This window comes from Nomascus leucogenys, unplaced genomic scaffold (assembly GCF_006542625.1).
Source record: "Nomascus leucogenys isolate Asia unplaced genomic scaffold, Asia_NLE_v1 001099F_54388_qpd_obj, whole genome shotgun sequence".
Taxonomy (NCBI): Eukaryota; Metazoa; Chordata; class Mammalia; order Primates; family Hylobatidae; genus Nomascus; species Nomascus leucogenys.
In genome coordinates, this window is record NW_022097976.1 from 1 (window position 1) to 54,564 (window position 54,564).

Here is a 54,564-nt window from a genome sequence, read left to right on the forward strand (position 1 = left end):
GCCCGGCCGCCCCGTCTGGGAAGAAGTGAGGAGCGCCTCTGCCCGGCCACCCCGTCTGGGAAGTGAGGAGCGCCTCTGCCCGGCCGCCCCGTCTGGGAAGTGAGGAGCGCCTCTGCCCGGCCACCCCGTCTGGGAAGTGAGGAGCGCCTCTGCCCGGCCGCCCCGTCTGGGAAGAAGTGAGGAGCGCCTCTGCCCGGCCGCCCGTCTGGGAAGTGAGGAGCGCCTCTGCCCGGCCGCCCCGTCTGGGAAGTGAGGAGCGCCTCTGCCCGGCCGCCCCATCCGGGAAGAAGTGAGGAGCGCCTCTGCCCGGCCGCCCCGTCTGGGAAGTGAGGAGCGCCTCTGCCCGGCCACCCCGTCTGGGAAGTGAGGAGCGCCTCTGCCCGGCCGCCCCGTCTGGGAAGTGAGGAGCGCCTCTGCCCGGCCCCCCGTCTGGGAAGTGAGGAGCGCCTCTGCCCGGCCCCCGTCTGGGAAGTGAGGAGCGCCTCTGCCCGGCCCCCCGTCTGGGAAGTGAGGAGCGCCTCTGCCCGGCCACCCCGTCTGGGAAGTGAGGAGCGCCTCTGCCCGGCCGCCCGTCTGGGAAGTGAGGAGCGCCTCTGCCCGGCCACCCCGTCTGGGAAGTGAGGAGCGCCTCTGCCCGGCCCCCCGTCTGGGAAGTGAGGAGCGCCTCTGCCCGGCCACCCCCGTCTGGGAAGTGAGGAGCGCCTCTGCCCGGCCACCCCGTCTGGGAAGTGAGGAGCGCCTCTGCCCGGCCACCCCCGTCTGGGAAGTGAGGAGCGCCTCTGCCCGGCCACCCCGTCTGGGAAGTGAGGAGCGCCTCTGCCCGGCCACCCCGTCTGGGAAGTGAGGAGCGCCTCTGCCCGGCCACCCCGTCTGGGAAGTGAGGAGCGCCTCTGCCCGGCCACCCCGTCTGGGAAGTGAGGAGCGCCTCTGCCCGGCCACCCCGTCTGGGAAGTGAGGAGCGCCTCTGCCCGGCCGCCCCGTCTGGGAAGTGAGGAGCGCCTCTGCCCGGCCACCCCGTCTGGGAAGTGAGGAGCGCCTCTGCCCGGCCACCCATCGTCTGGGAAGTGAGGAGCGCCTCTGCCCGGCCGCCCCGTCTGGGAAGAAGTGAGGAGCGCCTCTGCCCGGCGCCCCTCTGGGAAGTGAGGAGCGCCTCTGCCCGGCCCCCCGTCTGGGAAGTGAGGAGCGCCTCTGCCCGGCCGCCCCGTCTGGGAAGTGAGGAGCGCCTCTGCCCGGCCCCCCGTCTGGGAAGTGAGGAGCGCCTCTGCCCGGCCACCCCGTCTGGGAAGTGAGGAGCGCCTCTGCCCGGCCGCCCCATCTGGGAAGTGAGGAGCGCCTCTGCCCGGCCCGTCTGGGAAGTGAGGAGCGCCTCTGCCCGGCCGCCCCGTCTGGGAAGAAGTGAGGAGCGCCTCTGCCCGGCCGCCCCGTCTGGGAAGTGAGGAGCGCCTCTGCCCGGCCGCCCCTCCGGGAAGTGAGGAGCGCCTCTGCCCGGCCGCCCCGTCTGGGAAGTGAGGAGCGCCTCTGCCCGGCCACCCCGTCTGGGAAGTGAGGAGCGCCTCTGCCCGGCCGCCCCGTCTGGGAAGTGAGGAGCGCCTCTGCCCGGCCGCCCCGTCTGGGAAGTGAGGAGCGCCTCTGCCCGGCCCCCCGTCTGGGAAGTGAGGAGCGCCTCTGCCCGGCCGCCCCGTCTGGGAAGTGAGGAGCGCCTCTGCCCGGCCACCCCGTCTGGGAAGTGAGGAGCGCCTCTGCCCGGCCACCCCGTCTGGGAAGTGAGGAGCGCCTCTGCCCGGCCGCCCCGTCTGGGAAGGTGAGGAGCGCCTCTGCCCGGCGCCCCGTCTGGGAAGTGAGGAGCGCCTCTGCCCGGCCACCCCGTCTGGGAAGTGAGGAGCGCCTCTGCCCGGCCGCCCGTCGGGAAGTGAGGAGCGCCTCTGCCCGGCCACCCCGTCTGGGAAGTGAGGAGCGCCTCTGCCCGGCCGCCCATCTGGGAAGTGAGGAGCGCCTCTGCCCGGCCCCCGTCTGGGAAGTGAGGAGCGCCTCTGCCCGGCCGCCCCGTCTGGGAAGAAGTGAGGAGCGCCTCTGCCCGGCCGCCCCGTCTGGGAAGTGAGGAGCGCCTCTGCCCGGCCACCCCGTCTGGGAAGAAGTGAGGAGCGCCTCTGCCCGGCCGCCCCGTCTGGGAAGTGAGGAGCGCCTCTGCCCGGCCACCCCGTCTGGGAAGTGAGGAGCGCCTCTGCCCGGCCACCCCGTCTGGGAAGTGAGGAGCGCCTCTGCCCGGCCACCCGTCTGGGAAGTGAGGAGCGCCTCTGCCCGGCCGCCCCGTCTGGGAAGAAGTGAGGAGCGCCTCTGGCCGCCCCGTCTGGGAAGAGTGAGGAGCGCCTCTGCCCGGCCGCCCCGTCTGGGAAGTGAGGAGCGCCTCTGCCCGGCCGCCCCGTCTGGGAAGTGAGGAGCGCCTCTGCCCGGCCGCCCGTCTGGGAAGTGAGGAGCGCCTCTGCCCGGCCGCCCCGTCTGGGAGCGTGAGGAGCGCCTCTGGGCCCCCGCCCATGGGAAGTGAGGAGCGCCTCTGCCGGCCGCCCCGTGTTGGGAAGAAGTGAGGAGCACCTCTGCCCGACCGCCCCGTCTGGGAGGTCTACCATGGAGGCCAGAAGCAATGTGGGGGCTGGACGTGGTGGGTCACACCTGTGGTCCCGGCACTCTGGGGTGCGAGGCGGGTTGATCACTTCGGGCTAGGAGTTCGAGACCAGTCTGGCCAACTTGGCGAAACATGAAAATACAACAGACAAACCAACCAACCAACTCAGTGACAACAAAACAGGTCTACCCTGGAGTCATACTCTAATTTTTTCTATTTTCCTCCCTTTTTGATCCTTTATCCCACTTTCTTTTTCTTCCTCTTCCTTCTCCCTCTTCTTTGTCAATAGAGGATTGAGTTATTATCACTGATCCACATAAAGTCCGTCTCTACCTTATTTTAACTCCCACCCCCATTTCTATTCCCCGACTTCCCATGTGTAACCTTCCTAATATGTTTGATACGCATCTTTTTGTTTGTATGTATTTTTAGAAAATGTTTATTGTTTTTGTGTGCAAAAAAAAATTTAAAAAAAAAAAAAAAAGCCTGTAGCACTTCCCCCTTCTCTCCCTTCCTCCTGCTCCAGCCATGTAAGATGTGCCTGCTTCCCCTTTGCCTTCTGCCATGACTGAAAGTTTCCTGAGGCCTCCCAGCCATGCCTCCTGCACAGCCTGTGGAACTGTGAGTCAATTAAACCTCTTTTCTTTATAAATTACCCAGTCTCAGGTAGTTCTTTATAGCAATGCAAGAACGGACTGATACAACCTCCATCTCTACAAAAAAAAAAATGTTTTAATTACCTGGGCATGGTGGTGCACACCTGTAGTCCCAGCTACTCTGGAGGCCAAGAGAGGAGGATCACTCCAGCCTGGGCAACAAGAGCAAAACTCCGTCTTGGAAAAAAAAATTAAAAAATTAAAAAAATGTAAAGAAAAAATTATTTGCTAAATCTGGCAATGCCAAAGCGATTAAACTGACATTTACTGGGCGCCTTCTGCACATGTCAGTTCTCCTAGGAACCCAGAGAGGCAAGGGATTGGTAGCAATCTCTAGAGGCAAATATCCTCTAATATCCGTGGTGTTCTTTGTGGAGCAGCTCAATGGATTTACTTAATGGGAACTGAAAGAAGGAAAAATGAAGACTTAGAAGGCTTCGATGATTTCCAATGCATTACTGTATACTTGTCTCTTCTTAGAAGCAATAGAAAAAAAATCAGGAACTAAAGACAATCTATTACTCAAGCAAATGCTAAAGGCCTCCCATGGTCTTCAAACAAGAAGCGATGCTCTGAGATAAATTAATTCATTACGTTGATGCTTCATCATCTGTGGAAGCTGTGACTCAGAGCCCTCCAGCAATAATGAGGCAGCGTGTTCATGTCCCATTAATATCCCCAAACAGTGGGAGATGAACGGAGAACATAGGGCTGTGTTCGATGAAGAAAAGGAGTTTTGTTCGGCGCTCTTTCAGCAGGGAATAAGTACTGATGTGGGAACTGAGCTTCAATTTACAACTAAGGATCACATTAAAAATACATCAACATGACTACAATGAAGCTTATTGCAGCTATTATTATTTCATTTAAATGAATCCCCGTTTAATAAGAACCACCAAGGGGGCTACCATGTCTAAAATGTAACTTCTCTTGCGAATCTTGAAATTTCTACTGACAAACAAAAGACTATAATGCACAATTAATTAATGAATTAATTAATTTGAGACGGAGTCCCACTCTGTCACCCAGGCTGGAGTGCAGTGACATGATCTTAGCTCACTGCAACCTTTGCCTCCTGGGTTCAAACGATTCTCTTGCCTCAGCCTCCTGAGTAGCTGGGATTACAGGCGTGCGCCACCACGCCCGGCTAAATTTTTTTGTATTTTTAGTAGAGATGGGGTTTCGCCGCCATGTTGGCCAGGTTGGTCTAGAACTCCTGACCTCAGGTGATCTGCCTGCCTCAGCTTCTCAAAGTGCTGGGATTCTGTAATCCCAGCGTGAGCCACCATGCCCGGCCAATGCGCAACGTGTTTAAGACCAAAAGGACTGTTTTACAGTGGAGCAGATGAATCAACCAGTAAGGCCAACCCCTCAAAAAATGTAGCACTGAAGTTTCTTCAACATCTGCCTCTGAGACTTGTTCATATGTCCAGACACAGAGCAGGAAACTAAAGCAACTGCCTTCCTCTTTGTCACCTGAAATGAGAATGGAGAGAGGCTTGCAAGGAAATGATACGTAATCTTCCCTCCTTCCTGATTTTCTTTCCTTTCCTTTTATTTTGAGTCAGAGTCTCGCTCTGTGACCCAGGCTGGAGTGCAGTGGCACAATCTCAGCACTTTGGGAGGCTGGCGGGGGTAGATTACTTGAGGCCAGGGTTTGATACCAGCCTGGCCAACATGGTGAAACCCCATCTCTACTAAAAATACAAAAAATTAACCAGGCATGGTGGCATGCACCTGTAATCCCAGCTACTTGGGAGGCTGAGCAGGAGAACTGCTTGAGCCCAGGAGGCAGAGATTGCAGTGAGCTGAGATCGCATCACTGCACTCCAGCCTGGGTGATAGAGTGAGACTACGTCTCAAAAAAAAAGAAAAGAAAAGAAACATTTACAATCTATTCATTCTAAAATTTGCAATCTAATTACTCTGAAGCCTGCTACCTGAATGCTTCATCTGCGAGATAAAGCTTTAGTCTCTGCAAACTCTTACTGTAACCCAGATATTCCTTTCTATTAATAATAACTCTTTCAACCAATTGCCCATCAGAATTTTTTTTTTTTTTTTTTTTGATACAGAGTCTCGCTCTGTCTCCCAGGCTGGAGTGCAGTGGTGCAATCTTGGCTCACTGCAAGCTCCGCCTCCCAGGTTCACGCCATTCTCCTGCTTCAGCCTCCTGAGTAGCTGAGACTACAGGTGCCCGCCACCACGCCCAGCTAATTTTTTTGTGTTTTTAGTAGAGACAGAGTTTCACTGTGTTACCCAGGATGGTCTTGATCTCCTGACCTCGGACCACCCGCCTTGGCATTCCAAAGTGCTGGGATTACAGACGTGAGCCACCGCGCCCAGCCCAGAAAATTTTTAATCTACCTATAACCCAGACTGAACCAATGTAAATCTTTAAATGTATTTGATTGATGTTTCATGCTTCCCTAAAATGTATAAAATCAAGCTGTGCCCAGACCACCTTCGGACGTGTTCTGAGAATCTCCTGAGGGCTGTGTCATAGCCATGGTCACTCTTATTTGGCTCAGAATAAATCTCTTCAAATATTTTACAGACTTTGACTCTTTTCATTGATGATTTTGGCTCAAAATGTGGCTACAGGCTAATAAAAAATAGCTACGCTTTCTGCAAATTTTCCATACAATGTTTCTTTTTTTTTTTTTTTTTTTTTTGAGACAGAGTCTCACTCCATTGCCCAGGCTGGAGTGGGGTGGCACCATCTTGGCTCACTGCAACCTCTGCTTCCCAGGCTCAAGTGATTCTCCCACCTCCGCCTCCAAAATAGCTGGGACTACAGATGAGTGCTACCACGCCCAGCTAATTTTTGTGTTTTTTGTAGACAGGGTTTCACCATGTTGCCCAGACTAAACTCCTGGACTCAAGCAATCCGCCCTCCTCACCTCCCAAAGTGCTGGAATTACAGGCAGGAGCCACTGCACCCAGCTAGAAGAGGGAAAGTTTAATATAGTTGACTCTCATTATTCAAGATAATTATGTTCAAAAAAGTCACCAAGGACACTGAATTGGTGAATATTGAATCATTTGCTCTAAAGGAAATGCAGGATTGGGTTTCTCCAAGCCTCTGGTCACAACATTTTTATAAAGCAATCAATGCATAATCTTCTTTTATGTGTGTGTGTTGAAGGACGCCTTATCTAAGACATATTGTTGATTCATTGACATTGAACTCACGGCCAACAGCACTGTAACTCATGTCTGAACAAAGCTTATCTAACAAATGTACTTTCTCCATTAGGCACTTCACAGCCTTCTTGCACTCAGAGACACTGGATAGCACTTCAGGAGGACACTTAGGGGCCTTTTGTTGTTGTCGTTGTTGAGATGAAGTCTCGCTCTGTTCCCCAGTCGGGAGTGCAGTGGCGTGATCTCAGCTCACAACCTCCACCTCCCAGATTCAATTGATTCTGCTGCCTCAGCCTCTGGAGTAGCTGGGATTACAGGCATGTGCCACCATGCCCAGCTAATTTTTTTTATTTTTAGTAGAGACAGGGTTTCACTATATTGGCCAGGCTGGTTTCTAACTCCTGACCTCAGGCGATCCACCTGCCTTGGCTTCCCAAAGTGCTGGGATTACAGGCAAGAGCCACCGCACCTGGCTAGGGGCCATTTTAAGCAGCAAAGTCACAAAAAGCACGGAACTGTGAAAGATGTGACACTAAATACACTGCAGAAAGCACACTTGTTTGCAGTCTGAAAGCTGAGACAAGAAGGTAGAGTGTGGCCAGGTGTGGTGGCTCATGCTTGTAACCCTAGCATTTTGGGAGACCGAGGCAGGAGGATCACTTGAGGTCAGGAGTTCAAGACCAGCCTGGCCAACATGGTGAAGCCCTGTCTCTAATAAAAATACAGAAATTGGCCGGGTGCGGTGGCTCATGCCTGTAATCCCAGCACTTTGGGAGACCGAGGCGGGTGGATCACGAAGTCAAGAGATCGAGACCATCCTGGCCGACATGGTGAAATCCTGTCTCTACTAAAAATACAAAAAGTAGCCAGGCATGGTGGCGCACGCCTGTAGTCCCAGCTACTCAGCTGGGAATGAGTACATTATGTGACTTAAATATTTTGCTGCTTTCTGCATGTACATGTCTTCAGATAATGGCAAAGGCACCAGAGGTATTGATTTGGGGTCCACATACATTTTAGCAAGGTAGACAGATTTATAAATATGGTAGCCATGAATAATGAGGATGGACTGTATGAAGAATTGTTAATAGGAGACTGGAATCATGAGGGTTTCAGTAGTAGGAAGGGAACTGTGAAGAGTATACAGGCAGGTGCGGGGGCTCACGTCTGTAATCCCAGCACTTTGGGAGGCTGAGGCAGGTGATTAGCCTGAGCTCAGGATTTGGAGACCAGCCTGGGCAATATAGCAAGACTCCTGTTTCTAAAAAAAAAAAAAAAATTTTTTTTTAATTAGCTAGCCATGGGGGCTCATGTCTGTAGTCCCAGCTACCCAGGAGGCTAAGGTGGGAGGATCACTTGAGCCCAGGAGGCAGAGGTTGCAGTCAGCTGAGATTGAACCACTGCACTCCAGTCTGGGCAACAGAGTGAGACCCTGTCTCAAAAAAAAAAAGAAAAGTATACAAGTAGTAGATACAAGGAACAGCCACTACCCCTAGGACTGAGATATGACACTCATGGAAACAGTCACCCCTGGAGGGCTGAGATCCTGACCAGGTAGAGAGGGTACAGCCCTGGATCACTGAATAGCAAAGAAGACAGTTGACGTGATGCCCTGCTGGCTGGTGGAACTTGCTGGAAATCTACCCTCAGGGTAAACTTTTCATGGCAAGGTGTCTCTCACTGAAGGTACTCTGCTGCAAGACCACCAGAGGGGAGTGCCAGGGGAAGCTGCCTGCCAACGGGTGGTACAGGAGCTGGGCACTGGAGAAGCCATCAGCAGGAACCAATAAGCAAAACCCTTTCCTCCTGCAGTGTCTCTCCAGCGCCCTCTATCGACAAAACTTTAAAAACTTAAAATAACTTTGTGCCTCCTGGCAAAGGAAAGCAATTTAAAGGGCCCAGATCCATTTTTACCCAGAAGGCAAAAAGGATGGATTTGGAGCTGGAAGGCAATAGATCAAAAACTGACTGTTTCGATTTTTTTTTTTTTTTAGAGATGGGGTCTTGCTGTGTTGCCCAGGCTGGCCTCAAACTCCTGGGTTCAAGTGATCCTCCCACCTCGATCTCCTGAGTAGCTGGGACCACGGGCTCCTGGCATCGTGCCTGGCTGTTTAGTGATTTTAAAAAATAATTCTACAAGTATGAAAAACAAAAATGTAATTAAGAAAATTGACATCTTGGCTGGGCGCGGTGGCTGACACCTGTAATCTCAGCACTTTGGGAGGCCAAGGTGGATCACCTGAGGCCAGGAGTTCAAGACCAGCCTGGCCAACATGGCACAACCCCATCTCTACTAAAAATACAAAATTAGCCAGGCGTGATGGCGGGCGCCTGTAATCCCAGCTATTTGGGAGGCCGAGGCAGGAGAATCCTTTGCGCCCGGGAGGTGTAGGCTGCAATGAGCTGAGATTGTACCACTGCACTCCAGCCTGGGCAACAGAGCCAGAATCCATCTCCAAAAAACAAACAAAATTAACATCTCTAGTGTTAACCATTCTTTTCATTTTTTATGAATTTTTATAGTCTTTTCCAAGTATGTAGTTTTTCATTAAAAAAATTAAAGTAGGTTCATATTACACATGCTGTGTTCTTACCAGCCCTTTTAGCAATGTCATCTTTCCATGTTAATAACTGTGTACCTGCATCACTTTTTTTTTTTTTTTTTTGAGTAGTCTCACTCTGTCTCCCAGGCTAGAGTGCAGTGGCATGATGTCAGCTCACTGCAACCTCTGCCTCCCAGGTTCAAATGATTCTCCTGCCTCAGCCTCCCAAGTAGCTGGGATTGCAGGTGTCCACCACCATGCCTGGCTAATTTTTTTGTACTTTTGTTAGAGATGGGGTTTCACCATGTCAGCCAGGCTGGTCTCAAACTCCTGACCTTAAGTGATCCTCCCACATCGGCATCCCAAAGTGCTAGGATTACAAGCGAGAGCCACCGCAACTGGTACTTTTTTTTGCAGGTTTTGTCTTAACCAGTTTTATGGAAGTACCACTATTTAGCCAATTCCCTGTTATTTTGTTGTCTATATAGTTTGTTTTCAATTTAGTTTCATTATAAGCAGCGCTACTGTGGACAGTCTTATAGTTAAATCTCTAACATATTTATGTATTTAGTTTACACTTTGGGAGTTGAATTTTAAGTATAAAAGATAGGTATATTTTAAGTGTTTTTGTTACTGAATGCCTAGTTCCATTCAGTTCAACACAGTTGAAATACGTCAAAGGTTTTATAACAATCTGAAATTCTACCAGCAATCCAGGAGAATACTTATTTTCTTCTTTTTTTTTTTGAGACAGAGTTTCACTCTTATTGCCCAGGCTGGAGTGCAATGGCACTATCTCGGCTCACCACAACCTCTGCCTCCTGGGTTCAAGCGATTCTCCTGCCTCAGCCTCCCAAGTAGCTGGGATTACAGGCATGCACCACCACGCCTGGCTAATTTTGTATTTTTAGTAGAGACGGGAGTTTCTCCATGTTGGTCAGGCTGGTCTCAAACTCCCAACCTCAGGTGATCGACCCGCCTGGGCCTCCCAAAGTGCTGGGATTACAGGCATGAGTCACTGTGCCTGGCGGACAATACTTATTTCCTTCTACACTAACATGGGATGTTATTTTATTTTATTTTTTGAGACAAAGTCTCTCTCTGTCGCCCAGGCTGGAGTTCATTGCCACAATCTCCACTCACTGCAACCTCCGCCTCCGGGGTTCAAGCAGTTCTCCTGCCTCAGCCTCCTGAGTAGCTGGGACTACAAGGTATGTGTCACCACGCCCGGCCAATTTTTTATTTTTAGTAGAGATGGGGTTTCACTATGTTGGTCAGGCTGGTCTCGAACTCCTGACCTCAGGTGATCCCCCTGCCTTGGCTTCCGAAAGTGCTGGGATTATAGGTGTGAGCCACCATGCCCAGCCGGATGTTATTATTTTTTTAAAAACTTTCCTAATTGTAGGCAAAAATGCTATTAGATCAATTTCTGCATTTTTCACCAAATTGCAAATCTGCAAAATTTCTAGAACCAGGTCTTATTTTGACCCTTCGTTGCTCCTCTTCCAACCAGCTCGAGGCCTCATCCTTTCCTGGTGGAGATCTAAGTAGGACATAGTGACAGGGAGGGCCCAAGGCCGGCCCTGGGTGCCCTCCTCCCTTGTGAGCTGTAGGAGGTCCAGGAGAGCGCGGGGAGTCACCCCAGGTTGCTCTGGGCTCCCGGCATTGTGTGTGTCTTCCCTGGGGAGGGAGGGAAAAAGCGTGAGGTTTTCCTCTCCATTTCCCCAGCGCTTTCTGACACATAGCTGATCCCTCTCTGGCTCCCTCACCTGCCCCTGTGGGCCTGTGTGCAAGCACATTGGCATTCTGCCTTCCAGCAAGTGCCTTAGGATGAGCCCCATGGAACCTGCAGAGACGTCCTGCTGAGAGCACCTCTCCCCAGAGAAGGCATCAAACCCATAGGCAGGAAGAAAGGAGGACGTTTAGCGCGTACGCGCGTGCGTGCGTGCGTGCGTGCGGGCGTGCGTGCGTATGTGTGTGTGTGTTGAGCTGCGGGAGGTGTATGGGCGGTGTTTCCATTCTCACCCGGACCTTGACGATTTTTTGTTTTTTGAGACAGGGTCTCACCCTGTCACCCAAGCTGGAGGGAAGTGGCTCAATCATAGCTCACTCAGTCTTGAACTGCTGGGCTCAAGTGATCCTCTGATCTCAGCCTCCTGAGTAGCTTGTACTATAGGTGGCTACCACCATGCCCGACTAATTTTTTATTTTATTTTCCCTAGAGATGGGTTCTCACTTTGTTCCCCAGGCTAGTCTCGAAACTCCTGGCCTCCAGCAATCCTCCTGCCTTGGCCTCTGAAAGTGCTCGGAGTACAGGTATGTACCGTTACCTATAGAGAGATTTCTATACAAAGGAAATATTTATAATTGAGAAAGCTTAAGGAATTTTTTTTTTCTTTTTAAGACAGAGTCTCACTCTGTTGCCCAGGCTGGAGGGCAGTGGTGCAATCTCGGCTCACTGCAACCTCTGCCTCCTGGGTTCAAGTGATTCTCCTGCCTCAGCCTCCCAAGTAGCTGAGATTACAGGCGTGTGCCACCACATCCAGCTAATTTTTTTATATTTTTAGTAGAGATGGAGTTTCGCCATGTTGGCCAGGCTGGTCTCAAACTCCAGACCTCAGGTGATCCGTCCACCGTGGCCTCCCAAAGGGCTGGGATTACAGGAGTGAGCCACTGTGCCTGGCCAATTTTTTTCTTAGAATAAGTGATTAATAGACTATGACCTGAGGCTGGCGGCAGTAGCTCATGCCTGTAATCCTACACTTTGGGAGACTGAGGCTGGTGGATCACTTGAGCAGAGGAGACCAGCTTGGCCAACGTGGTGAAACCCCAACGCTACTAAAAATAGAAAAATCATCCAGGCATGGTGGTGCACACCTGTAGCCCCAGTTACTTGGGAGGCTGAGGCACAAGAATCACTTGAACCTGGTTGTAGTGAGCTGAGATCATGCCACTGCACTCAAGCGTGGGTGACAGAGCAAGGCTCTGTCTCTAAATAAATCGATGATAAAACAAAGCAAAATAAAATAATCTATAACTTGGCACATTTCTATAATCACATCCTATAAAGCAATTTAAAGTGATAAAAAAGCCAAAGTGTACCATGCTTAAGAATAGGTTCTACCAGGCCAGGCGTGGTGGCTCATGCCTGTAATCCCAGCACTTTGGGAGGCCAAGGTGGGTGGATCACCTGAGGTCAGGAGTTCGAGAACAGCCTGGCCAACATGGTGAAACCCTATCTCTACTAAAAACACAAAAATTAGCTGGTAGTGGTGGCGGGCACCTATAATCCCAGCTACTCAGGAGGCTGAGGCAGGAGAATCACTTGAATCCAAGAGGTGGAGGTTGCAGTGAGCTGAGATTGCGCCATTGCACTCCAGCTTGGGCAACAAGAGCAAAACTCCATCTCAAAAAATAAGAAAGAAAGAATAGGTGGTGGGACCTTAGGCCGGGTGCGGTGGCTCATGCCTGTAATCCCAGCACTTTGGGAGGCCGAGGCGGGTGGATCACAAGGTCAGGAGATCGAGACCATCCTGGCTAACACGATAAAACCCCGTCTCTACTAAAAATACAAAAAATTAGCTGGGCATGGTGGCAGGGGCCCGTAGTCCCAGCTACTTGGGAGGCTGAGGCAGAAGAATGGTGTGAACCTGGTAGGCAGAGCTTGCAGTGCTAGTCGAGATCGTGCCACTGCACTCCAGCCTGGGCGACAGAGCGAGACTCCGTTTCTAAAAAAAAAAACAAAAAAAAAAAGAGGTGGGACCCTTAAGAGGTGGTTAGGACGTGAGGCCTCTGCCTTCATGAATGGATTAACATTGGTATCTCGAGAGTGGGTTACATTATCCAGGGAGTGGGCTTCTGATAAAAGGATAAGTTCAGTTTCCGTCCACTATGTGTGTCTTGTGCTTGTTTGCCCATCTGCCATGGTATGGCACTGCAAGAAGGCCCTCACAAGTTGTGGCCCCCCACCTTTTTTTTTTTGAGACAGAGTCTCCATCTGTCACCCAGGCTAGAATATAGTGGCGCAATCTCAGCTCACTGCAGCCTCCGCCTCCTGGGTTCAAGCGATTCTCCTGCCTCAGCCTCCTGAGTAGCTGGGACTACAGGCGTATGCCACCATGCCCGGCAAATTTTGTTTTATATTTTTAGTAGAAACGGGGTTTCACCATGTTGGCCAGGATGGTCTCCATATCCTGACCTTGTGATCCGCCTGCCTCAGCCTCCCAAAGTGCTGGGATTACAGGCGTGAGCCACCGTGCCAGGCCGGTCCCTTGATCTTAGGCTTCTCAGCCTCCAGAACCGTGAGCCAATTAAACTTCTATTCTTTATAAATCACCCAGTGTGTGGTATTCTGTTATAGAAGCAGAAAACAAAAAAGAGTTTAGATATTTTAATCTTATTTTAAAAAGACGACTTGAGTCCTATGTATAAGACATTCTTCCTTCTCAGGATCCTGCAACTGCCCTGTAACCAGTAGAAAAGGAGATGCACAAGACGTTGGTTTCCACGTTTATTCAGGCTCCACTGAAGGACCTTCAGAGGTGTTGGGGTCAAATATAAACACTATTTGGTTCCTCCTGTGCTCTGTTGGGCCTAGCAAGTGGGTTAGGAAAGACTGTTCCAAGAGTAGGTATTTCAAGCAACAAAAGTATGTCCTGGCTGGGTGCGGTAGCTCAAGCCTGTAATTCCAGCACTCTGGGAGGCTGAGATGGGTGGATCACCTGACGTCACGAGCTCAAGACCAGCCTGGCTAACATGGTGAAACCCAGTCTTTACTAAAATACAAAAATTAGCTGGGCATGGTAGCATGCACCTGTAATCCCAGTTACTGGGAGGCCGACACAGGAGTATTGCTTGAACCCAGGAAATGGAGGTTGCAGTAAGCTGGGATCATATCACTGTATACCACTCCAGCCTGGGCAACAGAGTGAGACTCCATCTCAAAACAAAAAAGGAGGCCAGGCGCGGTGGCTTGGCCTGGTGTGGTGGCTCGGCCTGGTGTGGTGGCTCACGCCTGTAATCCCAGCACTTTGGGAGGCAGAGGCGGGTAGATTGCTTGAGCTCAGGCATTCGAGACCAGCCTGGGCAACATGGTGAAACCCTGCCTCTGCAAAAAAGACAAAAATTAGCTGGGCTTGGTGGCACGTGACTGTAGTCCCAGCTACTTGGGAAGCTGAGGTGGGAGGATCGCTTGAGCCCCGGAGGCAGAGATTGCAGTGAGCTGACATTGCCCCACGGCACTCCAGTCTAGGTGACAGAGAGCATGTCTCAAAAATAAATAAATAAATAAATAAATAAAAACAGGCCGGGCGCGGTGGCTCACACTTGTAATCCCAGCACTTTGGGAGGCCGAGGCGGGCGGATCACGAAGTCAGGAGATCGAGACCACAGTGAAACCCCGTCTCTACTAAAAATACAAAAAAAATTAGCCGGGAATGGTGGTGGGCGCCTGTAGTCCCAGCTACTCGGAGAGGCTGAGGCGGGAGAATGGCATGAACCGGGGAGGTGGAGCTTGCAGTGAGCCGAGATTGTGCCACTGCACTCCAGCCTGGGCAACAGAGCAAGACTCCGTCTCAAAAAATAATAATAAATAAATAAATAAATAAATAAAAACAGAAGAGAGAGTCCAAAAACAAACCCGAGTATATAAAGGGGAATGTTTTGGGGTGTGGGATATTCTGTATCTTGACTGTTGTGGTAGTGTCACAAATACATACATTTGACAAAACTCATTGTACACTTAAAATAGGTATATACGATTCTATGAAAATTACACCGTAGTAAATTGGTTTTAACTTTTTAAAAAGACTTCTTAAGAAATCAAAATAGTAGTAGGAGCTAATTTACTTTCCTAAACCCATGACATATCACATAGATAAAATTAGGTTCAGAAAGTAAAAATTAGCTGAGCCTGAGAAAGTGAAAAAAATCTGTCCTGCCATTCATCCGGGTGGAGTTTATAAGTCAATGTTATTCATGATACCATTCTGCCATGCAAAACATTGTGAACATTTTGGTGTATTTTATCACACTGCCTTTTTTTTTTTTTTTTGAGACCTAGTCTGGCTCTGTCGCCCAGGCTGGGGTGCAGTGGTTCCATCTCAGCTCACTGCAACCTCTGCCTCCTGGGTTCAAGGGAGTCTCCTGCCTCAGCCTCCCAAGTAGATGAGACTACAGGTACCCACTACTATGCCCAGCTAATTTTTGTACTTTTAGTAGAGACAGGGTTTCACCATGTTGGTCAGGCTGGTCTTGAATTCCTTACCTCAAGCAATCCACCTGCCCGGCCTCCCAAAGTGCTGAGATTACAGACATGAGCCACTGCACCTGGCCCATACTGGTTTTTCAGGGAATAGAGTGTTCTTAAAAAAAAAAAAAAAATCAACTTAGTCATCTTCTTCAGATTTTCTTTATGAAATTACTTGTATAAAGAAAAATACAGGCCAGGCACGGTGGCTCATGCCTATAGTCTTAGTACTTTGGGAGGCCGAGAGGGGTGGATCATTAGAGGTCAGGAGTTTGAGACTAGCGTGGCCAACGTGGTGAAACCCTGTCTCTACTAAAAATACAAAAAAATTAGCCAGGCATGGTGGTGCATGCCTATAATCCAAGCTACTCCAGAGACTGAAGTGGGAGAATCACTTGAACTCGGGAGGCAGAGGTTGCAGTGACCTGAGATTGCGCCAGTGCACACTCCAGCCAGGGTGACATAGTAAGACTCCATCTCAACAAAAAAGAAAAAAGCAGTTAACCTAAAAAAGGATGGATTCATCCTATGTTCTTGTAAGTCTAAAATTAAAAGCTACACGAGAAAGGTTTAAATAGCACTACCATATTTAGCAAATAAAAATATAGTATGCCCACTTAAATTTAAATTTGAGATAAACACTGAATTTTTGAAGTATAAGCATATCTCAGACAGTATTTGGGTTCCAATTATACTAAAAAATTATTCAGTGTTTTATCTGAGTAGTCTGCATTTAACCTGACAGCCCTAGATTTAAAGTACCGCAGTAGCTCAGTGGTTCTCAAACTCTAGCATGTATTAAAATGCTTATTAAAACAGGGCTGGCCGGGTGCAGTGGCTCACACCTGTAATTCCAGCACTTTGGGAGGCCGAGGCAGACGGATTGTTTGAGGTCGGAGTTCAAGACCAGCCTGACCAACATGGTGAAACCTCGTCTCTACTAAAAATACAAAAATTAGCCAGGCGTGGTGGCGGATGCCTGTAATCCCAGCTACCCGGGTGGCTGAGGCAGGATAATTGCTTGAACCTGGGCGACAGAGGTTGCAGTGAGCCGAGATCACACCACTGCACTCCAGCCTGGGTGACAAAGGGAGACTCATCTCAAACAAAACAAAAGCAAACAACAACAACAAAAACCCAAGGCTGACCCCTAATCTTGAGTTTTAGATTCAGGCATTCTGGGTGGGACTTTGTAATTTACATTTCTAACATGTTCCCAGGTGCTGCTGCTGCTGCTGCTGCTTTGGGACTACACTTTGAGATCCAATGCAATAGCTAAGAAATAGCCTTCATTTAGAAGTGGCTCTTGTATCAAACTAGTGTCAGATAAAACCAAATGAGGAGATAATTATAGTTTCTTTTTTTTCTTTTTTTTTTTTTGAGAGGGAGTCTCGCTGTGTCACCCAGGCTGGAGGGCAATGTCACAATCTCCTCTCACTGCAATCTTTGCCTCCTGGGTTCAAGCGATTCTCCTGCCTCAGGCTCTGGAGTAGCTGGGAGTACAGGCTTGCAATGAGGGAAGAGAGAGACCCCCTCATATTGTTTTATACTCAGTACCTGTTTTAAGAAAAAAACAAGAAAGTGAAATCAAAGACGGGCAACCCGGCAGCAGGCCTGAAACCAGGCATGGGCCTGCCCGGCCTAAACCTAGTAGTTAAAAATCAACTCATAACTTAGAAACCGATGTTATTCATAGTTTCGAGACATTGTATAGAAGAACATTGTGAAACTCCCTGCCCTGTTCTGTTTCACTCTGGCTACGAGATGCGTGAAACTCGTGTTACGTATCCCCTAGATTGCTCAATCAATCACGACCCTTTCATGTGAAATCTTTAGTGTTGTGAGCCCTTAAAAGGGACAGAAATTGTGCACTCAAGGAGCTCAGATTGTAAGGCAGTAGCTTGCCGATGCTCCCAGCTGAATAAAGCCCTTCCTTCTACAGCTCGGTGTCTGAGAGGTTTTGTCTGAGGCTCGTCCTACTACAGCACCACCATGCCTGGCTAAATTTTTTTTTTTGTTTTTGAGACAGTCGTGGTCTCCCAAGCTGGAGTGCAATGGCGCAGTCGGCTCACTGCAACTTCCACCGCCTGGGTTGAAGTGATTCTTCCGCCTCAGCCTCCCGAGTAGCTGGGATTATACGCATCTGCCATCATGCAGGCTAGTTTTTGTACTTTTGTAGAGATGGAGTTTTACCATTTTGGCCAGACTGGTCTTGAACTCCTGACCTCAGGTGATCCGCCCGCCTCAGCCTCCCAAAGTGCTGGGATTACAGGCATGAGCCACCACGCCCAGCCATGCCTGGTTAATTTTTTTGTATTTTTAGTAGAGAGAGGGTTTCACCATTTTGGCCAGGCTAGTCTCGAACTCCTGACCTCAAATATCCACCCACCTTGGCCTCCCAAAGTGCTGGTATTACAGGTGTGAGCCACCCCACCAAGCCCAAGGAGATAATTATAGTTTCTGATTGAAAGAGCATGGTAAAAAATACGAGCATTATTTTCTAATTCTTTTATTTTTGTTTATTTTGAGACAGAGTCTCACTCTGTCACCCAGGCTGGAGTGCAGTGTCGTGATGTTGGCTCACTGCAACCTCAGCCTCCCAAGTTCAAGCGATTCTCCTGCTTTGGCCTCCCTAGTAGCTGGGTTTACAGGCGCCTGCCACTACGCCCCCCTAACTTCTATATTTTTAGTAGAGACGGGGTTTCACCATGTTGGCCAGGCGGGTCTTAAATTCCTGCCTAAAAGGATCTGCCCTCCTCCGCTTCCCAAAGTGCTGGGATTACAGGAATGAGCCACCGAGCCTGGCCAATATGAGCTCGTTTTTAAGCTATTTAATTTTCCGGTTCTGGCCAGTTTTCCTATTTTTGACACATTTTTCCTATCTTTCACAGTTGGGAGTAGTAGTGGGAAAAGCAGCCCCACTTCTTAGTGTTAAGCATTAAGGTTCTGGACAAACAGGTCAAAAAAAAAAATGAAACAACAAAAGGGAAGGAACTGAAGACATTCCCCTCTACGTTAGCTATTAACTAGCAGAATTATGTTAATAATCTTCACTAGGGCAAACGGCTGGACTCAAGGTCTGACATCAGACCGGAATTTAGCTATTTCTCCACCGAAACAAAGGAAAACTATCAACTCCTCAGTAAGTGTCTGCACCTGGGGCCAAGCTACACGCCTAGTTATGAGAGGGACGTTACTAGAGAAGGGTCCAGAATCTCGCCCTCGCTGAGGAACGTGGATACTTTTCCAAGAGTCCATCTTCTCCCACCCAGAGCCTGACCGTCCCAGATTGCCCGCAAGGGGGCAGACACTCCACGGACGCACCACAATCATTACTGCACGGGCGCAGAAAGCGGCCGCGCGGGCGACGGGGCACACTGCGCATGCGCGCATGCCGGGAGCGGGAGAGGAAGCCCAATTTTCCCGCCCTGTGGTCCCGCCCCCTGAGGGACGCACCCCGACGGCGTTGCCATGGGTACCCAGAGGCCGCAGCCAGCCTGTAGCGGCGCCGCAGGCCTGGTGGCTCTTTGGACCTTGCGGCGGCGACAGTGAGAGCATCATGGAGCTTTCACTAAGGACGGTCAATACGACCGGGAAGCGGTGGAGCTTAGGCCGCTGCCGGCATTTCTTCTGGCTGGGCGTCGTCTTCGACGTGGTGGGCGTGGCGTTGTTCACCGGCGTCTTCGTGGACCTGGCCTTCTGCGACATGCTGGTCTACCTGGGCTCGGCCATCATCTTCCTCAGCGTCCTCTGGTGGGCCTCCTGGTACACTGGCAACATCGAGCTGCTCCCCGAAGAGACCTTGAAGGTCTCCTGCTTGTCCTCTGCCTCCTTGGTGGAGGCCATGCGCCAGAGCGCCAGCCACTGCCTCTCTATGGGCATCGGGACCGTCCCCGCCAATTGCTGATGCAGCGGCGGCGCCGTCGGAGGACCCTTCAAAGAGAAGCTTTCCTGACCGTGCCTGTCTCGGTCCACGTAGAAGAACAGCTGGGAAGGAAAAGCAAGGACAAAGATGGAGGGGAAGGGGTCAACGAGAGCAACGCCTCTCAAGACTTTGGCAAAGAGGATCTGGGTCCGGAGCCTGAAGGTGACAAAAATTCAGAGACCGTTGGCTCCCTAGGCCCGGATGCCAGCCGCCATCGATCGCTCAACCGCCCCCCACCCATCCGGTGCGGCCTGTGTTGCCTCTGCAGTAGCCTGTGCCTTCCGCACTCCACTCCTCTAAGAGCCTGGTTGTAGCCCCCTCCATCTCTGCTAGACACCCTGTAGCCGTTTTTACTTCTAAGAGCCAGTCTGTAGCTTCTTTGGCTTCTAAGAGCCAGTCTGTAGTTTCTTTGGCTTCTAAGAGCCAACCTGCTATCCCCATGGCCTCTCAGAACCACCTCCAGGTCCCTGCTGTCTCTCTGAGCCAGCCCCTGGTGCCTGTGGCCTCTCAGGGCCAGCCCCAGGATCTTCCTCGGGCCTCTCAAACTCAGTCTCCACCACCTGGTTTGGTTTCTGGAACCCAGTCACTGGCCCCCCAGGTCCATATGGGGCAGCCTGTATCTGCCCAGTCCTTTACTATTGCGGACCCACAGGCCTCTCAGGCTGTCGAGGACTTGCAGGCCCGTGGCTGCAAATAAAAGTCACCCTCTCTAGTAGGGACCAGATCCCAGCCATTGGCATGGCTGCTCAAGCCTCTGCCAAGTAAGTGCCTTTGGAGGAAGAGTTACCTACATTCGTCCTTAATAGTTTCCCTATTTGTGTTCTGGTGGCTTCTTCAACCCTTCTTGTCCAAAAAAATAAAGTTAATGGAAGCAAAATAGGCCTGTCCTTTGGGGATTAGCCGTTTGGACATTGGTAGATTTTTTAGACCTAGTACTCTGGATGAATGCTATTAAGGTTTTGCCTACTCTACCAGATAATGAAATCTGTTCTTTTTTATTTAGGCTTGAGAGAGAGTGAGTGGTGATTATATTCTTTGGGGAGCTATTAATATAAGATCTGGGAGTGGGTGAGGGGTTTGGGGTCTGCAGGGTTTCTGAAACGATGATTTCAGGTGGCACAGGGACCCAGCATTAAATGACGTTGAGTCCTAAGGTGGAAAAGTTATCGGCTTTTCAAGTCTTTTTTTTTTTTAGTGCTTTTTATCTTAGGAAGAATGTCTTGGCTGGGCGCAGTGGCTCATGCCTGTAATCCCAGCATTTTGGGAGGTCGAGGTGGATGGATCACCTGACATCAGGAGTTCAAGACCAGCCTGGCCAAAATGGCGAAACCCTGTCTCTACTAAAAATAACAAAAATTAGCTGAGCATGGTGGCGGGCGACTGTAATCCCAGTGACTCAGGAGGCTGAGCCAGGAGAATTGCTTGAACCCAGGAGGTGGAGGTTGCAGTGAGCCGAGATTGCGCCATTGCACTCCAGCCTGAGCAACAAGAACAAAACTCCATCTCCAAAAAATAAAATAAAATAAGGAATACTCAACCTTTGCAATTTGTTTTTCTAAGTTTCCGACTCCCAAACTGAGATTTTACGTTTTTGGTGCCTGGCATTTGCCAAGCAGTGGAGTTCCCCAGTGTGTTGATGGCCACGTCCTGGGCAGACTGCTGGCCAGAGAAGAGGCAGGCCCTGGGAGTGTTGGAAGGATTGGGGGTGGAAACTCATGCCCCAGCTTAATCTTTGAGGCTCGCATTGGTAGCCCACAGCAGCACAAAAATGCAGGGTGGTGAGGTGCTCCTGGCATCTAGTGGGTAGAGGCTAGAGATACTGCTAAACCTCTTACAATGCACAGGACAGCTCCCCATAGCACAGCATTATCTGGCCTCCCAAATGTCAATAGTATAAAGTTGAGAAACCCTATCTATATGACTCAGAGATATTTCCAAAAGAAAATAGAAAAACCCTGATGTATAATAATTAAAAATTGCTCTGTAGTGAGATACTTTAACAAATCTTATTTTGACCTTCAGGTGACTCATTCCCTGTTAGATAGTAATGATATCTCCACTAGACCACGAGAATCTTACTCATCTTTGCTTTATTCTTCTTTGTATCCCGAGTTTGTATCATCTCTGAGTTAACACACACATATGGGGCATTTATTAATAATAATAGCTAACAATTATTGAATGTTTATAATATGCTACACATGGTACTAACTGATTTTCAGGCATTTGTGCCAGCAATCAAAGTTGGGCACCATTATTATCTCCACTTCAAGGATAGTAGATTTGATACTGAGAGGTAATTTTTCCAATGTTAGACAAATGGAGGAGCTGGAATAGATGTATAGTTGAAGTATAATACGTTATATGGGCTGGACGCGGTGGCTCACGCCTGTAATCCCAGCACTTTGGGAGGCCGAGGCGGGCGGATCATGAGGTCACCAGATTGAGACCAGCCTGACCAACATGGTGAAACCCCGTCTCTACTAAAAATACAAAAATTAGCTGGGCGTCATGGCATGCGCCTGTAATCCCAGCTACTCAGAGGCTGAGGCAGGAGAATTGCTTGAACCCGGGAAGCAGAGGTTGCAGTGAGCCAACATCACACCATTGCACTCCAGCCTGGTGACGGAGCGCAACTCCGTCTCAAAACAAAATATATATATATATATTATAAGGTGTATGTTTTAAGCTTTCCTTCTGAATTAAAGTTATATAGTCTTTTTCTTAAGCCTGTTGATTGTACCTTGAGCTGTAATATGCCAGATCAATCTTTGGGTAACTTCTCTAAAGCCTTACTGGCAGAAAGAGAATGAGAATCAGCAATTCTTCCATTTTCTTGTTTCATTCTAGACTATCATATTTATAAATAACATCTCAGAAATTGCCTTTTTCCTCCCCAGAACTCACCAATATTTGTTTCTACAGATTTAACTGTCAGCTTCATAAAAGCCCAAATCCTTATCTTCATCTTGTTTTGGGATCCTCCATGTGGAGTCCTGACCTCTCTCAGATCAGTGGACTTACTAGACTGCTTCTGCCAAGTGTATCTGTTTCAGTGTTGGGACAGTTTTCCAGTTTCAAATGATAAGTTATTCACTGCCAGAATTTTAAGCTGTAATAAACTGTGCTATTCCAAATGAACCTTGCTTTAAAATAAGTCAGTTTTTAAAATAGAGTTCTTTTGTGAAAGCATTCTAGCATTCCGATGGAAAATAATGTCTCATAGACTCTGGGTGGAATGTACATAAGTAATATTCCCATAAAAATGGACACTGAAAAATGCAGCTCCTTGTAATTAAGGATATTTTCTTTTTTCTTTTCTTTTTTTTTTTTTTTTTGAGATGGAGTCTTGCTCTGTCACCCAGGCTGGAGTGCAGTGGCGCGATCTCGGCTCACTGCAAGCTCCGCCTCCCGGGTTCACGCCATTCTCCTGCCTCAGCCTCTCCGAGTAGCTGGGACTACAGGCGCCCGCCACCGCGCCCGGCTAATTTTTTTTTTTGTATTTTTAGTAGAGACGGGGTTTCACCGTGGTCTCGATCTCCTGACCTCGTGATCCGCCTGCCTTGGCCTCCCAAAGTGCTGGGATTACAAGCGTGAGCCACCGCGCCCGGCCTCTTTTCTTTTTTTTTTTTTTTTTTTTGAGGTGGAGTCTCGCACTGTTGCCCAGGCTGGAGTACGATGACGCGATCTTGGCTCACTGCAACCTCCACCTCCCGGGTTCATGCTATTCTCCTGCCTCAGCCTCCTGAGTAGCTGGGATTACAGGGACACACTACCACACCCAGCTAATTTTTTGTATTTTTAGTAGAGACGGGGTTTCATTACGTTGGCCAGACTGCTCTCGAATTCCTGACCTCGCGATCCGCTCGCCTCGGCCTCCCAAAGTGCTGGGATTATAGGCGTAAGCCACCGTGCCCAGCCTTAAGGATATTTTCTGAACTCATTATGAAATAGCTATGAGACAGTTAACACAATCAATGCATTCTAATATGTTACAGTTTATATGTATATGCTCACAACTTCTGAGTTTTCCATTTCCCCAAAGATTTAAAATCTGATTTGGTTGCATGTTTTCATGATAATCTAATAAACTTCATTTGGGACGGCACTCCACTTATGATCTTTCTTTTTATATGTGGATTGTTTGTGTACGATTGCTCTTAAAAAAGTAGCTGGGAGTGGTGGTGTACACCTGTAGTGCCAGCTACTTGGAAGGCTGAGGTGAGAAGATCACTTGAACCTGGGAGTTCGAAGCTGCAGTGAAGGGTGATTGCACCACTGCACTCTAGCCTGAGGACAGAACGAGACCATGTCTCAAAAATAAATAAATACACAAAAAAAGATTACTCCAAAACAGTTTTAGTTTCCTTTTGAAATGTCCGATTATAGGCAAAAGTGAATTTTTAAATGGTATAATACTTTGAGTGGAAACTTGCAAAATTTTTAGTTTTTTAAATATTTCTTCCCCTTTCTCTGTCCTTTACTTCAGTATTTCTGTATTTATAATTTTAATAACTCACATTGGAAGAATTTATGCCTTGCAGATGCTTGGAATAAATAACTGGAAGGACATTCTAGGAGAAATAAGCCAGTCACAAAAAGACACATGCAGGACGAGTCCACTTGTGTGAGGTACCTAGAATAATCAAATTCAGAGGGAAAAAGTAGGATGGGGGTTGCCAGGGGCTGTGGGGAGGGGGAAATGGGAAATTGTTGTTTAGTGCCTGTATATTTCAGTTTCGCAAGATAAGAAAGTTCCAGAGGTAGATGGTGGTGATGGTGGCACAACAGTGTGAATTTACTTAACACCACTGAACTGTACACTTACAAATGGTTAAGAAGAGGGCCGGGAGTGGTGGCTCACACCTGTAATCACAGCACTTTGGGCGACCGAGGTGGGCAGATCACTTGAGGTCAGGAGTTTAAGACCAGCCTGGCCAACATGGTGAAACCCTGTTTCCACTGAAAATGCAGCCTGGGTGACAGGGCAAGACTCTGTCTCAGAAAAAAAAAAAAAAAACGTTAGGTATATATTATGTTATTTGTATCTTACTACCAAAAAAAATTAAACTGGCAATTTATAAGCCGTGTAACATTTATCAATTTATTTCTGTTTTGTTGTTGTTGTTGTTTTGAGATGGATTCTCACTCTGTCACCCAGGTTGGAGTGCAGTGGCTCGATCTCGGCCCACTGCAGCCTCTGCCTCCCGGGTTCAAGCGATTCTCCTGCTTCAGCCTCCTGAGTAGCTGGGATTACAGGCATGAACCACCAGGCCTGGCTAATTTTTGTATTTTAGTAGAGACAGGGTTTCACCATGTTGGTCAGGTTGGTCTCGATCTCCTGATCTCAAACCATCTGCCCACCTTGGCCTCCCAAAGTACTGGGATTACAGGCATGAGACACCATGCCTAGTCTTGTAAATTTCTTTCTAAGTAATAATTCCATGCAACAGTTGAGTACATTCAAAGTGTACCAGGTGAGCACAGTTGTTTTAATAACTCTAGAACTACAGTTACGAACTTAGAGAAAAATCAACTTTAATGCACAACAGAACAAAGACATTGTAGAGGATAGTGTGTTTGTATTTGCAGACACAGCCTACAGAAAAGCCTTTTCTCATGCAATGACTCATCAATACTAGTATGACTGGATTTTTTTATTATTATTATTTTGAGACAGAGTCTCACTCTGTCGCCAGGCTGGAGTGCAGTGGCACGGTCTCGGCTCACTGCAGCCTCCACCTCCCGGGTTCAAAGGATTCTCCTGCCTCAGCCTGTAGCTGGGACTACAGGCACACGCCACCACACCCAGCTAATTTTTGTATTTTTAGTAGATACAGGGTTTTACCATGTCAGCCAGGTTGGTCTCCATCTCCTGACCTCATGATCTGCCCGCCTTGGCCTATCAAAGTTCCGGGATTACGTGAACCACCATGCTTGGCCACATGACTGGATCTTATCTTGGGTGAATAGAGGTCATTTTTAAGAACTGTGATTAGTGAGTTTCAGGTGCTTCCTATGGTGTGCCTAGGAGCAGAAAATGCTTGCCGTGAGAGAAAAATACAAACTGCTTTAATTTTCTGATTTTTTTTTTTTGTAGATGGGGAGTTTTGCCATGTTGCCCAGGCTGATCTGCAACTACTGGGCTCAAAAGACCCACTCACCTCAGTCTCCTAAAGTGCTGGGATTCCAGGCATGAGCCACCGTGCCCAGCCAGTTTTCTTAATGAATATAATTACTTATATACTTTAAAAACAGTAGGGAGTCTCTCTGAGCCTACTCTGGCTCTGGAGGCTGCCTGATTAAAAAAATTTAAAAAAAAACAAACTAAAATTATCTGGCTTATTCTTTCCATGTTTTAAAATACATGTTTTGTTTTTCGTTTTGTTTTGTTTTATCTTTTTGAGACAAAGTCTCACTCTTGTCGCCAGGCTGGAGTGCAATGGTGCGACCTGGGATCACTGCAACCTCTGCCTCCCTGGTTCAAGCGATTCTCCTACCTCACCCTCCCGAGTAGCTGGGATTACAGGTCCCTGCCACCACACCTGGCTAATTTTTGTATTTTTAGTAGAGATGGGGTTTCCCCATGTTGGTCAGGCTAGTCTCGAACTCCTGACCTCAGGTGATCTGCCCTCCTCGGCCTCCCTAAGTGCTGGGATTACAGGCATGAGCCATCATGCCAGGCTGGCCCTTTTTTTTTTTTTTTTTTAAATCACTTAACATATATCTTGGAGAACTTTCCATTTTGGGAGTTAAGGAGATTTTTTTGTTTGTTTGTTTTGAGACAGGGTCTCCCTCTGTGGCCCAGGCTGGAGCTGGATCTTGGCTCAGTCCAACTTCCACCTCCCGGGCTCAAGCAATCCTCCCACTTCAGCTTTCCAAGTAGCTGGGTCTACAGGCGCATGCCACCACATCCCTCTACTTTTTATAGTTTTTGTAGAGACAGGATTTTACCATGTTGCCCAGGCTGGTCTTGAACTCCTGAGCTCAAGTGATCCACCTGCTTCAGCCTACCAAAGTAGTGGGATTACAGGCATGAGCCATCTTGCCCAGCCTGTTGTTTATTTAATACCTACTAAGTGCCAACTACCATAGAGGACATAAAGATGATTCAGTCTCTGCAGAAGTCATTTTCTTTCTCTCTCTTTCCTGTTGTACAGCACAAAATTAATGGACTAAATAGTCCGTCACTAGATAAACAAGCCCTAAGTAATCAGGCACTTGCTGCAGTTTTTACAAAGTTTAAAAAGCCATATGAAACACAGTGTACTCCAATTAATAAGAGGCAAAATATGCGAAGTGTTACTGCTGGGGAATTTATGGACTATTCTTTTCTACAATATATCTGCTGTGGTCTGAATGTGTTCCCCAAGATTCATATGTTAAAACTTAACCACCAGTCTGGTAGTATTAAGAGGTGGGGCATCATTAAGTCATGAGGGCATGGGATTTGTAACCTCGTGAAAAGGTTGGCAGGAACGAGCTAGGCCCTTTCATTGCCCTTACAGCCCTCTGTCACGTGAAGACACAGCACTGGTCCCCCCGGGAGGACATAGCAGCAAGGTGCCGTATTGGAAACGGCCACCATGCCCTCACCAGATACCAACCTGCTGGTAACTTAATCTTGGACTTCCTAGCCTCCAGAACTGTGAGAAAGAAATTTCTGGGGTTTTTTGTTTGTTTGTTTGTTTGAGACAGTGTCTCTGTCACCTAGGCTGAAGTGCAATGGCATGATCTCGGCTCACTGCAACCTCTGCCTCCTGGGTGCAAGTGATTCTCCCACCTCAGCCTCCCGAGTAGCTAGGATTACACGTATGCACCACCACACCCAGCTTTTTTTTTTTTTTTTTTTTTGTAGCATTGTACAGACAGGGTTTCGCCATGTTGCCCAGGCTGATCTCGAACCCCTAAGGTCACACGATCCACCTGCCCTGGCCTCTCAGCATGCTGGGATTAAGGGTGTGAGCCACTGTGCCTGGCCAAAATTTCCGTTTTTTATAAATAACCCAGTCTCTGGTACTTTCTTATAGCCGCACGAACAGATAAAGACTGTACCTATCTGTTGGCTGGGTGCAGTGGCTCACGCCTGTAATCCCAGCACTTTGGGAGGCCGAGACAGGCGGATCACGAGGTCAGGAGATAGAGACCATCCTGGCTAACATGGTGAAACCCCGTCTCTACTAAAAATACAAAAAATTTAGCTGGGCGCAGTGGCGGGCGCCTGTAGTTCCAGCTACTCAGGAGGCTGAGGCACGAGAATGGCATGAACCTGGGAGGCGGAGCTTGCAGTGAGCCGAGATCGTGCCACTGCAGTCCAGCCTGGGCGAATGAGTGAGACTCCGTCTCAAAAAAAAAAAAAAAAAAAAAAAAAAAAGACCGTGCCTATCTGTCTATCTCCCTCATAGGTCAGTTTCCACCTGACTGTAACCACATCAAGTATCCTAGTATATTTCATATTTACAGAAAAATAAATGGGCAAATACTGTCATTTACAGAGAACCTGCTCTGTCCTGTACACTGTGACATATTTTGTGGTTTGTGATTATGTGCTCTGATCCTTACGATAGCTCTAAAATAGCTCAAAAAGTTATTCCCATTTTGTACGTAAGGAAATTGAAGGTCTGGAAACATAAGGCAATTGCCCAAAGTAATAGAGTAAATGACAAAGCTAGGCTTTCTTTCTTCCATTAATTAATTATTTGAGATAGGGTCCCCGTTGCGGGATGCAGTGGGGAGATCATAGCTCACTACAGTCTCCACCTCCTGGTCTCAATTGATCCCCACGTCTCAGCCTCCCGAGTAGCCGGGACTACAGGTGCACACCAACACTTTGGCTAATTTTTGTATTTTTCTGTAGAGATCTGCCTAGGCTAGGCAGAGATTCTGGCTAGGCTGGTCTCAGACTCCTGGGCTCAAGCAGTTCTCCTGCCTCACCCTCCCATATAGCTGGGACCGCAGGTGTGTGCCACCACTCCCAGCTGACTTGTTTATACCAGTCATTCTTAATTGGAAGAGTTTTGTCCCCCAGGGACATTTGGCAACATCTGGAGATATTTTGAATGTTACTGTGGGAAGGAGGGGAGTGCTACTATCATCTACTGGGTAGAAGCCAGGGACGCTGCTGAACATCCCACAGTGCACAGAACAGCCTCCTCCCCATCCAACACAGAAGTATCTGGTTGGCCCAAAATCTCAATGATGCCAAGTCTAAGAAACTGCTTTGTATTTCTCTGAGATACTGGGATGAGGAAAGCTCTGAATTAGTTGTCTTTGAGGAGAATGTATGTATACATACACATATATGTGTATACATGTATATAACTAAAGATATATAGTTGAGATCTTGCATTTTTGTTAATGAATGTAGTTTTTATAAAGGTAATTGACTCATACAATAATTGTTGACTCTTCGGAAAGGAAAAAGGACAAATGAGATACATGCTATTGGTTTTGTTATTTAGAAATTGTTCGTGTGGATCCTCCCTACCATTCAGCCATTTGCAAACCATTAGTTGAGCATAACTTAATCCCTTCTAGTTCACAGCAAAGATTCATCAAAAGCCATTTGGTATACTGTCACCTCATCTCTCTACCAGTGTTGATTAGATTACAGGAGGGTTACAGGAGGGCACCTTATCCAAATTGGCCAATGATAAATTCTTTTTTGGTACCTTACTATATATTTGTATCCTCAGAACAAATTCTCCTTTTCTGCTTAAGCTGGCTTGACTTTGTTTCTTTCACTAGCAAGCTAAGAGGCTTTGGCCAACAGAACTACTCTAGGGGTAGTTGTAAAATTTATCTCTAAGGAAAAGCTGCTCTTTTGAAAACACAGTTTAATGGGTCTTCTGGGTATATGATGATAGTAAAGCAAAATTTTGTTCTGGAATGAAGAAGCTCATTACATTGTTATATTACAAACAATATATTACTCAGTGAAGTGAAAGGCCACACTGTGGGCAGGGTGGTGACTTTGCAGATAGCATGTTAATCCTCGTGTGCTTTTTGTTGTTTCTCTTTTTGGAGGGGGAGGGTCTTAATTTTCTTTGTCCCTCCCCACCCCCTTTATTTTCTCTGGGGAAGGCAAGACTGGATAAGGAGGCTTTTATCCTGGCAAGATGATTTGGCCCACAGGACAATTTGACTGACTAGAGGCTCCACAAAGAACAGACGTGGCCAAAGAATTACAACAGGAAATTATGCTGTTTAGTTTCAAGGTTTTCTTTTTCTCCTTTTTTTTTTTTTTTTTTTTTTTTTTTTTTGAGACTGAGTCTTGCTCTGTTGCCCAGGCTGGAGTGCAGTGTCACGATCTCAGCTCACTGCAACCTCTGCCTCCTGGGTTCAAGCGATTCTCCAGCCTCAGCCTCCCGAGTAGCTGGGATTACAGGCAACTGCCACCACACCTGGCTAATTCATATTTTTAGTAGAGGTGGGGTTTCACCATGTTGGCCCGGCTGGTCTTGAACTCCTGATCTCAAGTGATCCACCCACCTCAGCCTCCCAAAGTGCAGGGATTACAGGCATGAGCCACCGGGCCCGGCCAGTATTTTTCTTGTATAATGCTCAGAGTTTCCTTTAAATCTTTTTAAAAACTTGGCAGCCTTAGTCTTAGCTGTGCTTTGGGAAAATACGGAGCTGCACTCAAGCTTAAGAAGATATTGCTGGAAGTGTACGTTGGCACAGCCTTTGAAAAGCTTCTTGGTGCCCTCCTGTAACCCAATTGACACTGGCTAGAGAGATGAGGTCATACTGCATCAAATGGCTTCCAGTGACTCTTTGGTGTGGATAAGAAAGTTGCTTTTTTTTTTTTTTTTTTTTGAGAGGGAGTTTTGATGCCTAGGCTGGAGTGCAATGGTGGTGATCTCGGCTCACTGCAACCTCTGCCTCCCAGGTTCAAGTGATTCCCCTGCCTCAGCCTCCTGAGTAGCTGGGATTACAGGCATGCGCCACCATGCCAGGCTAATTTTGTATTTTTAGTAGAGACAGGGTTTATCCATGTTGGTCAGGCTGGTCTCGAACTCCCAACCTCAGGTGATCCACCCACCTTGGCCTCCAAAAGTGCTGTGATTACAGGCATGAGCCACCACGCCCGGCCAAGAAGGTCACTCTTTATGCTCAACAAATGTATTGCAAATGGCTGAAAGGTAGGGAGGATCCAGATGAACAATTTCTAAACAGAAAAACTAATAGTAGCCAGACACGATGGCTCACATCTGTAACCCAGCATTTTAGGAGGTCGAGGCAGGCAGATCACCTGAGGTCAGTCATTTGAGACCAGCCTGGGCAACATGGAGAAACCTCGTCTCTACTAAAAATACAAAAATTAGCCAGGTGTGGTGGCGAGCACGTGTAGTCCCAGCTACTCAGGAGGCTGAGGCAGGAGAATCGCTTGAACCCAGGAGGCAGAGATTGCAGTGACCTGAGCTTGTGCCACTGTACTTCAGCCTGGGCAACAGAGCGAGACTCTGTCTCAAAAAAAAAAAAAATAGTAGATATCCAATTTGTTCCTTTCTCCTTTCCTAAAAGCTTTTTGTGCCCCCTCCAACCCAGCAGTTCCACCCTAGAAAAACACTTGTACACATGCATCAGGACACGATACAAGAATATTCAGGCTGGTCACGGTGGCTTATGCCTATAATCTCGGCATTTTAGGAGGCCGAGGTCGGAGGACAGCGGGAGATCGTGCCACTGCACTCCAGCCTGGGCAACAGAGGGAGACTCCGTCTCAAAAAAAAAAAAAAAAAAAAAGCGTAATGTTGAAAACACACAGCAGTATAATACAGCATGGAGATTACTTTATAAAATGCAAAGACAAATAAAAATAAATATAGTGCATTGTTTAGGAGTATAAATATGGTAATTATACAAAGAAAACTAAAATGACTTTTTTTTTTTTTTTGAGACGGAGTCTTGCCCTGTCACCCAGGCTGGAGTGCAGTGGTGCAATCTCGGCTCACTGCAAGCTCCGCCTCCCGGGTTCACGCCATTCTCCTGCCTCAGCCTCTCCGAGTAGCTGGGACTACAGGCGCCCGCCACCACGCCCGGCTAATTTTTTTGTATTTTTAGTAGAGACGGAGTTTCACTGTGGTCTCGATCTCCTGACCTCGTGATCCGCCCGCCTCGGCCTCCCAAAGTGCTGGGATTACAAGCGTGAGCCACCGAGCCCGGCCTAAAATGACTTTTAAAAAATCATGATGGTGACTACTTTTGGGAGGAAAGCAGGTAGAAGGTGGGATCTGAGAGCAGCACACAGTAAGTGTCAATTGTCCTAGTTAATGTTCGGCTTCTTAAATTGGGTGATATGTTCATAGGTGTTCATTATGTTCTTTTTTTTTTTTTTTTTTTTTTTGAGACGGAGTCTCACTCTGTCGCCCAGGCTGGGGTGCAATGGTGCGATCTCGGCTCACTGCAAGCCCCACCTCTCGGGTTCATGCCATTCTCCTGCTCAGCTTCCCAAGTAGCTGGGACTACAGGTGCCCGCCACCACGCCTGGCTAATTTTTTTTTTTTTTTGTATTTTTAGTAGAGACGGGGTTTCACCATGTTAGCCAGGATGGTCTCGATCTCCTGACCTCGTGATCCGCCCGCCTCGGCCTCCCAAAGTGCTGGGATTACAGGCGTAAGCCGCTGCGCCTGGCCCATTATGTTCTTATAACTTACATTAACATATTATTTTGAACATGTCAAACTTTTTTACCTTTTTTTTTTTTAAGAGATGAGATTTTGCTTTGTCACCCAGGCCGGAGAGTGTCGTGGTGCAGTCATAGCTCACTGCAGCCTCCAACTCCTGGGTTCAAGTGATTCTCTCACCTCTGCCTCCCAAATAATTGGAACTACAGGCGCGTGCCACCATGCCTGGGTAAGTTTTTTAAAACTGTTATTTGTAGAGACGGAGTCTGGCTGTGTTGCCTGGGCTGGTCTCAAACTCCTGGCTTCAAGTTATCCTCCTGCCTCGGCCTCCCAAGCTCTGGCATAACAGGTGTGAGCCGCTGCACCCAGACTCAGACTTTTTTTAAGTGAAAGAATGGGGTATAGGTGGGGAGACACACTTTGGGAGGCCAAGGTGGGAGGATCACTTGGGCCAGGGGTTCGAGACCAGCCTGGGCAACAAAGTGAGACCTCATATTTACCAAAAATACAAAAAATTAGCTGGGCTTGGTGGTGTGGGTTTGGGAGGCTGAGGTGAGAGGATTGCTTAAGCTGTAGGAGCCCGAGGCTGCAGCGAGCTGTGATCACGCCATTGCGCTCTAACTTGGGCTAGACAATGAGATGCTGCCTCAAACCAAACCAAAACAAAACAGATAATTGTCAAATTGCTGTTTTGCTATTGTTGCTTTTTGTTTTTGCTTTGCTTTGCCTTGGAAGTGAAGAACAGATTCTCATTTAAACAGTTACCTTGAAGTATCTTTGGGAGCTAGAGTGCAATTATTTCCTCTGTCCTTGAGACACAGATGATTCCTGTCCAACATTCCCAAGGAACTCAGTAAGGACCAAATAGAGACTCAAGAAAGACAGTTACTGATTTTACACTGTTGCAAAACAGAGCTATGGTTTATATTTAACAAACTGCTGGCGGGGCGTGGTGGCTCATGCCTGTATTCCCAGCACTTTGAGATGCCAAGGCGGGCGGATCACTTGAGGTCAAGAGTTCAAGACCAGCCTGGCCAACATGGTGAAACCCCGTCTCTACTAAAAATACAAAAATTAGCTGGGCATGGTGGCGCATGCCTGTAATCCTAGCTACTGGGGAGGCTGAGGCACAAGAATCGCTTGAACCTGGGAAGCGGAGGTTGCAGTGAGCCGAGATCACGACACTGTACTCCAGCCTGGGTGACAGAGCGAGACTCTGTCTCAAAAAAAACAAACAAAAAAACCAAATTGCTGTATTTTATTTTGTGAAATAGGGTCTAGCTCTGTTGCCCAGGCTGGAGTGCAGGGGTGCAATCACAGCTCACTGCAGCCTTGACGTCCAAGGCTCAAGCGATCCTCCCTCCTCAGTTTTCAAGTAGCTGGGACTACAGGTATGCACCACCATATGTTGCCCTGGCTGGTCTTGAACTCCTGGAAAGAGATACATATAAACACACACACACACACACACCTTTTTTTTTTTTTTTTTTTTTGAGACACAGTTTCGCTCGTCGCCCAGGCTGGAGTGCAATGGCACGATCTTGGCTCACTGCAACCTCTGCCTCGTGGGTTCAAGCGATTCTCCTGCCTCAGCCTCCCAAGTAGCTGGGATTACAGGCACTGCCACCATGCCTGGCTAATTTTGTATTTTTAGTAGAGACAGGGTTTTGTCATGTTGGCCAGGCTGCTCTCAAACTTCTGGCCTCAGGCGATCCACCTGCCTCGGCCTCCCAAAGTGTTGGGATAACAGGCATCAGCCACTGCGCCGGGCCCATACATATGCATTTTTAAAATTTTATTTATTTATTTGGAGACAGGGTCTCACTCTGTTGCCCAAGCAGGAGTGCAGTGGTGCTATCTCCCAGGCTCAAGCAATCCTCAGCTTCCCGCGTAGCTGGGACTACAGGTGTGTGCCACCACACCCAGAGAACTTTTATTATTTTTATCTTTTAAATGTTTTGTAGAGATGGAGTTTCACCGTGTCACCCAGGCTGGATATTTTTGTATTTTTGATAGGCCTGTACAGTTTCCAAAGTTGCAACCTTTTCCCTTCCCTGAGAGTAGGGGCAGCCCCTGCTCTCCCTCTACATTCTCCACAGTCCCAAGGTTTTGGCCTCTGTTTCCTCTGATTCCTATGCTTGGAACACCAGCCGCTCTTTTGTTGGTCTGGCTGACTCCTGTTCCTCTTTTAAAAATTTAAGTTTGGCCGGGTGCGGTGGCTCACGCTTGTAATCCCAGCACTTTGGGAGGCCGAGGCGGGTGGATGACCTGAGGTCATGAGTTCGAGACCAGCCTGGCCAACACAGTGCAACCCTGTCTCCACTAAAAATACAAAAATTAGCCGGGTGTGGTGGCATGCACCTGTAATCCCAGCTACTTGGGAGGCTGAGGCACGAGAATTGCTTGAACCGGGGAGGCGGAGGTTGCAGTGAGCTGAGATCACGCCACTGCACTCCACCTGGGCAACAGGGCAAGACTCGGTCTCAAAAGAAAAAATAAATAAATAAATAAATGTCAAGGGGGTAACACCTCTTGGTAACTCTCCTGTTGTTTCTCATTCCAGCATCATCACAGCCTTGAGGCTCTGGGGTAGGTCACTTCGTCGAACTCGTTTCCGTAAGGATAACGTTATCTTGGGTGTCTGTGAGAATGCTGCATTGAGTATAGAGCTCAGGCTCCTGGGTTAGCCGGGTTCGAATCCCCTTTCCTCCGTGAAGATCTGGGTCAGTCACAAGTGCTTCAGTTTCTTCGATTTGACTGAGGGAGGCTTTGACTCCAAAAAATTAACACTCGAGTGTACCCGGCCACAGCTTAGCACATCCAGGGTGTTTCCACCCTTTCTTTGGGATCCTCAGGGCTGGATGGAGCCGGTCCTTCCCGTCTCTCCTTATACTCGCGCACTCGCGCAGGGTGGAACAAGTCGTGCAAGTAGAATGAGCAGAGGGTTTTGGCGGCGCTCTAGCCCGCCGACAGCATACGCCCTCCCCACGCGGGGCCCCTGATTGGCTGAAGTTTGCGTTGGCACGCGCAACTTCCGGGACAGAGGGCTGTGGCTGGAAGGAGCAGGGCATCCGGCGTGAGGCGCAGCGGTCGCGTTAGTTCGGCCCAATGGCGGCACCGCTGCTTCACACGCGTTTGCCGGGAGATGCGGCCGCTTCGTCTTCCGCAGTCAAGACGCTGGGCGCGTCGAGGACTGGGTAAGATTCAGGCCGCTTCCTTCTGCGCGTCTAGGACCAAAGCTCAGGACCGCGCTTAGAGGAGCAGATTGAAAGGATGTGGGACAAAGCTAATGGCGTGTGGTAGGAGCACGGGGTCGAGGGTCATCTCACGTTCGCAGAAATGAGCTCATTCCTCCTAACTGGGTAATAGACATGGGTGGGGCCTGGAAAAGTGAGTATGTTCTCTGTTCTGGAGGCCCCCTTTCCCGACTGTGTTTCTTCGTGATTTCCCAGGCCTGGGTACTGCCTTCTGCGCCTTGACTCCTCTTCCTTCCCGCTTCTTGGTCCGAATTTGGAAGGGATTTCCCTGGGCTATTTGGTTTATCAGCCGAATGTTGTCACTCATGGCAAATTGCATATTACATCTTTTTTGTTTGAAATTTGTTTCGACGCATGTATTTGTTTAGCAGTCTTTATTTTGCTCCACCTTTAAAATCCCTAACCCCCATAGCACTCTTGGCGTTTAACTTTCAGAGTCATTAGGATGCTATGTTTTTTCATTAATTTACTCTGTGTAAGTGAAGCAAACCTTGTAAAACAATTAGCGTAATATGATTCATAATATTTATCGAGCTCCTGCTTACTGTGTTAAACACTGGGGACAGTGGTTTATCCAAAGACGCTAATGTCCCTGCTTTCTACAGAGCTTACAGTATAGGGGGGAAGGGCAGTACATAGCCCCATAAATAAACGAACACGATGATTTCAGTTATACAACAAGGTAATGGGGGAGGGGGAAGGGAGAGAAGGAGTATTTGAGATTTCTCATGGAGAAGACATCTGACATTTGAGCTTCCACTTGAATAAAGACAAAAATCTAGGCTGGGCGCGGTTGCTCACGCCTGTAATCCCAGCACTTTGGGAGGCCGAGGCGGGCGGATCACCTGAAGTCAGGAGTTCGAGACCAGCCTGGCCAACATGGCGAAACCTCGTCTCTACTGAAAATACAAAAATTAGCCTGGCGTGGTGGCAGGTGCCTGTAATCCCAGCTACTCAGGAGGCTGAAGCAGGAGAATTGCTTGAACCCAGGAGATGGAGGTTGCAGTTAAGCCAAGATCACACCACTGCACTCCAGCCTGGGCAGCAGAGCAAGACTCCGTCTCAAAAAAAATATCCAGCCACGTAGAGATTTGGGAAAAGAGTATTTCCAATAGAGTGAACAGTAAGTGAAATGAGAAATAGCTTGGCATGTTTGAAGAGCAGAAAAGACATTCTGGCTGTGGTGAAACAAGTTGGTGGAGATGAGGTGAGAGAGGTAGGCAGGGGCCAGATTAATGTAGGATCTTAAAGACCACACTGAGAGATTTGGATATTTACTGTAAGTGCAGTGGGAAGACAGTTATTGGTTGCTGAGCAAAGGAGGGATTGTTGGTTAAGAGTGGAAGCAGGGAGACCAGTAAAGAGGCCTTAACAGTAGTCCCACTGAATTATGTTGGTTCAATAAATGTTGGCTATTATAATTTTTATTATTTTCATGAACTTAATAGCTTGTTAATCTTGGTTCCACAGGATTTCAAATATGCGTGCATTAGAGAATGGTTTTTTTCAATTCTCCCCCAAGAAAAACTGTTCGGTTTGGTGGAACTGTGACAGAAGTCTTGCTGAAGTACAAAAAGGTAAGAGGAGATAATGTGTGAGGTTTACTTTTCGTCAGGTCAGAATACAGCTATTGCTATTTATACTAAAGACCAATAGAAATAGCAAGATTAATTAAGATACCAGTTGAAATCAAATATTTACTAATAGCATGATGCCATCAGTGCAAAATTAGAGTAGTAGTGTCCTTTTTTTCCCCCCACCTTGGCCCATTTCTCAGGTAATAATGAGAGAGTAATAATGTCTTTGCTGAGGTTTCACCTCTTCAAATGCTTTATTTACAAAGCATCTTTTAACTTTAGCAAGTGCTGGAATTAAAAACAATTACAGCATTTTATTTATTTAATTAATTAATTTATTTATTTGTGCCGGAGTCTTACTCTGTCACCCAGGCTGGAGTGCAGTGGCGTGATCTTGGCTCACTGCATCCTCCACCTCCCAGGTTCAAGCAATTCTCCTGCCTCAGTCTTCTGAATAGCTGGGGTTACAGGCATGCACCACCACACCTGGCTAATTTTTTAATTTTTTTAGTGGAGAAGGGGTTTCACCATGTTGGCCAGGCTGGTCTCGAACTCCTGACCTTGTGATCCACCCGCCTTGGCCTCCCAAAGTGCTGGGATTACAGACGTGAGCCACCATGTCTGGCCTACAGCATTTTATTTTTTGAAGAACTTACCTAAGCATTACTTTGGGACGGTAAACCAGTTCTCTGAATAGAGATTTTTGTTTTTGTGGTAGTTTAGAAGCATTTCTACTATATCTTAGCAGTAGAGGGAAAATGTTAAGTAACCATATATTTATATGTAATATCCATTTGTATCCATATTTGAGTGAATACTTTTTTAGATCCTCCTGAATTAGATCATTATAGCTGGCTGTTTTTTTCCCTCATGCTTTTTGAGAATTCGCAGGAGTATCAACTATTATGTTCAAATGTCAATACAGAAGTATAGCTAAAGGTAGTTTATCATTTTCCTTTTCCAGGCCCTCTGGCTGCACTAACATGAGTGTTTAAATTTTTGTAGTCATGATTTTGTAATCAATTGACATGTGAAACTTAGTATTCCTTTTATAATTTCATCTGATGTTAAGGTACGGTAAAAGTCTTGCTGTTGGTACTGAACAGGAAACAAAAGCAAAACTTAATTCTTTCCCCTTCTTGTTAAGGGTGAAACAAATGACTTTGAGTTGTTGAAGAACCAGCTATTAGATCCAGACATAAAGGTAATTAATTTTGTGTTTGATCATTAGCAAAATTATTGCCACTTTGTACAGACATAGTTTGCTCTTTGGGTCCCATTCTGTCCTCCAGAACTTGCTGTCTCCATGTTCCTCCCTTACTTTAATCTGGTGGTTCTCAACCAGGGACAGTTTTACCCCCTAGACAACATTTGGTGATGGCTGCAGATATTTTTGTTTGTCACAGTTGGGAGGAAAGGGTGCTACTGGCATCTAGTGGGTGAATGACAGAGATGCTGCTAAACATCTCACAGTGCACAGGGCAGCCTCCCATAACCAACAGTGATCCAGCCCCAAATGACAACAGTGTTGAGCCTGGGAACCCTGCTCTAATGCTTCCTTTTTATTAGATTACTACCTCTTTCCTCCATGCTGCATGCAATTCTCTTGTCTCTTTAAAGCTAAAACAAACCAAAAAAACAACCACTGATTCAGCATTTCCAGGTTCGAGATACACCTATCATGTAGTAAAACCTTAATACATTTTGTTTCACCGTTCTTCTTTACTGCCCAGTTTTGGAGAGAATGGTTTATTACCATGGTAGTGGTAGTTAGATTGCCTGAAATAAAATTCTAATTTTATTATCCAGTGTGTGATCTCGAGCAAATTGTTTTAACCTCTCTGCCTCTATTTTCCACTGTGTAAAACCAAGAAAACAATAGAGATTTAAAAAATATGGAGTGTTTTGTTTTTGAAGAGGTGTGGTCTTGCTGTGTTGCTCTGGCTATTCACAGGTGTGATCATAGTGCACTATAGCCTTGAACTCCTGGCCTCAAATGATCCTTTCTCTTCAGCCTTCTAAAAAGCTGGGACTATAGGTGCATGCCACTGTGCCTGGCTTTAAACATGGAAATATTTAAAAAGGATTCAATGAGCTAATATGCAAGAAGCACTTAGAACAGTCTCTGACTCAAAGTAAGGGCAGTAATTGTAATCTGTTGTTTTTGTTCCAGCTAACTGTGCCGTATCATTTCTCACTCACATTTAAGTCCACCGTTCTTATCACTGTACTAATTACCCTGACAGGTTACCCATGTTTTTTTTTTACATGCTGATTTCAGTGAACTTTTTTTTTGAGACAGAGTCTCCTTGTCACCCAGGCTGGAGTGCAGTGGTGTGATCTGGGCTCACTGCAACCTTTGCCTCCTGGGTTTAAGCAGTTCTCCTGCCTCAGTCTCCCAAATAGCTGAGATTACAGGCACCCGCCACCACGCCTGGTTAATTTTTTTATTTTTAGTAGAGACGGGGTTTCACAATGTTGGCCAGGCTGGTCTCGAACTCCTGACCTCAGGTGACCTGCCTGCCTCGGCCTCCCAAAGTGCTGGGATTACAAGTGTGAGCCACTGAGCCCAGCCTCAGTGGACTTATTTTTTTAAGCCTTGCATTCCTTGTGTCAGCCGACACTGTTGGCCACCCACTTCTTAAAACTTCAGTGTTTCTGATCCTCCTGTCTTCTGATCCTTTAATATCTTTTTTTTTTTTTTTTTTTTGAGACAGAGTCTCGCTTTGTCGCCCAGGCTAGAGTGCAGTGGCGCAATCTCGGCTCACTGCAAGCTCCGCCTCCCGGGTTCACGCCATTCCCCTGCCTCAGCCTCCCAAGTAGCTGGGACTATAGGCGCCCGCCACAACCCCCAGCTAATTTTTTGTATTTTTAGTAGAGATGTGGTTTCACCACGTTAGCCAGGATGGTCTCCATCTTCTGACCTCGTGATCCGCCTGCCTCGGCCTCCCAAAGTGCTGGGATTACAGGCGTGAGCCACCACGTCTGGCCAGTGATCCTTTAATCTCTAGTATCTCTCGATAGGTTCTTGATCTTAAATTGGGTGTTGATTGGGCTTCAAAACTTGACTCCTTTCTCACTCTGTTGATTTTTCTGTGTGATCTCCTCATCTCTCTTCATGGCTTTGAAATCTGCCTGTGTCCTAATATATTTGTATCTGTAGCCAAGATTGCTCTTGTGGGCTCCAGACTTGTTTCATTTTCGTTTTTGGGGACGGGCAGAACAGAGTCTTGCCCTGTCACCTAGGCTGTAGTGTAGTGGAATGATCTTGGCTCACTGCAACCTCTGCCTCCTGGGTTCAAGCCATCCTCCCACCTCAGCCTCCTGAGTAGCTATGCCACCACGCCCAGCAATTTTTTTGTATTTTCAGTAGATTTGGGGTTTCACCATGCTGGCCAGGCTGGTCTCGAACTCCTGACCTCAAGTGATCCACCCACCTCAGCCTCCCAAAGTGCTGGGATTATAGGCGTGAGCCACTGCAGTTAGCCTAGATTTGTCTCTTAACTGTCTGTTAGATGCATTTACCCAGAATCATCATAGGTGCTCCAAACTTAGCATGTCCACTCTTGGCTGGGCTCTACCTTTAATGGAGCTTTCCCTGGTTCTCTCTAAGCACATGATTGTTCCTTCATTGAGTCCATTTCCCACACTTCAAGATCTGTCTAGTTACAGATCTGGTTTACAAGGCCCTCCATGGTCTATTTGGTGCTTCATTGTTCCCCAGATTTATTATCTGTTGGCTTGTTCACTATACATGCCATCCATACTGAACGTCTTTCAGTTTTCTGAAAACATACTTTTCCTTCTGTAAGAAGTAGAACTTCCAGAAAAGATTTAACTCTGTTACTGTTTAAAGACAGCTGAAGCATCACTTTGTCTTTAAAGCTTTTCCTGACCCCTACCTTCTTTCCCAGATACAAAGGGATATCTTCTTTGTGTTCCACTGTATTTTGTATCAGCAGTTCTCATTCTTGGTATTTTGACATACCAAGAATTGCACTAGTTGTGTAGAGTGTTGCAAGTAGAACTTTTTTCGTCTTGAGACAGGGTCTTGCTCTGTCACCCAGGCTGGAGTGTAATGGGCCCGATCATGGCTCACTGCAGCCTCAACCTCCCAGGCTCAAGCAATCTTCCCACCTCAGGCTCCCGAGCACCTGGGACCACAAGCATGTGCTACCATGCCTGGCTAATTTTTCTAGGTACGAGGTCTCCCTATGTTGCCCAGGTTGGTCTCAAATTCCTGGGCTCAAGCAGTCTCCTCCTGCCTTGGCCTCCCAAAAGTGGTGGGATTACAGGCATAAGCCACTGTTCCTGCCTGCTAGTAGAAATAGTAATAGTTCAGTACTAAAGCATCAAAGTCTGCAACTGATTTACTTTTTTTTTTTCTTTTTGAGACAGAGTTTTGCTCTTGTTGCCCAGGCTGGAGTGCAATGGCATGATCTTGGCTCACTGCAACCTCTGCCTCCGAGGTTTAAGCAATTCTCCTGCCTCAGCCTCCTGAGTAGCTGGGATTACGGGCATGCACCACCACGCCTAGCTAATTTTGTATTTTTAGTAGAGACGGGGTTTCTCCATCTTGGTTAGGCTCGTCTCGAACTCCCAACCTCAGGTGATCCACACACCTCGGCCTCCCAAAGTGTTGGGATTACAGGCGTGAGCCACCACGCCCAGCCTGATTTACTTTTAAAAATGGTACAATTTAAATATTATCCTTATAGTTTTGTTGCAGTCTTTTTAGTGGAAAAGAGGATAGATTATTTTATTTGCACACTAACTTAGCTTGTTTTCTACATGCCTTTGGCCTTAGTGAGCTACTGTTAATGTTATCCTTAACAGTTATGGACATATGAAATTACCATAGTACAAATGAGTTGTGGTTTTACTTATTTTACTGCCAGGCTATTGGGATTTCATCAGAAAATGGTTGATCTGTGGGAGTTTGACACATGGATATGGCATAGTAAGCACTCAGTAGCTGAATTAAGGAGGGGAAAAGGGGACAGCTTCCTCTCCGCATATAGGGAGGCGTGTGGGACGGTGGATGGAGGATACCCTTGACCGAGACAGACAGGTTTGGACCTGCTTCTTTACTGGCCTCTTGGTTGGGCGGATTGCTTATTAATTGTTCTTTGCCTCAGCTTCCTGAACTGCAAAATGGGAATAACTAAACATCTTGCAGAGTTTTTAGGATTAGAAGAAGATATATATGTAGAGTGTCAGACGCCATGCCTGGCATATGGTGTATTCTCACTAAATGATAACTCCATATGAATATCCCTGTAGGTATGACCTTGTGTTGCTTTTATTTATATGTCTAAGCCTTCCACAAATTAGGGGCTTTTTCTTAATGGTTTTTTTCCTGTGCAGTATATATGCATGAATATAATTAATATAGTAATATTTTACATAATTGACACTGTATTTTATACATTGCGTTTCAAATTTAGCAGTTCTTCTTATGTCACTAACAATTACTATGAACAGTAATTTGATTGCCTGAAAAATATTTCATGGAGGAATGGGGCTATCATTTATACAGAACAAACACATCATAATATATTTAAACTGAGCCACAGGTTTGGTTTAGAAAAGTTATGTTTATTCATGACCCCAGTTGATCAGCCTAGACTGAGTTTTATCAGCATGCTTCCTGGTCAGCTTGACTATAGAGGAAATAAAGGTAGCTATTGTTGCTTTGTGATCTTCTAATATTTGAATCTGCTAGAATTCTGCAGTTTTTAAAAGTCCCAGGTGTCAACATTTGAGGTGATTTCGCTTTTTCAGGGCAAACAAAAGTGATCAGGCTGAAGTATTGCATTTAAGTCTTTTTCCTGTGTATTAGAGTTACTAGATTACTTTTTTAAAACAGTTAAGTTTATTGTGACATATTTTTCTGTTTTGATACCCAGTTTTGATTTCCTTCCAAGTTTGTGACCTTTTCCCCCCAACCTATTCTTGATAAATGTTTGATATAAGATAGCTGTAAATTTCTGTTATCTTAGAGGATTTGTGATTTTGAAAGTGCTCTTTGTTTAACTTAAGGATGACCAGATCATCAACTGGCTGCTAGAATTCCGCTCTTCTATCATGTACTTGACAAAAGACTTTGAGCAACTTATCAGTATTATATTGGTAAGTTCATCATTTATTTTACTGTCGAGTATGTAATTCAGAACTTTGGTAATAGTATACGTTATATTAATAACATGCTGCTTTTATCTTTCTTCCCCCACTCTAGAGATTGCCCTGGTTGAATAGAAGTCAAACAGTAGTGGAAGAGTATTTGGCTTTTCTTGGTAATCTTGTATCAGCACAGACTGTTTTCCTCAGACCGTGTCTCAGCATGATTGCTTCCCATTTTGTGCCTCGTAAGTCATTACTCTTTGCTTGCTTGGAATTTTCTTTTCTTTTCTTTTTAATACTTCTTTATTAAAATACCACCTTCCCCTTATATGTGAGAGACTGCTACCATGGAAGATTGCAGATGCATATTGGCACCAGTTGTGGTAGACATATATTCCCCGTAATGACCCTTATGGAGGTGTCTAGATTCATTTGTTGCTGTGAGTTTTATGAATTGTAATTTGCTTTTTTGAACTCCTGGTGAAATCTAGGAATTTTTAGCCATTTAAAAACTATAAAGTTGCTTTACTTTTTTTCAGATTGTGCATTTAATTAATCATTGGGCTAACTTTGGATTATGGAAAAATAACTTTTTTGTATAGCTGTTCATTGTCTAGGTCAATAACTTTTTTTGTGTAGCCATTCATTGTCTAGATCAATGACAGAATAACATATTTTCTTTTTCCCTCAAAAGCCCGAGTGATCATTAAGGAAGGCGATGTAGATGTTTCAGATTCTGATGATGAAGATGATAGTAAGTATAAAAAGGTTTAAAGCCTGGGCACAGTACCTTACACCCATAATCCCAGCACTTTGGGAGGCCAAGACGGGAGGATCACTTGAGGCCAAGAGTTTGAGACCAGCCTGGGCAACATAGTGAGACCTTGTCTCTGCAAAAAAAAAAAAAACAAAACTTTTTTTTCAAATATTTTCTTAAAAAAGGCTTGAAGTAGAACTAGGCAGGGTAGTGTGTGTCTTTAGTCACAGCTAACAGGGAGGCTTAAGTGGGTGGATTGCTTGAGCCCAGGAGTTCAAGCCCTGCCTGGACAAGATGGCAAGACACTGTCTTCTTTAAAAAAAAAAAAAGTAAAGCACAGAATACCTGGCACCTGTTCTAATAAGTAGAGCACAAGAAATGACAACTTTTGATATAATCTTTTTGTTATATTTACCATTGATATGCAGTCAGTTGTCCTGAATGCATTATTTATATAATTAGTCCATTTAGTTTTCATTGATGGTTGTGAAGAAAAATCTTGAACTTAATATTTTTCTGATAAATTATTCCGTTTTGGTTAGCATGTGTTTTTAGCTTCAAGTATGTCACTTTTTGTTTGTTTGTTTTTTGAGACAGAGTCTCGCTCTGTCGCCCAGGCTGGAGTACAGTGGTGTGATCTCGGCTCACTGCATCCTTCACCTCCCAGGTTCAAGTGATTCTCCTGCTTCAGCCTCCTGAGTAGATGATACTACAGGCGTGTGCCACCATCCCCGGCTAATTTTTGTATTTTTAGTAGAGATGGGGTTTCACCATATTGGTCAGGCTCGTCTCGAACTCCTGACCTCAAGTGATCTGCCCACCTCAGCCTCCCAAAGTGCTGGGATTACAGGCATGAGTGAGCCACTGTGCCCAGCCAGCGTCTATTTTTAGCTTCAAGCGTGTCGCCCTTCAGTTTTGTTTTGATGCTCATACTCTCAACTTTTCTCCTTTCAGATCTTCCTGCAAATTTTGACACATGTCACAGAGCCTTGCAAATAATAGCAAGATATGTACCATCGTGAGTATACTTTTCCTTATTTTGAATGTTTAATTCTCAAGAAAGTTGTAATCAATTAGTAAAAATTATAAAATGTTCATAGTATTAAAGCTTGAGTCTTACATTGCATGTTTTTTTTGTATCCACTTGAGGAAACATTACATTCTACAAAAAGTGGCATTTCCATTTTCTATTTATTCTCTTTGTTTTCCAAAGTTTGTATGCAGATTCTCCCCCAGTTTTGTATGGTGGTTGGAATTTTGCTTTTATCTTCAACAGATATGCTATCCAAAAATTTTCAGTGAGAAACCCCTGGGTGTGTTTGTGTCATGCCATATGAATAAAAATTGCACTTCTAAGAAAAGCTTTTCAGGTTTGTGGGTTTCTTTTGGAGGGGTGGACTTCTAGTTCCCTCTGTCCGTTGATTATTTGTTAACTTAAAAAAATCCAACTTGATAATTTTTTCTTCTTTTAAAAATAATATACATGTGTAGTGGGAAATGTCAGCAAAAGTGCCGTTACGTTTCTGTGGGAGAGAAGCTTCCTCTTTGATTTGCTGTCGATATCAGAGTTAACAGAAGCTTATTTTCTCTAAGTCATTATAGATTTTCTCAGAAGTAAATACATTGTAAGTTCCAGTTCTGGCCGGGCGCGGTGGCTCACGCCTGTAATCCCAGCACTTTGGGAGGCTGAGGCGGGCGGATCACCTGAGGTCGGGAGTTCAGGACCAGCCTGACCAACATGGAGAAACCCCGTTTCTACTAAAAATACAAAAATTAGCTGGGCATGGTGGTGCATGCCTGTAATCCCAGCTGTTTGGGAGGCTGAGGCAGGAGAATCGCTTGAACCCGGGAGGCGGAGGTTGCAGTGAGCCGAGATTGCACCACTGCACTCCAGCCTGGGCAACAAGAGGGAAACTCTGTCTCAAAAAACAAAAAAAGTTCCAGTTCTTTGAGGTAGGGGTTCCTGTTTGCCTCCTATATCTATCGATATTTGCGTTTAGAATGGTAGTTTTCCTTTTTATTCCTTTTCTAGAAAGTAAAGTTAACATGGATTGATTTAATTTTTTAAAAATAGGACACCGTGGTTTCTTATGCCAATACTGGTGGAAAAATTTCCATTTGTTCGAAAATCAGAGCGAACACTGGTAAGAAATATTTTCATTGAGAACATCATGGAAAAGTTGTATGATTTCATTTTAGATGATATTAGGTCTTTTTCTTTCTTTTTCTGTCTTTATTATTATTATTTTTTTTGAGACCGAGTCTCACTCTGTTGCCCAAGCTGGAGTGCAATGGCATCATCTTGGCTCAATGCAACCTCTGCCTCTTGGGTTCAAGCAGTTCTCCTGCCTCAGCCTCCCCAGTAGCTGGTACTACAGGCGCCTACCACCATGCCCAGCTAATTTTTGTATTTTTAGTAGAGACAAGGTTTCACCATATTGGCCACACTGGTATCAAACGCCTGACCTTGTGATCTGCCCACCTCGGCCTTCCAAAGTGCTGGGATTAGTGAACCACCATGCCCGGCTGATGTTAGGTCTTTTTCTTAAAGGTTACTTTGTCTTCTAGATTTTAAACTGATGTCTAAGAATTTGACTCAGATTCCTTTCTTATCAAGCGGCTATTGGGGATTCCCAGTGCCTTTTTCTGTTATTACTATGTGCAAGTCAAGGTCTGAGTTCATTTCAGGAATATCTGTAGTGGCTTCATGCTCATACGGACAAGAATTACTAGAAGATAATAGTTCATGTATTACTAATTGTAAACATGCCTTATTTTAACCTGAAAACAAAGCCTTCTATAGAAGAATTCTGCTTAAGCTTTTGTACAATGTTCAGATCATCTGTGCAGTTTTTAATAATTAATAGTGGCTGCCTTAGTAGAAAACTGAATCTAGTAGCATACAAAAAGAATTATGTACCATGACCAAGTGCGACTGATGCTAGGAATGCAAGATTGATTTTTTTTTTTCGGGGGAGGGGGGACAGTCTCTGTCTGTCACCCAGGCTGGAGTGCAGTGGCACCATCTCGGCTCGCTGCAGCCTCTGCCTCCAGGGTTCAAATGACTCTCCCACCTCAGCCTCCCGAGTAGGTGGGACTATAGACATGGGGCACCACACCCAGCTAATTTTTGTGTTTTTGGTAGAGATGGGGTTTTGCCACGTTGGCCAGACTGGTCTTGAATTCCTGACCTCAAGTGATCTACCCGTCTCCATCTTGCAAAGTGTTGGGATTAGAGGTGTGAACCACCGTGACCGGCCGAGATTGAGTTAGTACCTGAAAATGAATTAATAAATATTTTGTAGCAATAGAACAAAGGACAAAAACCACATAATCATCTCAGTAGATGCAGAAGTGTGTGACAAACACCAATATCCTTTTATGAGAAAAATAGAAGGAAATTTTCTCAACCTGATAAAGGGCATCTGAAAAACCCACAGCTAACATCATATTCAATGGTGAAAGACCAAAAGTTTTTTCCTAAGACAAAGAACAAAACAAGGATGTCCGCTCTTGCTGCTTGTCTAGCCAAGGCAGTTAGGCAAGAAAAAGAATTAAAAACACCCAGATGGAAAGGAAGGCATAAACTCTCTTTTGCAAGGTGATTTTATATGTCATCCTAAGGAGTTGACACTCACACAAGAAATTTTAGAGATAATAAATGAGTTCAGCATGGTTACGGGACAGAAGACCAACATAGGGTAACCAGTTGTTCAAGAGAATTGAATAGGGGAGAATAGTCATTTCAACAAATGCTGCTGGCAGAAGTGGATATGGACATGCAAAAGAATGAAGCATATGGATATCCATATACAAAAATGAACTCAAAATCAATACAAGCCCTACATGAAGAGTAAAAACTGTAAAACTCTGAGAAGAAAACGAGTACATTTTCATGATGTTGGATTAGGCAGTAATTTCCAGATTTGATGCTTGAGCACAAGCAACCAAAGAAAAAATGCATCAATTGTACTTCAAAATTAAACCTTGTTATGCTTCATAGGACATCTTCAAGAAGATGAAAAGAATCCCCAAATAATGGAAGGAAATATTTCCAAATTTTATGTCTGGTAATGGACTTGTATATGTAAAGAAATCTTCTAATTGAAAAATAAAAGGGCAAATAGCCCAATTGAAATGGGCAAAGGATCTGAATAGGCATTTCTGCCAAAAAAGCACGTGAAAAGAAGCTCAACATCATTAGCCACAGGGAAATGGTTTCACTTCATGCCCACAAGGATGGCTATAATCAGAACGAGAAGACAGTAACAAGTGTTTGCAAGGATATAGAGAAATGGGAACATTGGAACTGTCATATGTTGCTGTGAGAATGTAAAATGATGCAGCCATTTTGGAAAATAGCCTGGCATTTCTTCAAGGTTTAAATGTAGAATAACACGTGACTCAGCAGTTCCATTGCTGGGTTTATAACCAAGAGAAATGAAAATATATGTCCACAGGAAAACCTTGTACATGGATGTTCATAGCAGCCTCATTCATAATAGCCTCAAGTAGAAGCAACTCAAATGTCTGTCAGCTGATGAACAGACGAGAAAACATGGTACAATGGAATATTACTCAGCAATGAAAAGGAATGCTTTATATGTTACAACATGATTGGACCCTAAAAACATGCCAAAAGACTGTGTATTATATGACTCCATTGATATGAAAGGAATGGCTTACATGTTACAACATGATTGAACCCTAAAAACATGCCACAAACTGTGACTTCATTGATATGAGAGGAATGGTTTACACGTTACAACATGATTGAACCCTAAAAACATGTATTATATGACTCCATTTATATGAAATGTCTCGAAGAGGCAGATTCATAGAAAGACTACTGGTTGCCAAGGTCTTCATTTTTTAGGGGTGCACTAATGGATGTAGGATTTCTTTTTAGAGTGATTAAAATGTTACAAAATTGCTGGCTGGGCACAGTGGCTTATGCCTGTAATCACAGCACTTCGGGAGGCTGAAGTGGGAAGATCCAGGAGTTGAAGACCAGCCTGGGCAACATAGTGAGAACATGTCTCTCTAAAAGGAAAAATTAACCGGATGTGGTGGTGTGCACCTGTAGTTCTAGCTACTAGGGAGGCTGAGGAGGAAGGATTGCTTATCCCGGGAATTCAGGGTTGCAGTGAGCTATGATTTCACTACTGCACCCTAGCCTGAGAGAGAGAGCAAGACCCTGTCTCTAAAAGAAAAATAAATGTTCTGAAATTATGTTGATGGTCACATAACTGAATATATTAAAAACTTTAAATTGTATACTTTAAGTTGGTGATTGTATGATATATGAGTTTTATCAATACAGCTACTTAAAAACCTTTAGTTATGCAAATTAAAAATTTCATTTACTGGAGATAATTGAAACGACTATACTGAACATAATACATATGTAGAAACAGTATAGTTTTTGTATTGCTGGATAGTCTGTTTTTTTCTTTTTAAATATTTGAAACTAAAGGTCGTGTAATTGATGTTTTGCTTACATAATTGTGAAACATTTATTCTCTGTTGAAATGTTTTATCTTATGTTTTCTCCTTTAGGAATGCTACGTTCATAACTTACTAAGGATTAGTGTATATTTTCCAACTTGAGGCATGAAATTCTGGAGCTTATTATTGAAAAGCTACTCAAGTTGGATGTAAGTATTGAGTAATCTATTTTTATTTTCATTTACCGACTTGAATTTGTTATAATCACTGTATGTGGAAACAATAGTCAGTGATAGAAAAGAATCCACTTGGCCAGGCGTGGTGGCTCACGCCTGTATTCCCAACACTTTGGGAGGCTGAGGCAGGCAGATCACCTGAGGTCAGGAGTTCGAGACCAGCCTGGCCAACATGGTGAAACCCCATCTCTATAAAAATAAAAAAAGAAATTAGCCAGGCATGATGGTGGGTGCCTGTAATCCCAGCTACTTAGGAGGCTGAGGTGGGAGAACTGCTTGAACCCGGGAGGCGGATCTTGCAGTGAGCCGAGATCGCGCCACTACACTCCAGCCTGGGCGACAGAGCGAGACTCCGTCTGAAAAAAAAAAAGAAAAGAAAAGAAACCACTAGCACCATTCTTTGCTTCCTTTCTTGAATGTGTCTTGAACTCCATCTGTGCATGTGCTGGGAGTTGTAGACAGTTCCTTCTCATGATTGGAGAACAAGGCGTTAAATACATAGTTATCCAAATGTAAAAGTATGGTTGTGGAAAATGCTGTGAATGAAACATACATTATGAGTTAGAGAACCTGATAGAATCACAGTGGGGTCAGGAAGGGATTCCTAAGGAAGTGATTTTTCCTGTTTGGCCTTTCTTAAGGGCAGATTATAATTATAAACAGTTAAAACTTTGTTTAAGGAGGCCCGCACTAAGGTGCAGTGGGAATGAAAGGAAGTGGTAGATTCTAGTGACATTGTGAGGAAAGGTGAACTGGTCCTTGAGACTGGTTTGGAGGAGGAGAGGCAGACAGTAAGGGAAAGGAATCCTTCAAAGGTTGCTCCCTGTGGAATCGAATCTTGGTGTTGCCATTAATGGTAGTTAGAAATATGAAGAGGAGGCCAGGTGCAGTGGCTCACGCATGTAATCCTAGCACTTTGGGAGGCCAAGGTGGGCGGATCACGAGGTCAGGAGATCGAGACCATCCTGGCTAACATGGTGAAACTCTGTCTCACTAAAAATACAAAAAATTAGCCAGGTATGGTGGTGGTGCCTGTAGTCCCAGCTACTCGGAGGCTGAGGCAAGGAGAATGGCGTGAACATGGAAGGCGTGCTTGCAGTGACCGAGATCGCACCACTCCGCTCCAGCCTGGTGACAGAGCAAACTCTATCTCAAAAAAAAAAAAAAGAAATATGAAGAAGGAGGCAGTTGGGAGAGTAGTCTCCATCTTGGCCAGGTTCAGTTGCTGGTGGCAGCCTACCAGAGACATACTCACAGGCAGTCATGGCTGCAGGTGGGGACCTGAGCATAAACCTTTGGAAAGATGCAGTTTAGACCAGGGGAGGAGAAGGGTGATCAGAAGTATGGGGAAAACCAAGAGTCTTGATGCTCAGGAAGGATCCGCCGGAAGGAGGAGTTTGGTCAGCAGCATCAGATACTGCTGTCATTTTTTAGAAGGATGAAAAGAGCAACAGTCCTTGGATTTAGTGGTTTAGAAGGTAATCTTTGTTGCTTTCTGGAGGACCATGTCAGTGAAGAGGCAGAAAACTGCATTTTGGGAGAGGATGTAGATGGTGGGGAAGCAGAATTGGGGCTTTAGGGACCTTGGTGCAGGGTTGTGGTGGAAGGAGGGGATGGAGCACGGCTAAGAGGCGTGGTTTAGGAGTGGGGAGACGTCAGCAGGTTTGTGGACTGAGGGGAGAGGAGCTTTGGTGGAGGAAAACATTGATGCTATAGGAAAGCAGGAAGATGGAACGAGGTCTTAGAAGAGCTGGAGCTGGGCTCACTGGTGCAGTGCTCACTTGGAGTTTGCACCTCTCTGGCCAACTGTATGTGTACTCTTTGTAAGTCTTTCTCTGGTATATACTTAAGGAACATTTTAGAATGTAAGAAGGTCAAGCATAGATAATAAAAAAATGGCATGGTTTGAGTGGTACCGTTAAGATATTTGAATGGTGATATTACAAAATAAATATTGCCATCATTCACATTTGGCTTGCAGTTCATTTTCTTGCTAAGTTGGATTGACGATATGTTTATTACACAATGTGTCTGTGAGTGGTCTTGTGCATAGAGATTGTATAGCTCCGTTTTCACACTGGCTGATAAAGACATAGCTGAGCCTGGGGAAGAAAAAACGAGATGTTTTGTTTGTTTTGTCTGAGATGGCTATTCGCTCTGTTGCCCCAGGCTGGATGCAGTGGCGCGATCTTCGGCCCACTGCAACCTCCACCTCCTGGGGTTCAAGCAGTTCTCTGCCTCAGCCTCCTGATTAGCTTGGGATTATAGGTGCGTGCCACCATGCCCCCAGCTAATTTTTTGTATTTTTAGTAGAGATGGGTTCACCGTGTTAGCCAGGATGGTCCTCAATCTCCTGACCTCATGATCCGTCCACCTCGGCCTCCCAAAGTGCTGGGATTACAGGCGTGAGCCACTGCACCCCAGCCAAAAAAGAGGTTTAATTGGACTTACGGTTCACATGGCTGGGGAGCCCTCAGAATCATGGGGGAGGTGAAAGGCACTTCTTACATGGTGGCAGCAAGAGAAAATGAGGAAGATAGAAAAGTGGAAACCCCTGATAAAACCATCAGATCTCGTGAGACTTATTCACTGTCACCAGAACAGTATGGGGGAAACCGACCCCAGGATTCAAATTATCTCCCATCGGTCCCCCCTACAACATGTGGGACTTACAGGAGTACAATTCAAGATGAGGTTTGGGGCCGGGCACGGTGGCTCACACCTGTAATCCCAGCACTTTGGGAAGCTGAGGTGGGTGGATCACCTGAGGTCAGGAGTTTGAGACCAGCCTGACTAACATGGAGTAACCCTGTCTCTACTAAAAATACAAAATTAGCTGGGCACAGTGGCGCATGCCTGTAATCCCAGCTACTCGGGAGGCTGAGGCAGGAGAATCGCTTGAACTCGGGAGGCGGAGTTTGCAGTGAGCCGAGATCTTGCCATTGTATTCCAGCCTGGGCAACAAGAGCAAAACTCCGCCTCAAAAAAAAAAATAAAATGAGATTTGGGTGGGGACACAGAGCCAGACCATATCAGAGCTAGAATAAATGTTGAATTTGTTCAGGCTACCTGGCGTAGAGCATCATGTGATAGTTGTCGATTTTATATAAGTATGTAGTAAAAGGGGCTTGGTTTATTATATTTAAATTCCTTCATGACCTAGGTCAGTTTACAGGCTTGCACCGTAATTGTGTATTGTGTTGGAGTGCGATATAAGGCACTAATCTGGACACCTTGAAAGTGTGTATATCAGATGAATTTCCATCCCAAAATAACATAGTTGTATTTTTTAAATCCTTTTATTCTTCTTTTTTTCCCTTTGTTATAGGTGAATGCATCCCGGCAGGATATTGAAGATGCTGAAGAAACAGCAACTCAAACTTGTGGTGGGACAGATTCCACAGAAGGATTGTTTAATATGGTTAGCAGTTTATTAATGAAAGTGGACATGAAGTGTATCATAATCAAGGGTGGAAACAGCTAGTGCTGCTCATCTTTGTTAAGGCTTTAGATTGAAAGAATTAAAATAGTTTAGCAAACTTGAAAACGATTCCTTATATGAGTAATTTGCTGCCATGTCATTTAGCACTTAGCATAATTGGTTTATTTCCAAGGCTTTGAATTTGGGTTTGGTGAAGTACGTTTCACTTTTGTTCTGGTAACTTTCAGTGTTTGTTTTTGTAAGCCAGATGCTGTTTGTGAGGGCATGGTTAATAGAAAAGCATACCTGTTTAATTTCTGCATTTTACCACTTGTACACTTTATAGCATTACTTCTTTTGGGTGATATCTGAAGTTGGGTTCAGTGGAAGGAGAGTCTGAGACAGGGATTCAGGTGCCCTTGGAACAAAGGGTGTCAGGGAGCAGAAGAGGGCAGGGGACTAAGCGAGGGCCAGGTCTCATTTGGGAGGTCGCTACAGCCTGATCCCACCACGCATTCTGGGGCATGGATTGGTGTACAGAGTTTGCTCCCAGCTTGAGACCAAGGAGATGTCCTTTTCTGATGCCTTGTCAATCAGTCATTGGTTCTAAGAGGGTGGGGCCGGAAAGAGTGCAAGGGTGGTCCTGGCTCCTTTCTGCTCAGGGCAGCTCTCGAGAAAGTAGGCAGCTGTGAGCTGTTGGTCGCCAGTACTCACAGTAGCAGGGAGGTGGATATCCCGACCTGCAAAAGAGGGCCTGGCACCAAAAGCACCCGCCATGGTGGGCACCAGGAGCAGAGGTAGGGGGCATCTGTGATGTTTGCATGGATAGCTCCCATTGGGTCTTCTCAATGAGAATCAGAAGCTGGTGCTCTGAGTCTTGGCTTTTATTTTAAATTTCGCAGGTGGTTCTGATCCACATCCCTGAAGGAGACCCCTGCCTGGAAAGGTGTCTGCATTTCTTTCTTTCTTTTTTTTTAAATTTGAGACAGGGTCTCACTCTGTTGCCCAGGCTGGAGTGCGGTGGTATGTGATCTTCGCCCACTCCAGCCTCGACCTCCTGGGCCCAAGTGATCTGCCCACCTCAGCCTCCCGAGTAGCTAGGACTACAGTGCCGCTGCACCTGGCTACTTTTTTTCTATTTTTGTAGAGACGGGTCTCACTATGTTGCCCAGGCTGGTCTCAAGCTCCTGAGCTCAAGTGATCCTCCTGCCTTGGCCTCCCAAAGTGTTGGTAATTATAGGCGTGAGCCACTGTGCAGGGTCCATTTCTTTGTTTTACTGTTTTTTGTTTTTTTTTTTGGCGGGGGACAGAGTCTTCCTCTGTTGTCCAGGCTGGAGCACACGAACTCGGCTCACTGTAGCCTCCTCCATCTCCCAGTTCAAGCTGTTTTCCTGCCTCTGCCTCCCGAGTAACTGGAATTACAAGTGTGTGCCATTTTTGTATTTTTAGTAGAGACGGAGTTTTACCATGTTGGCCAGGCTGGTCTCAAACTCCTGACCTCAAGTGATCCCCCCGCCTCTGCCTCCCAAAGTGCTGGGATTATAGATGTGAGCCGCTTTGCCCAGCCTCTTTGTTTTATCTTTTAAGGGAAATAATCACTTATGACGGTTTTCCTACTAAATCACTTTCACATTGAATTTTTTAATGTTAGTATTTACTTTTTATCTTCAAAGGATGAGGATGAAGAAACTGAACATGAAACAAAGGCTGGTCCTGAACGGCTCTACCAGATGGTGCATCCTGTAGCCGAGCGCCTGGACATCCTGATGTCTTTGGTTTTGTCCTACATGAAGGATGTCTGCTATGTAGATGGTAAATCACAGTAGCTACTATTTATTAAACACCTGCAGTGTACCTGGCTTTGTGCTGGGCATTTTCCATCCATTATCTCTAGTACTAATAAAAATCCTGTAAAAATCTCTATTCAGTATGAGTTTAAGATGGTTTAAAGAGGTCAAGTTACTTGCCAGTCACATAG

General features: G+C 46.2%; 1 pseudogene across 1 annotated transcript; it reads left to right on the forward strand.

Annotated features, from left to right (window-relative positions):
• The first annotated feature begins 34,822 nt into the window (after positions 1 to 34,822).
• Positions 34,823 to 52,649, forward strand: LOC115834416 (annotated as a pseudogene). Its single transcript, XR_004029289.1, has 10 exons — positions 34,823 to 34,964; positions 36,495 to 36,601; positions 37,749 to 37,805; positions 42,644 to 42,733; positions 42,840 to 42,969; positions 43,419 to 43,478; positions 44,436 to 44,499; positions 45,556 to 45,625; positions 49,041 to 49,138; positions 52,494 to 52,649. The product of XR_004029289.1 is annotated as an RNA polymerase I-specific transcription initiation factor RRN3-like (transcript).
• Positions 52,650 to 54,564: the final 1,915 nt, after the last annotated feature.